At 38.8% G+C, this 72,089-nt stretch overlaps 1 protein-coding gene across 1 annotated transcript; it reads left to right on the plus strand.

The window, feature by feature from the left end:
• Window positions 1-250: 250 nt before the first annotated feature.
• Window positions 251-53,796, plus strand: LOC125396935 (vomeronasal type-2 receptor 26-like). Its single transcript, XM_087898012.1, has 6 exons — window positions 251-471; window positions 10,323-10,614; window positions 12,904-13,719; window positions 28,963-29,190; window positions 31,867-31,990; window positions 52,874-53,796. The coding sequence occupies exons 1-6, from the start codon at window positions 251-253 to the stop codon at window positions 53,794-53,796; spliced, it is 2,604 nt and encodes an 867-aa protein (XP_087754138.1).
• The last annotated feature ends 18,293 nt before the right edge of the window (window positions 53,797-72,089 follow it).

Raw genomic sequence — 72,089 nt, forward strand, 5'->3', positions numbered from 1 at the left:
GCATTTATGGTCACTCTGATTAGTTAGAGGAGAATGCCAATATTCTCACCCTTGGTTTTCTGGACTTTCTTCTATCTGTGTCCTTGTCTGGCATAAGAACCATAGACTATGCAACATCAGGAACCAGCTGTAGCTAACAGAGTCTTCTCAGACACTGTCAAGGTCTAAACCTGTTCCATGAGCAAAGCCAATAACCTTTATGGATCAGCCTAGTTGCAGGGCATTGTCTCTGTGTAGTGCAGATGCTGATATGTCTCATCCTTTGCTTTGCCTCTTCCTACTCCTGCAATCTATGTTTGCATTAATGAGAATAACTAATCAGAAGTGTTTGGAGTATGGGAAGCCTGCCACATACATGAAGGCTGACATAATCCTAGGTGCATTTATCCCCATTTACTTCACAAAAGATGGACCCAAGGAAATCCAGATAATTTTTGAGACAAAACAGAATCCACAATCTGTACGCTTAATGTAAGTACTTGTGCCACTGTGATAAGGAGGTTCTAGCTGGATACAGTGCATGCTCATCTGTGCACATATAATTCTTTTAAGAATAATGAACTGTATACACAGAAATGTGCAACTCAGTTGCCAACTTTCCACAATCATTATGCTTCTAGAGATCTTTACTCTCCTCCTCTTTATTTCTCTAGTCAAACAGAGATCAAATAGGGAAATCAACAACGTTTGTGTCTGTTCAAACTGCAAGTTCATGGTAAGGCTTATATTATTTTCACAGATTGTCTTTATTGTATCAGGACAGGTTGCACCCTGTTCCTATATCTTTGGGAATCTAAATGTGTTGTTTGAATGTTTGTTTCTTTCTACAGTCTTGAAAAGTTTCTGCTAAATCCCCGTGTCTTTAGTGCCCACCTTACCATTTTTATCTTATATGTCCTTGTATTTGTTTGTTTAAATATGTCAGATTTGGACATTGTGATCATGTTTATTACTTATTTATTTCTAATTGATATTTTAATGCAGTGTCTGAAAATTATATCCTTTATGCTTGATATTCTGTTTTCTGCTTAGTCAGTGCTGCTGGAGTCACTTTCCTCTGAGTTTTTATTGGCAGTTTCTTGATTTTTTTATTTTGAACATTTCTATTGCTTCTTTGCCTAACCCAGAATATCAATTTCTTTTTAGGATTTGACTTTTTGGTACTGAGTCTTTATTATATATGGGTTTTTTACTCACCCCTCAGCCATTGTGCTCCTGTACAGTGTTGTATTTGTCTCAATGCCAAGTTGAATTCACTTGCTTGTTTATATCTTCTTTTAGGTCATCCATCTTTTTACTTTTTGAACTAGCAATCTGATATTTGAGATTTCTGAATATTTTTGAGTTCATTTGTTGTTTAGTTTACCATATTGTGCAGGAGTTATTTGGCCTTGCTTTTTAGTGATGCCTGCTGTTTGTTTCTATTGTTGCTATAAGCAGTACCTTTATTCATTTGAGCATCAATTACACATTTGGATGATCCTATACTAAGAAGTTTCTCCTCAAATGTTCAACCTATTCATTGCTGTGTAAGAAGGAAACATACATCCTGGTCTATATGCCTAGCACTTGTGGTGTTATGGAATATGTGAATAAAAATTGCTAGATGCTGGATTTATTTGGCACTTATAGTAATCGTAGGAATGCTTTCACTGGATGAAAGGACTACAGGTCAATAGCCCACTACTGCAGGAGATGGAAGGAGTTTCAAGACCAAGAGGAAAGAGAGTCCATCCTCAAGGACAGGCAGTGGACAGGAAAGCTTTAACTTTAACTGACATCAGTTCTTATCTGGAGTCTGCCTGATGTAGCATAGTTGAATTGAAGTCACAACTCACTGAATCTTACATTAATTTGTTTAGTTTACAGATAAAGATGAAAGACTTAGATATATTAACATCTCCACTCTCTGTAATCTGTACTGAAACCTCATTGTAGAAGAAGCAGTTAGCCAGTGTCTATAAATAGTGATGTAGACTCCTGACTTAGAGCCATATCAAAAGTTTGGTGATTCAAAGGGGATACAAATATGAACACTCTTTCCCTGTTACCTCTGTCCAAATTTATATATGTATGTCAGATAAGTATGTGGCACAACCAGAAGCAATTTAAAGTCTTGTTTAGAAAACAATGAAAAAAATTAAAAATTTTGTTCATTGACTATGAAAATAGTAGGTAGTACTTCACCAAGGCTAGATTAATAGCTAATCAGAACTCCACTGATTAATATGATAAAACTCTGTATGTTAGAAATCTTTAAGTCTCATTTTCATATACCTAGGATCAGTTAAATATTCCTTTGCAACTTGCTTTCACCTACATCAAATCATTTCCATAATCCTCAAAAGTAACATCAACTTCAAACTTTTTTCCATCCAATCTTTTACCTGGAGACTAATATGATTGACTTATAGGAGCTGTAATTCAAAAGAAGGTTCTTTAAAATAAAAGAATAGTAAAAAGTATATTTGTTTCTAGTAATAGCATGATAGTTTCAGTTTGATTTTCAATTGAACCGGTATGAGATTATCTTTTTCAGTGTTAGGTCTGTCAGTAAGGTAACCCTGTCTGTGAGTCTGCCTTTTTCAGCAGACTATCTGTTTGTTGTAGGATACAACAAGACCTGCCCTATCAGAGATCTGAGAAGGATAAATGTGAGCAGGAAGTATAATCTAAATTGCCTCTGTATCGGGTAAAAAGACACAGACTTACCTGATACTGGGGAAATCAGCTGTGATCCTTAATATGATTTCAGTGTCTTTGTTGGGAGCACACATTATCATCATCAGATGCCACATGAGACACCTTTGGACTATATGACATGTTTTATTCAAATAGCTAAAGATTAACAAAGTTATCAAATACTAGAAGGGTATGCATGCATCTTTGAGTCAGTTTCTGCTAGTCTGGATAGAATTTAGGAATTTCTAAACTTTATCTAACGTAACTTATTCATTAAATACATATTGTTCTTATCTATATTGTCTAGATGCCTAGTGTTGGACACAGCAATGGCAAAGGTGATCTGACATATATATCTAAATAAGTTTCTTTTATCATAAATAGGCTATTAGAACCTTAGCAATCATAAATCATCTTCAAACTTTTGCTGTTATCAAGTTCTTTCCTCCACAAACAAGAATTAAATCAAATGATATGTGAAGTATGCTGTGTCGTATCTTTTTCTAAACAAGAGTATAATTCAAGTCACAAATAAGCATATTCTATGTTTTTTAACTCTCGAGTATTTCTTTTTTCAATTTTTTATTGATTTTTATTCAGTTTTACATTTTAGTCGGCTCCCCTAACTGCCTTTCCCCTCCCACTTCAAACCTCCCCCAAGGTTCCCATGCTCCCAATTTACTTAGGAGATCTTGTCTTTTTCTACTTCCCATGTACATTAGATCTATTTAAGTCTCTCTTAGCATCTTCATTGTTGTCTAACTTCTCTGGGATTGTGATTTGTAGGCTGGTTTTCTTTGCTTTGTGTTTAAAAACCACCTATGAGTGAGTATATATGATAATTGTCTTTCTGTGTCTGGGTTACTTCACTCAAAATAATGTTTTCTAGATCCATCCACTTTCCTGCAAAATTCAAGATGTTGTTATTTTTCTGCTGTGTAGTACTCCATTGTGTAAATGCATCATGTTTTCATTATGCATTCTTCAGTTGAGGGGGCATTTAGTTTGTTTCCAGGTTCTGGCTATGACAAAAATGTTGCTATGAACATACTTGAGCACATGTCCTCATGACACGGTTGAGCATCCTTTGGATATATACCCAAAGTGGTATGACTGGGTTTTGGGGAAGGGTGTTTATTAAAATTATGAGAAATCACCACACTGACATACAAAGGGACTGTACCACCTTGCATTCCCACCAGCAATGTAGAAGTGTTTCCCTTTCCACACAACCCCTCCTGTAGAAGTTGTCTTCAGTGTTTTTGATCTTGGCCATTTTTACAGGTGTAAGATGAAATATCAGAGCTGTTTTGATTTGCATTCCTCTTATGAGTAAGGATGTTGAGCATTTCCTTAAGTGTCTTTCACTCATTTTAGATTCCTCTAAATTGTTGAGAGTTCTCTGTTTAAGCCTGTACTCCATTTTTTTGTTGGATTATGTGTTCTTTTGATGATCTATTTCTTGAGATCTTTGTACATTTTGGAAATCAGATCTCTGTCTGATGTGGGGTTAGTGAAGATCTTTTCCCATTCTGTAAGATGTTGTTTTGTCTTGTTAACTGTTTCCTTTGCTTTACAGAAGATTTAGGTTTCAAGAGGTTTCATTACTTGTATCTCTCAGTGTCTGTGCTTCTTGCGTTATATTTCAGAAGTGGTCTCCTGTTCCAATGCTTTCAAGTGTACTTCCCACTTTCTCTTCTATGAGTTTCAGTGTGACAAGCCTTATGTTGAAGTCTGTAATCCATTTGGACCTGAGTTTTGTGCATGGTGATAGATATGGGTCTATTTTCATTCTTCTACATGTTGATATCCAGCTATGCCAGCACCACTTGTTAAATATGATTTCTTTTGCCATTTATATTTCTTGCTTCTTTGTCAAAATCAAGTGTTCAAAGGTGTGAGGTTTAATATCTGGGTCTTCTATTATGTTTCATTGTTCCTCCTGTCTGTTCTTATGCCAGTATCAGGTTGCTTTCAGTACTATAGCTCTGTAATAGAATTTGATTTCAGCTCAGAACTCCACAAGACTTTCAAAGAAGAACCAATACCAATACGATTCAAATTATTCCACACAATAGAAAGAGAAGAAACAATGTCAAACTCTTTTTATGAGGCTACAATTACCCTGATAGTTAAACTACAGAAAGACATTACTAAGAAGAATTATAGACCAATATCACTCATGAACATTGATGCAAAAATACTAAATAAAATACTGGCAAATTGAATGCAAGAACACATCAGAACCATCATCCACCATGATCAAGTTGGCTTCATCCCAGAGATGCAGGGATAGTTCAACATAAGAAAATCTGTGCCGGGCGGTGGTGGCACGCGCCTTTAATCCTCTGCACTCGGGAGGCAGAGGCAGGCGAATCCCTGTGAGTTTGAGGCCAGCCTGGTCTACAAGACCTAGTTCCAGGACAGGCACCAAAAATTACAGAGAAACCCTGTCTCGAAAAATCAAAATAAAATCTGTCAATGTAATCCACCATATATACAAACTAAAAAATAAATACCACAGGATCATCTCATCGAATGCCAAAAAAGCTTTCGACAAAATACAACATCACTTCATGATAAAGGTCTTGGAGACAGCAGGGATACAAGAAACATACCTAAACATAATAAACACAATATACAGCAAGCCAACAGCCAACTTCAAACTAAATGGAGAGAAACTCCCAGTGAATACATTGAAATCGGGAACAAGACAAGGTTGTCCACTCTCTTCCTTTCTATTCAATATAATTCTTGAGGTCCTAGCTAGAGCAATAGGACACCAAAAGGAGATCAAGGGGTACAAATCAGAAAAGAGGAAGTCAAACTCTCACCGTTCGCTGATGATATGATAGTTTACATAAGCAATCCCAAAAATTCTACCAAGAAACTTCTATAACTCATAAACACTTTCAGTAATGTAGCAGGATACAAGATTAACTCAAAGAATCAGCAGCACTCCTGTACACAGATGTTAAATGGGCTGGGGAAGAAATCAGAGAACAACACCCTTCACAATAGCCACAAATAGCATAACATATCTCAGAGAAACTCTAACCAAGCAAGTGGAATAGTTGTATGACAAGAACTCTAAATCTTTGAAGAAAGAAATTGAAAAAAGCACCAAAAAGTAGAAAAATCTTCCATGTTCTTGGGTAGGCAGAATTAACATAGTAAAAATGGCAGTCTTACCAAAAGCAATCTACAGATTCAACGCAATGCCCAAAATAATCTCAGAAAAATTCTCCATAGACTTAGAAAGAACAGGACTCAACTTCATATGGAAAAGCAAAACACCCAAGATAATCAAAACAATCCTTTACAATAAAAGAACATCTGGAGGCATCACAATCCCAGAGTTCAAGTTTTACTACAAAGTCTTTCTGTTCCAATATTTAACCTGACTTTTTGTTTCAGATTTTCAGATTTTTAAACTATACTCAATGAATTTACAAATCTATAGCTACAAAACCCTTAGAAAATAGTCATCCAAATCTTAAGATAAATACTTATCAAAAGTTTTAGGTCCATAAGAGAGGAGAATAGATTAGCAGCCATAAACCCTATTGCAAAAATTCTTTTTTATATATTTTTAAACATACAGTGTCTTTTACATTTTTGCTCTCGTCCTTGTTATAGATTTAGGTAGCAAATTTGACACAGGACAGATTTGAATGAAACTTTTAAGCAGCATACTCAGGTCTGGAGGGAGGGGCTAAAACCCAGAGCCAGATCAACTTCTTTATCGAATACATCAGAATAAAACAGTTTTTATTATTGTGTGTAGTGCAAAGATATTTGAATCTCTGTAAAACTGTTTCAGTGAACAGAGGAAAGGACAAGAACAGCAGAGAGGAGAGCAGAATCCATGAGATGGCAAGAGCAGGGAACAAAGAAAACACAGATGTAAGAGATTTTGAGAATAAAAAGCAGAAAGATTTTGGAATTAAGGGACTTTGGGATCATATGCTTGTGAAGTGTAAAAAATTGTTACAATTTGGGGGCATTTGGAATTTCAGAGTGCCATCTTTGTCTATTGAACAATCCTCATGAAAATCCATTTGCAATGAGACAACTAGTATTAAAGAAAACTCTAAATTTGAGAAGGAAAAAAGATCAGATTAGGCACATGAAAGTATGCAAAGCAAGCTCAAGGAGTAAGCAAAGAACATGTTTGGAGGGAGAGGAAGTAAGGCAGAGAGAAGCATAAGTTTCCTGGATTTGTTATGAAGTCTGAGAAATTTGTCAGAGGGAAATGTCCCAAATCACAAAGGAGCAGCATCCCTTTCCGTGAGATGAGTGCCCAATAGGAAAAGAGAAACTGCCTCGTGCACAGGCTAAAACTCTCTAAATAACCCATTCACTCACATGTCAGTGCTGAATGGTTTCAACACTGTATCTCAAAAGTTCTCACTTGATCCAAAACCAGAGAAGTTGGGACAATAGGAACTAGTGGTCCCAATGTCTTATCAACAAACATTGACTTAACTATTGATAACACAAAGAATCCAATTTAAAACACATGAACCTAAACTAAGAATTCAGTTTAGTGACTGAGAAAGAATATAAATACGCTCCAAGTTGTTTAGCAATTACTGAAATACAAATCAAATCTTCTATGATATTTTATATTTCCCATGAATATAAAGTACATCAAATACTGGAATATATGTGAGTGAATGGGATTAAAAAATGGTAAGCCCTTTGAAAAATAGTGTGGAGGATTTCTAAAAGTGTGGAAAGATATCTACACAATTCTCTATGTCTATCAGTCTTGGGCATATGTATAAATGACTGTGTATCCTCCTGTCAAAATTCTTGATCGTCTCTGTTCATTGTTGCTCTATTCACAATAGCCTTGAAATGAAAGCAGCCTCAATGTCAATTAACTGATAAATGGATATTTTAACTGTGGTACATGTAAACAACTAAATTTTATTTGGCAACAAAGACAAATAGAATTATGAAAACTGCATGTAATGGATGGAACTGGAATTACCACTCTGTATGAGGTAGCCCAGACACAATAAGACAAAGTCAAATGCTTTCTCTCATATGCAGATGCTAGCTTTGAATTTTCAGGTGTCTGTACTTAACTGGACTACACATATTAGCCAGGAAACTACTAAGTTGCAAAGGAGAGGGGATTTCACTAACAGGGAAATAGAACACATGTGGTGTGAAGAGGGGGATGGAAATACTGAAGCATGAAGGGTTAAGTAGTAAGTGATGGAAGAGCAGATCAGAGGGAGTGTGTGAAGGAATAACTAACTCTAAGACCTTAGAGAAAGCTTATGGAACTGTACTACTATAGAAACTTCAAAATACATATACATACATATAAAGCATTTAAATGGGGTTACTATATAACTGGGGGAGAATACCCCTCCCAAAGTCATGAAATATTAAGCAAAAGGACAAGTGCTAGGTATGAGTTAAGTGTCTTAAGTTGTTTGTAAATATTTGTCCCTATGCACACAAACATTACCAGCTATTTTCTTTGTTCTTGGTTACCCTCCAGAATTTGATGACAGGATCTGTTTAATGAGAGCATCACATAGTTGAGTCACAGGACATGGAGTAATTAAGCTGTGGCTAACATAGAAATTTCATTCATACCTGCTAGCATCCACATTCATGAAAAGTTTTCTACACATTAATAAAAAACGTAATAACCTGTCTAACATACCAACAATCCCTGAAACCTACAATTATGTCAGGCAGAACAAGATATGCCCACTGATGATATATCTTTATACTGGCATTAATATTATGGGAGTAACCCACAAAGTTATTTTCAGATTTACGTCCAGTTCCACGAGGAAGATACCATGCCCCATTGACCTAAGTAACTGTGGTTAATTATATCATTGTTCCTAAATGAACCTAATAATATTACTATGCTAAATGGACAAATATTTTGCCTACCTGCTCAGTTCTTACCTTTAAATGGGAATTTCACTGCATACTTCCCTCATACCTTCTCAGGGAAGCTTCATTTTCCAACAGATGGTGTTTAATTGAGAAAACTATAAGTAGTCACCAACCAGATAATGAGAGATTGTGGAGTACCAAGCTCTACATGAGACACGTTTGTCATTTACTCTTTCCCCTCAAAACTCAGAAGAGAGGGTAAAATTTTCTAAGAGTAGAGATAGTGCATGATTGGGTTGAAATTGTTTGTTCATTCAATGGCATGGCCATGTCACACATGAACTGACTGCACAGGACCATCAGGAAATGAATATAAACTCCTGACATTAATGGGAGAGAGGATCATGAATACTTCTCCTGCCTAAGGAGCCATTGGCAGTTTGTAGCTGCTCGGGGTAGGAAAATCAGTTTTTTCAGGGTATGGTCACTGAGAGGATTCCCATTCTCCAGCAGAAGGCTTCACTCCCATGTATGCGCTGGTAGTGCAGAGCGCCCTCTCTAGGGATTTACAGAGAATGCACTTGAATATTGGTGGAGAAAGTGTCAAGAAGTAAACGGGAACAAGAAGTGGTGAGCAAGTGATACAGATTTCATGAAAACACATTCTATGCATGTAAGATATTCTCAAATAATGAATACATATATACTTTTATAAATGTACTGGAGATAATTTGAAATGTGTGCACTTATACACATGCATGCATTTATACACATGTCATTCATATGCACACATGTATACATTTATACACATGTGTACATTTCTACTGTTAAACACTCAGTATTGAATAATCTCCAGAGAAGACTGATGTCTCCCTCTCTCAATAGTGATACTCATCAGTTATGAACAACAGATTCTCTCTTAACATAGCATCTAGCTATAGAACTCAAAATCACATAGTATAAACAAATGTCATATTTTTTCTGCTGCCAACAGAACTCTAGGCAGAATCTCTCAGCGGAATCATGATTTCTCTTACTTGCCTCCAGTAGGGCTAACCAGGCTCTCATTTAACCCAGGTTTTGAAAGTACCTCCTAAGAACCCCTCTTCAATCACCGAATGCCAAAGTGAGAGAGATGATTTAGCCCACCTTCCTGTTTCCAAAGTTTTCTTTCCTCTAAAATTGAGCATTCTTTTACTACCCTCATGAATTTGGGAGCTTTTCCTCTTTTTCATATTCTATTTTTACTTATTATTTTACTTTCTTTGTTTCTTTCACTGGCAGGAGACTCTACTCACTCATATAATCTGCAAGTTTAGAGAACAGTTTTTTTCTTTGTGTACTAGTTTCTGAAACTTCATAAAGAATTCTTTTTTATGTGTACAATTATTTGTCTTTGTGTGTGTGTGTGTGTGTGTGTGAGCTTCACATGTGTACCTGGTACCTGCAGAGGCCAGAGGAGGACATGGATCCCCAGAAAGAAGGTGTTGCAAACTATTGTAACCCAAAGAGTGGCTTCTGTAACCTGAACCAGAATAATACACAAGAGCAGCAAGTTATTCCAGAAATAAATTATTGAAATATAATTCAAATACAAAGAATTTCATTAGTTACGCCATGATGTTCCTGAGCTGTCGGCAGCTCATTCATATAGGCTTTATATGTAAGAAGAGAAATTAGGACTTAAAGTCCTCTTCGTGAATTTGCTAAGGAGTTTCTGAGAGTAATGGCCTGAGTGTGCTCATCATTCTGCTCCTCCTGTTTAGGGATAGATGGAAGAATTATCCATATTTGCTGACCTTATACTTTGCCATTGAGGAGATCAAAAAAGATGCCCACCTGCTTCCCAACACGACCTTGGGTTTCCACCTCTACAACGCATTTGACTATCACTACAGAATCTTAGAAGGACCTCTGATGTGGCTGTCTGGAAGGAGTGCGTTTATCCCTAACTACAAATGCAAAACTCAACACAAAGCTCTTGCAATCATTGCAGGAGTCAGGCCTGAATTTTCTGCTGCAATTGGAACACTTTTAGAACTCTACAAAGTTCCACAAGTAAGTTAATAATGTTCTGGAGACTACACTTACATAGAATACTATATCAAAAGGAAATGAAGAAGTTGTATATGATTATATTCAGTGATTTAAAATTAAAGTAAGTGAATTACCTGGATTCTGCTATGATCAATAAAGGAAAGAATGTGGTGAAAAACATGAGCAGCAAATATTTGGATTTCCAAACAAATCACTTACTAGTACTTATGATTCTGTCTCCAAACATTGGCAAGATGTACTGTAGTAAATTGTAGCTGAGTGCTGTTCACAAGTCAAAGTCTAAAACACAGATAAATTACTTGCACAAGCTGGGTCATAATAATCTCATAGTTCATCCAATGGTTTATTGCTGACAGATAGAGGAACAGAAAGTCCAAGACATTTAAATAAATTTAGACACCCTCAAGGATATCACTAATGAAATGTTACAAGAAATTTATTTTTCATTCAGGAAACTAGATCTCTGAATAGCACTCACAGAGAAGAACTGCTCAGATAAATCCCCACACTGGCTCTTGCCAGGCACTTATAAAGCAAAGCAACCATCATTAGGCATAACTACAAACAGAAAAACATTAGATGAGGACCATGCTCAGGAATAATCAACATTGGAAAATCAGACAGTGCAACACTGATTATTATCACACAGTTAAAAATTGATAAATATACTGGATCGTGATGTAAGAAAAAATGATATACGTGATAATTTTCATCATTTTCAGATACTCACATCTTATATTAGTTGCTCAGTTGCTACGGACCGGCTCAGAGGAGCCACTCAGACCGTGAGAGAATCAGGCGAAGGACGGAAGATTTCAGGATACAGCGAAGGAATTGACAGACAGACCACTCTCAATATATTTTTGAAAATGCTGCTGCGTTTTACTTATTCAGTGTGAGGTTTTTATATTATTACAAACAAAGAACTTAGCAAAGGCATACATCATCAGATCATTAAAAAAAAAAAGCATAGAATAGTTTACAAAAAGAATCTTTGAACATGCTTTGACTTGGGCACAAGGACTTTTGCCCAGTCTGTACCAGGTGGCTGGCTGGGCTAAGTGACCTTGTGCTCAGAATATCTTGGGGTGTGAGAGGAGAAGGCCACTATCTTCCTGGGAATACTTTCTGCTAGGAAATTTTAGACATGATCTCAAACTTGTCTGAATCTGGTTTCATACCATAAATCTCAACTTTCTTCCCTCCCCGACTCTCAGGTTCAGATGTTGTAATTAGCCTAGGTTTATTCTGGCCATAATGAAGGCTGCATAGGCCTCCTGCACGTAATTCTCAGGCAAACATCTAGTGTTGCTGCAGCTGTTTTCCTACAGAAGGCTTCTAAAGGTTCTCCTGATAAGAGCAACTCCTTTTGCTCCACATCATTAAGGAATTATTTTAATGATGACCTCCCTATTTCCAGAACTGGCTATTTCTTTAAAGGCTTTAATGAATAGGGGCGCAAAACTCAAAAATGTCCTCAGCAGTCTTGTTTGTATCTGCAACTGCCTGGAATAGTCTGATCTGTTAGCAATATGCAAAGATCACAAAGAACACACAGACAAGGGAAAAGACAGACATATAGCATCAAGTACAGTCAGGTCGAGTCAGTACAAATGGCAACCCAGGTGGCATTACACCACAACTGATTGCCACAGGGCAGCCTAGGACACATCTCCGTGGAGCGCGGATCCTGATCATTCGGCAATATTTGCCTGCCTAGTCAGCATTTCTGCTACACTGGCGAGACAGCCGTGGATGTAGCACACAGTGGTGACTCATCAAATCTATCATTAGGGAAGGAGGAGGCAACAAAACTTGCTGATGTTCCCCTCGATCTTCATGCCTTGCTCTTTTCTAAATGCACGAGCTAAATCTATGCGCAAATTTGTTATTTACTTTCCTCAAACTAGAGGTTCTAGTAAAGACATTGATATGTAGTCATACTGCAGCACTTGGTAATGCTTCTGCAGTCTTTCTCTAAAACAGATGCTCTGTTCCATTGTTACTGGAACAATAGAATTCTATTTTACCTTTCAAATCTGTCGTGAAAAGCATATTGATCATTTCTTAGGTGCTTCAGAACTCTTAGTAGCTTTGAAGCCCATAGTACTTGAAAGTGACCATAGTCCATTACATAATGAGAGAGAGAAGCTAATCTCACAACAACACTCTCTTCACCAATCTTCAGTTCCCTGATCCTCTCTGTAAATAATAAACTCATTTCCTCTCTAAGGGAGATAACTTTGAATACCTAGAAACTCAGAATCACTATTTTGTTTCCATCATCAGGTCTCATATGGAACTTTTGATTCTGCATTAACTGGCAAAGATACATTTCCATCCCTTTATCAGATGTCTCCAAAAGACAGAGCTCTAATCCAAGGGGTGATCGCTTTATTGCTGCACTTTGGCTGGAAGTGGGTGGGGCTCATTGTGTCTGATGATCTAAAAGGTAAGGAGTTCAGCTCTGGCCTGAAATCAGAGATGGCATCAGAAGATATCTGTGTAGCTTTTACTGTAAAACTCCCAACTAACTGGAAGATTTACTCAAAATCTGAGTTAAGGTTGCTGAAGTTAAATCAAGATACACAAGTAAATGTGCATATAACCTATGCTGATATGAATGACATAGTGCTTTTATGCTACATAAATGGATTCATGTTCAACAGAAGGAAGGTGTTGATCATGACGAAGCCACAGTTATTTTACTTAGATTCTGAATATCGTGAGTTGAATGATAATTTTGACATTGTTGGAGGAAGCTTCTCATTTTCAAAAAATCAAAATATCCCTGGATTCAAGCACTTTATCGAAGCACTTATGCCCTCTCAGTACCCAGAAGATCTTTACTTTCATAAATTCTGGATGGACACATTTGGTTGCACACCTCCTCCCTTACATTGTGAACATTTTATACCCTGCGCACCAAATATATCTCTAGAGACTAAACAAGAAGAAAAGGTTGTGATGATCACTTCTGAACCCAGGGTTTCCATATGGAATGCAGTGCATGCAGTAGCCCATGCCCTCCATAAAATGCTTTTGAGTAAAGCAGAAATAGCATGTCACAAAGCTGCAAACAAGGACAAGCTTCTCCCTTGGCAGGTAAGCCTACCTCATAACCAAGGGAAGCACTGGGCACTTACATTATCAGGAGGTAATTCATGGTATTCAAACACATAATACATTTTCACCTTATAATTAAAAGAGTATGCAAAGTGTAAAGGGGTTCTTTAACAGTGGGTGTATATGTGTCTGTAAATATGGTGCATGCTTTGGGAAATGGTTGATTTAATTGCAAGGCATTAATTCTGTATATATTTCAGCAAATGATTTCCTAGTTTGATCTGAAATCCTGTAAGACATCCAAAAACAATTAATGTCAAAATTTGTAAATTCAATAATCATTTATACATTCTCATGGAATATGTCTGGTGTCACCATGTAGAGATATATTGACCATATTTAATCCAAGACCAAAGGGTTAAACTTTTTAAAAAGTAAAAATAGCCTCCCATTGACTAAAAAGTAACTGAAGAAGAAATTGCTTTTTATACTTTGTTTACTCTGCTGTTATTAAATTTATTTATTTATTTATTTATTTATTTATGGAAAAAAAACAGTCTTTTCTCATTTTACTGACCAATACCAGTTCCCATTCCCTGCCCTCTTCTCACTCCCCACACCTTCCCCATCACCCATCCACTCCTCAGAAAGGGTAAGACTTCACACGGGGAGTCAATAGAGTCTACAACATCGCTTTGAGGCAGGATAAAGGCCTTCCCACCATGCCTTGGCTGAGCAAGGTATCCCTCCAAAAAGAATAGGTTACAAAAAGTCAGTACAAGCATTAGGGGTAAATCCTGGTCCCACAACCAGGGACCCTACATTCTACCACAGCCATGCAACTGTCAACGATATTAAAAGTGCCTAGTTTGGTCCTATGCTGATTCACCCACTGTCAGAATGGATTCAGTGCGCTCCCATTCTCTCAGGTAAGCTGTTTCAGTAGGTAGCCCCATCATGGTCTTGACCCCTTTGATCATATTATTGTTCCACCCTCTCTGGGAACTCAGCTCAGTGCTTCATTATGAATTTCTGCATCTGCTTCCATCAGTTGCTGGATGAAGGTTCTATGATGACAATTAAGGTACTAATCAATCTAATTACATGGGAAGGCCAGTTCAGACACCCTCTTTACTATTGCTTAGGGTCTTAGGTAGGGACACCATTGTGGACTCCTAAAAATTTCTCTGCTGCCAGGTTTCTTGATAGTCCCATAATGGTTCCCTCCATCAATACAGCAATTTTCCTGCTCCCCCTCTCTATCATTCCCCCATCTCTTCTATCCCATTCCCTCAAGTTCTTCTCCCCCTCCCATTCTCCCCTCCTCCTCCCTTTTAACCCCCCTTTTGCCCACAATCCCAAGCTTCTAATTTTCTCAAGAGATCTTGTCTATTTCCCCTTACCAGAGGGATGTAATATATGTATTTGTATGTTTCTCTTAGGGTTCTCATTAATACCCAGCTTCTCTGAGGTGGTGAACTATAGGCTTGTTATCCTCTGATTCACATCTAATATTCTTTTATGAGGGAGTACATACAGTGCCCCTCATTCTGGGTCTGTGTTACCATACTCAGAATGTTTTTTTTGCCATCCATTTGCATGCAAATATCAAGATGTCATTGTTTTTTACCACTGAGTAGTACTCCATTGTGCAAATGTATCATATTTTCTTCATCGATTCTCTGGTTGAGGGAAATCTAGGTTGTTTTCAGGTTCTGGCTATTACAAGTAATGTTACTATAAGCATGGTTGAGCAAATGTTTTTGTAATATAATTGAGCATCTTTGGGTATATGCCCAGGAGTGCTTTTGCTGGGTATTAAGGTAGGTTGATTCCCATTTTTCTAAAAAAAGCACCATCCTGATATCCAAAGTGGTTGTATGAGTTTGCACTCTGACTATCAATGGAGTATTCCCTTTACACCACATCCTCTCCAGCATAAGCTATGATTGGTGTTACTGATCTTAGCCATTCTGACTGGTGTAAGATGGTATCTCAGAATTGTTTAATTTGCATTTTACTGATGGCTAAGGGTGTTGACTAGTTTCTTTAGTGTCTTTAGATCATCTGTGATTCTCCTGTTGAGAATTCTCTGTGTGGTTCTGAACTGCATTTTTAATTGGATCGTTTGGTACTTTGATGTCTGGTTTCTTGAATTCTTTATATTTTGGAGGTCAGGCCTCTGTCAGATGTGTGGTTGGTGAAGATCTTTTTCCATTCTGTAAACTAAAGATTTGTCTTATTGATATTGTCCTTTGCCTTAGAGAAAGTTCTCAGTTTCAGAAGGTCCCATTAATTTATTGTTGCTCTCAATGTCTGTGCTCCTGGAGTTATATTTAGGAAGTAGCATCTGGTGCCCATGCATTTAAGGCTACATCTCAATTTCTTTTCTATAAGATTCGGTGTGGCTATATTTAAATTGAGGTCTTTAATCCATTTTGACTTAAGTTTTGTACATGGAGATAGAGATGAATCTATTTGCATTCTTCTACATGTTGACATAGAGTTATGACAAGACCATTTGTTAAAAATGCTTTCTCTATTCCATTGTATAATTTTAGCTTCTTTGTCAAAAATCAAGTGTTCATAGTAGTGTGGATTAATACTAGCGTCTTTGATTCAGTTCCATTGGTCTGACTGTCTCATTTTATGTAAAAAGCAAGCTATTTTCATTACTGTAGCTTTCTAATAGAGCTTGGTGTCAGGGATGGTGATGCCTCTGGAAGTTCCCGTATTATACAGGGTTGTTTGGTAGTTTGGGTTCTTGTTTTGTTTTGTTTTTCCATATGAAGTTGAGCATTGTTCTTTTGAAGTCTGTGACTAATTATGTTGGGATTTTATTGGGGAATATATTCAATCTGTAGATTGATTTTGGTAGGATTGTTATTTTATTGTCTTAATCCTACCTATTCAAAAGCAGGAGAGATCTTTTGATTTTCTGTTATCTTCTTCAATTTCTTTCTTCAAAGACTTATATTTCTTGTTGTACACATTTTAACTTCTTTGCTTAGTGTTAGTCCAAGATATTTTAGGTTATTTGTGGCTATTATAAATGGTGATGTTTCTCTGATTGTTTCTTAGCACCTTTATCATTTCTATACATGAGGGCTATTGACTCTTTTGAGTTGATCTTGTATCCTGCCACATTACTGAAGGTGTTTATCAGCCGTAGGAGTACTCTTATAAAATTATTGGGGCCACCTATGCATACTATCTTGTCATCTGCAAATAACCAATGTTTGACTTCCTCCTTTCCAATTTATATGCCCCTGATCTCCTTTTGTTGCCTTATTGGTCTTGTGAGACCTTCAAGTGCTTTGCTGAATAGATATGGAGAAAGTGGACAGCCTTGTCTTGTCCCTGATTTTAGTGCAATATCTTTGTGTTTCTCTCCATTTAATTTGATGTTGGATGTTGGCTGTCTGTATATTGTTTGTTATATTTAGTAATTTTCCCTGAATCCCTCATTTCTCCAAGACCTTGAAAGAGTGTTAGATTTTGTTGAATGCTTATTCAGTCTCTAATGAGATGATCATATCGTTTTTCTTTTTCAGTTTATATGGTGGATTATATTGATAGATTTTCTCTTATTAAAATCCTTGCATCTCTGGGATAATGTCAACTTAATCATCATGAAGGAATTTTTTATGATGTGCTCTTGAATTTGTTTTGCCAGTATTTTATTGAACATTTTGCATCAATATTCATGAGGGCAATAGGTCTGTAATTCTCTTTCTTAGTTGAGTCTTTTATAGTTTGTATATCAGAGTAATTGTGGTCTCATAGAAAGAGTTTGAAAATGTTCCTTCTATTTACATTATGTGGAACAATTTGAGGAGTATAGGTATTAGCACTATTTTGAAGTTAGGGAAGAATTCTGTGCTGAAGCTGTCGAGTCTTTGGGTTGATTTGGTTGGGAGAATTTGATAACTGCTTCTATTTCCTTAAAAGGTAAAAGGTCTATTTAAATTGTTCAGCTGTACTTGATTTAATTTTGATAAATAATATTTATCCAGAAAATTGTCCATTTCTTTTAAATTTTCCAATTTTGTATAGTACAGGTTTTCAAAGTATGACGTAATGATTGTCATGATTTCCTCATGTTTGTTGTTTTGTCCCCCTTTTCATTTATGATTTTGTTAATTGGATGTTCTCTTTCTGTCTTTTGATTAGTTTGGATAAGGACGTCTATCTTGTTGATATTCTCAAAGAGTCAGCCCTTTGTATCATTGATTCTTTGTATTGTTTTATTTGTTACTATTTTACTGATTTTATCCCTCAATTTGATTATTTCCTGTCATCTACTCCTTCTTGGTGAGTCTGTATCTTTTTGTTCTGTAGTTTTCAGGTTCTGTAGTTTTCAGGTTAAGTTGCTAGTATGAGATTTCTCCACTTTCTTTATGTAGGCACTCAGATCTATAAACTTTCCTCTTAGTATTGCTTTAATAGTGTCCCATAGGTGTGGTTATGCTGTACACTCATTTTCATTGAATTCCAGGAAGTCTTTAACTTTTTATTTGACCCATAGGTGATCAAATTCATTATTGTCCAATATTCATGAGTTTGTCGGCTTTCTACAATTAACATTGTGAATGCTAACTTTAAGTCATGGTGATCCGGTAAGAGACAGGGGATTATTCCAAATTTTTGTATCTGTTAATGCTTGTTTTGTTAATGAGTATATGGCCAGTTTTAGAGAAGGTTCTATGAGGTGCTGAAAAGAAGGTATATTCTTATGTGTTTGGGTGAAATGTTCAGTAGATATCTGTTATGTTAATTTGAGTCATGACATCTTTAGTTCTCTTATTTCTCTCTTAAGTTTCTCTCTGACTTACCTGTCCACTGATGAGAGTGGAGGGTTGAAGTCTCTTGTTACTGCTGTGTGGAGTTTGATGTGTGAATTAAGCTTTAGTAATCTTAATTTTACACGTGTGTGTGCTCTTGTAACATAGATGTTCAGAATTGAGACTTCAACTTGATTCATTTTTCCCGAGATGATGAGTATGAAGTGTCCTCCAATCTTTTTACTGATTTTAATTTGGAGTCTATTTTGTTGCATATTAGGATAGCTACGCCTGCTTGTTTGTTAGGTCCATTTGATTGGAAAATCTTTTCTCAGTCCTTTACTCTAAAGTATTATCTGTCTTTGTAGATGAGGTATGTTTATTGTATGTAGCAGAAAAATGGAATCTGTTTGTGCTCTTGTTAGCCTGTTCTTTTTTTAATACGTGAATTGAATCCTTTGATATTAATATATTTATGACAAGTGGTTGTTGATTCCTGTAATTTTTCTCTTACAATGATTGTGTGATTTCCTTCTGTGGGGTTTGATGGTATGAAGTGATCTATTTCCTGTGTTTTCAGGGGTATAGCTGGCATCCTTGGGTTGGAATTTTCCTTCTAGTACTGTCTGAAAGGCTGGTTTATGGATAGGTATTGTTTAAACCTGATTTGTCATGGTTTCCTCCATCTATGATGATTCAAAGTTTTGCTGGATACAGTAGACTAGTCTTAAAACCACAACCTCTGTAAGAGGTTCTTCTGTCCATATGTTCCTTTCATTGGTTAAATAAAGAAACTACCTTGGCCATTTGATAGGGCAGAACTTAGATAGGTGGAGTAGACCGAACAGAATGCGGGGAAGAAGGACAGACAGGCAGATGCCATAAATCTCCTGCCTGAGATGGACGGATGTTAGAATCTTGCCAGTAAGCCACAGTCATGTGACAATACACATATTTAATAGAAATGGGTTAATCAAGATGCAAGAGTTAGCCAGTAAGAGGCTAGAGCTAATGGGCCAGGCAGTGATTTAATTAATACAATTTCTATGTGATTATTTCAGGGGGTAAGCTAGCAGGGCAGCCAGGAGAAAAAGCAGGCCTGCCCATCCCATTATAAATCTCTTAGTGTCTAGAGCACATCTGTCCAGGATCTTCTTAATTTCAGGATTTCCATTAAAAAGTCAAGTTTGTATTTCTGATAGGTCTACCTTTATATGTTACTTGCTCTTTTCCCCTTACAGCTCTTGATATTCTTTCTTTATTCTTTTTTTTTGTTTCAGAAAAAAAATTTTTTTCCTTTTTTTTTTTATTAAATTATAAGTTTCCATTTCAGCCCCTCCTCCCAACACCCTCCCACTCCCCCCACTCCCTCTCCTCCTCCATCTCTATCCCCTAGAGCAGTCAGGGTTTCCTGCCCTGTGGGAAGTTCAAGTTCCTCCCCCCTCCCTCCAGGTCCAGGAAAGGTGAGAGTCCAAACAGACTGGAGCGCCAAAATCCAGTATATGCAGAGGAAGCAAGTCCCAGTGTCATTGTCAATGGCTTTTCAAAAAGGCTCCGGGCCAGCCACATTCAGAGAATATGGTTGGATCACGTCCTCGTTCAGTCCCAGTCCAACAGGCCTTGGTGAACTCTCATTATATCAGTTCCCTTGTATCAGTGGGTGCTCGCATCCCTCGCAGTCCTGATTACTTTTTAAATTTTCTTCATCTTTCTGTTCCTCATTTGGACCGTGGAGTGCTCAGTTCGGTGTTCCAATATGGGTCTCCATCTGTATCGCCATCCAACGTCGGATGAAGGTTTCCTCTGCCCTTGCCTTCTTTGCTCACGTTCTCTTTCCTTCTGCCTCTTATTTGGACCTAGGGAGCTAGGTCCAGTGTACCAACGTGGTTCTCTGCCTCCATCTCCATCCATCGCCAGATGAGGGTTCTATGGTGACATGCAAAATATTCATCAGTATGGTTGTGGGCCAAGGCCGGTTCAGGCACCCTCTCCTCTGTCCAGAGAACCATCTGGGGATCTCTCCTTGGACCGGGGATCCCCTTTATAATCAAGTCTCTTGTAAACCCTAAAATGATTCCCTTAGTTGAGGTATATACTTGCCTGATCCCATATCCATCCTTCCTCCCTCCCCCCGATCCCAGTCCCCCAATCTTTCCCCAATCCTCCCCTACTCCCTTCTCTCTAACCCTCTCCCTTTCCGACAACCCTCCCACCCCCCCATGCTCCCGAGGTAGGAAACAGACAAGAGTCCCAGGTAACCTCTTTCTTTATTCTTACATTTAAGCATTTTTATTTTTATATGGTGAGGAGACTTTTATGTCCAGTCTATTTGGTGTTCTGTAAGCTCTTTGAACCTTTATAGGCATTTCATACTTGATGTTGTGAAAGTTTTCTTCTAGGATTTTGTTGAATATTTTTTTCTGTGATTTGAGCTAAAATTCCTCTCCTTCTTCTACCCTAATATTCTTAGGCTTGATTTTTTCATGGTGTCCTAGATTTCTTGGATGTTTTGGGTTAAGAATTTGTTGGATTTAGCATTTTCTTTAACCAATGAATCTATTTGCTCTATTGTATCTTCAACTCCTGACATTCTCTCTTCCATCTCTTGTATTCTGATGGTTATGCTTTCTTCTGTACTTACTATTTCCTTACCCAGATTTTTCATTTTCAGAATTCCCTTGGTTTGTGTTTTTTTATTGCCTGTTTTTCAGTTTCCAAGTCTTGAACTGTTAGAACTGATCGCTGCGCAAGTTTGTTTTTTCTTGCATGTCTTGGGTTTCTTTAAGAAATTTATTGATTTCTTCCAAATTTTTGTCTTTTCCTCCATTTCTTTAAGAAATTTTTCATTTTGTAGACTACTTCCCACTTTCTCTTCTATCAGGTTCAAAGTGGTCGGATTAATGTTGATGTCTTAAATCCATTTGGACCTGAGTTTTGTACATGGTGATAGATATGGATCTATTTTCATTTTTCTACAGGTTGACATCCAGTTATGCCAGCACCATTTGTTAAAGATGCTTTCCTTCTTCCATTGTATACCTTTAGCTCCCTTGTCAAAAATCAGGTGTTCATAAGTTTGTGGGTTAATATCCGGGTCTTCTATTCGATTCCATAGGTCGACTTCTCTGTTGTTATGCCAATACCAAGCTGTTTTCAAAACTGTTGCTCTGTAATAGAGTTTGAAGTCAGGGATGGTAATGCCTCCAGAAGTTCCTTTATTGTATAAGATTGTTTTGGCTATCCTGGGTTTTTTGTTTTGCCATATAAACTTGATTATTGTTCTCTCAAGGTCTGTGAAGAAGTTTGATGGGATTTTGATGGGAATTGCATTGAATCTATAGATTGCGTTTGGTAGAATTGCCATTTTTACTATGTTGATTCTCCCAATCCAAGAGCAGGGGAGGTCTTTCCATTTTCTGGTATCCTCCTCAATTTCTTTCTTCAAGGACTTAAAGTTTTTGTCAAATAGGTCTTTCACTTCCTTGGTTAGAGTTACCCCAAGATATTTTATGCTATTTGTGGCTATCATGAAAAGTGATGTTTCTCTGATTTCCCTCTCTGCTTCTTTGTCCTTTGTGTATAGGAGGGCAACCGATTTTTTGGAGTTGATCTTGTATCCTGCCACATTACTAAAGGTGTTTATCAACTGTAGGAGTTCTTTGGTAGAGTTTTTGGGGTCTCTTATGTACACTATCATATCATCTGCAAATAACGAAAGTTTCACTTCATCCTTTCCAATTCGAATCCCCTTGATTCCCTTATGTTGTCTTATTGCTATTGCTAGAACTTCAAGCACTATATTGAAGAGGTATGGAGAGAGTGGACAGCCTTGTCGTGTTCCTGATTTTAGTGGAATGGCTTTGAGTTTCTCTCCGTTCAATTTGAAGGTAGCTGTCGGTTTACTGTATATTGCTTTTATTATATTCAGGTATGTTCCTCGTAAACCCAATCTCTCCAACACCCTTATCATAAAGGGGTGGTAAATTTTGTCAAATGCTTTCTAAGCATCCAATGAAATGATCATATGGTTTTTTTCTTTCAGTTTATTTATATGATGGATTACATTGATAGATTTGCATATGTTGAACCAACCCTGCATCTCTGGGATGAAGCCCACTTGATCATAATGGATGATTTTTCTAATGTATTCATGGATTAGGTTTGCCAGTATTTTATTGAGTACCTTGGCATCAATGTTCATGAGTGAGATTGGTTTGAAATTCTCTTTCTTGGTTGTGTCTTTGTGTGGTTTTGATATCAGGGTAACTGTAGCTTCATAAAAAGAGTTTGGCAATGAATCTTCTGTTTCTATATTGTGAAATACATTAAGGAGTATAGGTATTAGCTCTTCCTGGAAGTTCTGGTAGAATTCTGCATTGAAACCATCTGGTCCTGGGCTTTTTTTGGTAGGGAGATTTTTGATAACAGCTTCTAATTCTTCACGACTAACAGGTCTATTTAGATTGTTCACCTGTTCTTGGTTCAACTTTGGTATATGGTACTTATCTAAAAAAATGTCCATTTCTTTTACATTTTCCAATTTTGTGGCATATAAAATTTCATAGTAAGATCTAATGATTCTCTGAATTTCCTCTGTGTCTGTGGTTATGTCCCCCTTTTCATTTCTGATCCTATTAATTTGCAAGTTCTCTCTCAAATAGGAAAGAATGTACCTTCTTCTCTGCAGCTCATGGAACCTTCTCGAAAATTGACCGCATACTCGGTAACAAAGCAAACTTCCGCAGATACAAAAAATATTAGTAACCACCTGTGTCTTGTCAGATCACCATGGATTAAAGTTAGAATTCAACAACAGTGCTACCCCCAGGAAGCCAACAAACTCATGGAAGTTGAACAGTCAACTACTAAATCACCCCTGGGTCAAGGAAGAAATAAAGAAAGAAATTAAACTCTTCCTTGAATTTAATGAAAACAAAGACACAACGTATTCAAACCTATGGGACACTATGAAAGCACTGCTAAGAAGAAAGTTCATAGCACTAAGTGCCCAATTAAAGAAAACGGAGAAAGCACACATTGGAGACTTAACAGCACACTTGAAGGCTCTAGAAAAAAAAGAAGCTGATTTACCCAGGAGGTCTAGAAGACTGGAAATAATCAAACTGAGGGCTGAAATCAACAAAATAGAAACACAGAAAACAATCCAGAGAATCAATGAAACAAAAAGCTGGGTCTTGGAGAAAATCAACAAGATTGACAAACACTTATCCAAACTAATCAAACGGCAGAGAGAGAAACCTTTCACGGTAGCCACAAATAACATAAAATATCTTGGGGTTACTCTAACCAAGGAAGTAAAAGACCTATTTGACAAGAACTTTAAGCCTTTAAAGAAAGAAATTGAGGAGGATACCAGAAAATGGAAAGACCTCCCCTGCTCTTGGATTGGGAGGATCAACATAGTAAAAATGGCAATTCTACCAAAAGCAATCTATAGATTCAATGCAATCCCCATAAAAATCCCACCAAACTTCTTCACAGAACTTGAGAGAACAATAATCAAGTTTATATGGCAAAACAAAAAACCCAGGATAGCCAAAACAATCTTATACAATAAAGGAACTTCTGGAGGCATTACCATCCCTGACTTCAAACTCTATTACAGATCTACAGCATTGAAGACAGCTTGGTATTGGCATAAGAACAGAGAAGTCCACCTATGGAATCAAATAGAAGACCCGGATACTAACCCACAAACCTATGAACACCTAATTTTCGACAAGGGAGATAAAGGTATACAATTTAAGAAGGAAAGCATCTTTAACAAATGGTGCTGGTATAACTGGATGTCAACATGTAGAAGAATGAAAGTAGATCCATATCTATCAACATGCACAAAAATCAAGTCCAAATGGATTAAAGACATCAACATCAATCTGTCCACTTTGAACCTGATAGAAGAGAAAGTGGGAAGTAGTCTACAAGATATAGGCACAGGAGGCCTCTTCCTAAGTAGGACCCCAGTAACACAGACAATAAGAGAAACAATGAATAAATGGGACCTGCTGAAACTGAGAAGCTTCTGTAAAGCAAAGGACACTGTCAATAAGACAAAAAAGCTGCCTTCTGACTGGGAGAAGATCTTCACCAATCCCTCATCAGACAAAGGTCTGATCTCCAAAATATACAAAGAACTCAAGAAACTAGACACTAAAACTCTAATTAACCCAATTTAAAAAAGGGGGACTGATCTGAACAGAGAATTCACAGCAGATGAACTTCGAATGGCCAGAAGACACTTAAGGTCATGCTCAACCTCCTTAGCGATCATGGAAATGCAAATCAAAACCACTTTGAGATACCATCTTACACCTGTCAGAATAGCTAAAGTCAAAAACACCAATGATAGCCTATGCTGGAGAGGATGTGGAATGAGGGGAACACTCATCCATTGTTGGTGGGAATGCAAACTTGTGCAGCCACTGTGGAAATCAGTGTGGCGGTTTCTCAGGAAACTGGGAGTCAACCTCCCTCAAGACCCAGCAATTCCGCTCTTGGGAATATACCCAAGAGATGCCCTATCATACTACAAAAGTATTTGTTCAACTATGTTCATAGCTGCACTATTTGTAATAGCCAGAACCTGGAAACAACCTAGGTGCCCCTCAATAGAAAAATGGTTAAAAAAGGTGTGGAACATATATACATTAGAGTTTTACTCGGCGGTTAAAAACAATGACATCTTGAATTTTGCATGCAAATGGATGGAAATAGAAAACGCTTTATTGAGTGAGGTAAGCCAGACCCAAAAAGAGGAACACGGTATGTATTCACTCATAAGTGGATTCTAACCATAATTAAAGGTCTTTGAGCCTATTATTCGTGATCCTAGAGAAGCTAAATAAGAAGATGAACCTGATGAAGATTATTTAGCTATCCACCAGGAGGTAGGAAATAGACAAGAGTCCCAGATCCTTTGTCTGGAGAAGGACGGCTATGCAGTCGGAGGCCCACATTGGAGCAACGGATTGAGCCCCCCGAGGTCCGGAGGGGGAGCGGAAGGAGGAGGAACATGAAAGACGAAATCAGTACTGCGAGGGATGCTATCACCCACTGATACAAGGGAACGGATCTGATGAGAATTTACCAGGGCCAGTCGAACTGGGACTGAACGAGGACGTGATCTAGCCAGATTCTCGGAATTTGGCCGGATTCTCTGACTGTGGCTGGCCCGGGGTCTTTCTGAAAAACCATTGACTATGACACTGGGACCTGTTTCCTCTGCATATGCTGGATTTTGGGGATCCAGTCTGTTTGGACGCTCGCCTTCCTGGACTTGGAGGGAGGGGGAGGGAGCTGGAGCTTCCCACAGGGCAGGAAACCCTGACTGCCCTGGGGGACGGAGGGGAAGGAGGGGGGGAGTGGGGGGAGTGGGAGGGTGTTGGGAGGGGGGGCGGAAATGGAAACTTTTATAATTTAATAAAATTTACTAAAAAAAAAAAAAAAAAAGAAAAATGGTTAAAGAAGGTGTGGAACATATATGCATTAGAGTTTTACTCAGCGGTAAAAAACAATGACATCTTGAATTTTGAATGCAAATGGATGGAAATAGAAAACGCTTTACTGAGTGAGGTAATCCAGACCCAAAAAGAGGAATATGGTATGTACTCACTCATAAGTTTAGTCTAGCCATAGTTAAAGGTCTTTGAGTTTATAATTTGTGATCCTAGAGAAGATAGATAAGAAGGTGAACCTGAAGAAAATTTTATATAGTTATCATCCTGGATAATAGAACTAGGCAAGATTGCCCAGGAAACTCAGGTTCATGGGGGGTGGGGGTGGAAGTAAGGGAAGATGGTTAGGGAGAGGGGAGAGGGCGAGAATTGGGGATGGCTTGGGGGAATGAGGGGGGGATGGAGGAAGGATGGTTATGGAAACAGGGAAGTTTATATCGCAACATAGAGAGCCATTCTAGCCTTTGCAAGAGACTTGATTCTGGAGGGGTTCCCAGTAAAAATTAAATAAAAAATAAATAAATAAATAAATAAATAAATAAATAAATAAATAAATAAAAAGAAAAAGAAAAAAAAGAAAAAGAAAACGCTCTACTGAGTCAGGTAAGCCAGACCCAAAAAGAGGAATAAGGTATGTATTCACTTATAAGTGGATTCTAGCCATAATTAAAGGTCTTTGAGCCTATTATTGGTGATCCTAGAGAAGCTAAATAAGAAGGTGAACCTGAAGAAAATTCAGGTAGCTTTCCTCCTGGAGATTGGAAATAGACAAGAGTTCCAGGTAACCACGGGTGCATGGGGGGGTAGTTGAGAGGGGAGAGGGTTAAAGAGAAGGGAGCAGGGGAGTTATGGGAAATGCTCGGGGAACTGGGGGGGGAGGGAGGAAGGATAGATATGGGTTCAGGGAAGAATATATCCCAACTATGGAAGTCAGTTTAGGGTTTACTAGAGACTTGACTGTAAATGGGATTCCAGGTTCAAGGAGAGATCCCCAGATTGTTCTCTGGACAGAGGAGAGGGTGCCTGAACTGGCCTTGGCCCATAACCATACTGATGAATATTTTGCTTATCACCATAGATCCTTCATCTGGCAATGGATGAAGATAGAGACGGGGACCCACGTTGGAAAACTGGACTTAACTCCCTAGGTCCAAGCGAGAAGCAGAAGGAAGAAGAACGTGAGCAGGGAGGGCAAGATCAGAGGGAACCTTCATCCGGCAATGGATGGCGATGCAGACTGAGACCCACATTGGAGCACCGGACAGAGCCCCCCAAGGTCCAAAGGAGGAGCAGAAGGAGGAAGAACATTTAAAAGGAAATCAGAACCGCAAGGGGAGCGATCACCCACTGATACAAGGGAACTGATCTAATGAGAGTTCACCAAGGCCAGTTGACTGAGACTGAAGGAGCGCTTGATCCAACCAGATTCTCTGGAGGAGGCTGGATTCCCTGAATGTGGCTGACCCGAAGTCTTTCTAAAAAGCCATTGACAATGACTCTGGGACTTGTTTCCTCTGCATATTCTGGATTTTTGGGGATCCAGTCTGTTTGGATACTCACCTTCCTGGACCTGGAGGGAGCGGGAAGGAACTTGAACTACCCACAGGGCAGGAAACCCGGACTGCTCTTAGGGATGGAGAGGGAAGAGGAGAGGGAGTGGGGGGAGCGGGAGGGTGTTGGGAGGAGGGGCGAAAATGGAAACTTTTATATTTTAATAAACTTAAAAAAAATAAAATCCCAAGAACCAAATTAAAAAAAATAAATAAATAAAAAATTAACTCTACATGTTTTCTCTATTATGTAGTTCTTACTAAAATGAATAACAATAATATGTGACATAGACTTTGACACAGTCTTCCACAGATTTTAAGTTAGTATGTCTCTTGCACATATAACTAAATACCTATGAAACAGGTCTTTAAATCACAAGTTGCTAATTAGTTGACACAACAGTGAATCTCAGAATTGAAGTATTAACCCATTGTATTAATTTAAATGATTATATAGAAGAATGGCTCAGCAATTAGGTTCTTCTTATAGAGGAACTTAGTTTGGTTGTTCATACACACCTGGTGGCTGACAACTATGTGTAAGTTCCATTCTAGGAATCATACATGCAGTTTGGGTATATGCATACATATAGACAGTACACAGAAATGAAAAGAACACAAATCTAGATACTTGCTGCTCTTTAGAAGACCAGGGTTCAGTTCCAAGTATCTGCAAAGCAGCTTAAGACTGTCTGTAACTCTGCTTGTGGGGAACCAAGCACCATTTTCTATCCTTCAACAAGAAACTTACACACAAATTAAAATGAATTAATCTAAAAATAAATCTTTTAAAAATCTAATTAAAGCACTGAATTTTTGAATTTTAATTTGCATCCAATAAGGTTCATACCAAATTTAAAAGGCAAATTATGTGATTCAAACTAAATCTAAGAATAATGGAGGCAATTAGTAGGTCTCTTTATAGTTCCTGAAGCTTAAATGACACAAAAAATTGCTGCATATTTAATATACATTTTTATGAATTAGGAGCTTTGTGTGAACTCCTGCTAATATTATATGGTCAAGATACTCTGTATATCTACATGTATTCCTATCTACTTAACTAACTGTACAGACAAATGTTCATTGTTTGCTATAAAAAAGATAAATATCTTAATGCCTATAGATTCAAATGCATAGTGTTACTTACATTTTTACCCCAGTTTCACTCAAAAACATGTATATTTTCTAATTGGAGACACAGGGCCTTGGTTCCACTAGGAACATGCTTCCAACTATGCTATGTTTAACCACTTAGATGCCATTTCTATTTTCTATTACGTTCAGCTACTCCTACTTTAGTTTCATGAGGAGCAAAGTTCATCTCACTGGAAAAACTTGGGAGACAATGATTCAAATGAAGCCTTTTCAAAAAGAAATCCAGAATAGGGAGAGAGAACTAGGATTGTTCTTAGGAACCATCAGTGAGAAACTTTTATGCACCACTCTTAACAAAATGCTGTCTCTCTCCAGCTTCATCCATTCCTGAGGAAAATTCAATTTGTAAGCACTGATGGAGAACAAATATGCTTTGACGAGAATAAGAATCATGTGGAAAAATACGATATACAAAATTTTATTGTACACGCTAGACACTATACATTTCTAGTTAACGTAGGAGAGTTTGTCTCCACAAGTCCACAAGATCAAGGCTTATTCATCAATGAAGTTATGATCAAATGGCCAAGAAACTTCAATCAGGTATGACAAAATTTCAACCTTTAATATGCTGAAAAACTTCTACAAAAGTTCTGTGAATTGTATGGTATCTCTTTGAAATTTTCAAATAATTCTTTTTTATAATTTATTTTATTTTTTAAAAAAGAAAACAAATTATCTTTTTTATTTTACATACCAATCCCAGTTCCCACTTCCACCCCTCCTCCCATTTCCTTCACCTATCCCTACACCCCAAAGCCATGCACTTCTCAGAAAGAGTAAGACTCATTGTTTTTGGTAAGGTCCAAGGCCCTCCCTACTATACCCAGGCTGAGCAAGGTATCCATCCAAAGAGAATAGGTTCCAAAAATCCAGTACAAGCAGTAGGAGTAAATCATAGTGCCACTGCCAGTGGCCCTGCAGTCTGACCTTCCATACAACTCTCATTGTTGTATAAGGGTGATGGGGGATGGAACAGTGGAAGAGGAGGAGAGAAGGGGAGGGGGAGGAGAACTTGGGGGAACAGGATACTTGACATGGAGGAAGGATATAAATGAGAGCATGGAAAGAGTCTAGATTGGTCCTATGCTTGTTTTCTCCCCGTCTGACTGGAGTTGGTGAGCTCCAATTAGCTCAGGTCAACTGTTTCAGTGGATGTCCCCATCAAGGTCTTGACATCTTTTCTCATATTCTCACTCCTCCCACTCTTCAAATGAACTTTGAAAGCTCAGGCAAGTGTTCCACTGTGGGTCTCTGCCTCTGTTATCATCAGTTTCTAGATGAAGGTTCTATGGTGATATTTAAGGTATTCTTCAATCTGAATAGAAGGCAAGGCCAGTTTGGACACCACTCCTCTATTGCTTAGGGTCTTAGCTGGTGTTATCCTTTTCGATTCCTTGGAATTTCTCTAGAGCCAGGTTGCTTGCTCCCTCAATCAAGATATCTCTTTCCTTGCTCTCATCTCTGTCCTTCCTCCATCTCAACTACCCCATTCCCTCAAGTTCTCCTCCCCCTCCCCTATCCTCTTCCCCTTGAACCCTTTTATCTCCCCCATCTACATGCTCCCAATTTTATCAGGCAATCTTATCTATTTCCCCTTTCAAGGTGATCTATGTATGGTTTGCCTGTATTATAAGTTCTTAACTCTGTTGTGAGCTTGTGCTCATGCAGTGAGTGCATGTGCTATTGAGGCCACAGTCAGAGTGAACACCATCTTACCATCTGCAATTCTTCTCCATTTTATTATAAACACAATCTCTCTCTGAACTCCTTGCCTTCTGATTTAGCTTTCCTTACTGTTCAGCATGCCACAGACTGTCTCCTTTTCTCCATGGCTGCCATAATTGAATAACAGGCACACATTTTGGCACCAAACTTTTCTATACTTCCATTCTGCATGATCAAATTCAGGACTGCATGCTTATGTGGGAGTCACAATAAATACTGAGCCATCTCTTTTGTTCTATTTGATGTCTTTAATTTAAAAATAAATCAATCTTTTTAATTTGACATATATATATACATATACATGAACAGGTACATGTACAAACAGACAAGAACATATTGTTAGCTAATTCCTGTAGATAGAATGAGTTGGAATTAAATTTGAACTTCTATGTATTTATCAATATTATAATGAATTAATAGATCAGTGTACATGACTATATATACAATTGTATGTATATTTCTGTGTGTATAAACATGTACACAATCATGTGCATACATATGCCCATTTTATTATACATGCATGTTGAAGCTAAGTGCATCTCTCCATTGAACACAATTCGTACTCAAACTTTTCCATAGTCCTTATAAAGAATATGTAAATTATGAATGTTTATATAATCATGTCTATAATCATTGTTTGTAAATTACCTTATTTGTGTACTGTGAGCTGACCTCAGGTTTCTCTGCAAGACTAGGGTGAACTCTTAATGGTTGGGCCAGTTCTCCAGCCCCATATACTTGTTGATATGTAGTTACTTATGAGAAAGAAACTGAGTCCAATTTATGACAAGAAACATGTCTAAAGGAAAGATAGGAATATTTTCTTGCACACAAAATTTCCAGAAATATTAACTAACTGATGTTTTGCTAAAAGTATAGTGGTTAATGTAATTAACTTAGAAGTAAATTGGTTTTAAAATTTGAAAGAAAAAGCATGGTATTACTCTGAGTGTGGGGAGTCAAGGATAAAACTCACAGTAATGGATCATATTTCAGTATCTCTGGAACATCAACATGTGATGAAGTCAGGGGAAGCTTTGATCATCCACCAATGGCCAAACTCTCTTTCATGTTACATGTCAATCAGAGTGATTGGTTGTGACTACAAGCTTGGTAAGCTAAAAGTAGAAGTAGATAGGCAAGAGTGACTGGGTTTCTGCCTGACAGTTCATCTGATTTGTAATTCATACAAGGAAGGAGTTTTTGCTTGCTCTTTCACAGAGAGAATATATGGATGTTCTACACTTATCACAAATGCTAACTGAAGTGAGTCACAGTTTGTTCAGCATAAAGAAACTTTGAACATTTGGTATCTTGAAGTGTGATAACTTCAACTCTACACTCTACACTCCCGTATGGAGACCTCACAGTGCCTCATAAATATGTATAACTTTCATAGTCTTCATGCAGTTTAAATTGCTTTGGGTAAAACTACCTTAAGCCTGTGACTGATGTGCAAATTTATGACTAGGTTTTCTATTTTGCCCTTAGACTCCTCAATCTATATGTACACAGAGCTGTGGTCCAGGTTTCTGGAAAATTATAGAAAAAGACAGACCTATCTGCTGTTTTTCTTGTGTGTTTTGTCCAGAGAGACACGTTTCCAATCAAACAGGTAATAAAATACTTTTTCTTCAACTTCTTTTTAATGTAGAAGGAGAAAGATAAGAGGTGACCATTATCTTGTAATACAGAATGGAGAACCCATGTCTCTTTGATTCATTCCCATATTGATTAGTAATCACTGATGATTGCACACAATGTGTGAAAACATTTTTGTGGCAATCCTCATGTTATTGTGTCATTTGCATCCCTATTTCCAAACCTTCCTTTCCTTGTATGGTAGCTTCATCTCATCTCTAGCTGGGATCCATGATAGAGGCTGCCTAGGCAATGTGAGGAATGCACACGACCATGCTACCTGTATCTTTCTTGAATAAATTAATTTAAAATTCTTTCCAGAAAATAAGCCCCCCGCAGGACAAGGACATGTGGGACTGTTTCCAAAATATACCACACATGGAATTAAAGTTTACAACACTTTTATCTGTCATTTGGAATATCAAAAATAGTATGAAAATCAAGTCTTTGTAAAGGAAGGTACAGCAGCTTGTAGATCTTTGCTATGTTGTTTTCAGCCCTGATATCATTAAAAAGCTAATTTTATATGGACTGATCAGGTGGTATTTAGCAATACACACACACACACACACACACACAATTACAAACATAAGTGAACAATTAATGAAAAAGAAGAATGAATTTAAGAGAAAATAAAAACAAGGTGGGTCTAAGTGAGGGATTAGAGAGAGTAATGAGAAGGGGAGTAATGAGGTAATTATATTATAATTTTAAAAATTGAAGATATTATAAAGAATAATTGGGAAAAGTAAAATATAAAAATCTAATGATGATGACAATCTATTTAATTACTGTCCTCTGTAAGAACAAACCTTAAAAAAAGAAAAAAGAGAAAAAGGATTTGAAATCATCAAAAAAAAGAACAACCTTAAACAAATGAATAACAGATTATGTTATTGCAACAAATGAAAGGGGAGGTATATTTCAATTTTCTAAGATCTAGTGTTACTATAGGTTAACTTTTTGCAGAGTCCTATGTGATTGTCATCATCTTGAAGATAGGAAACTTTATTTTTAATTATAGAGCAGAATTAATAGATATTTTAGGCTAAAAAAAGATTATTAAAAGTAAGTGTTTTATTATTGTATGTGTGTCAGATATGTGTGTGTGTGTGTGTGTGTGTGCCTATGTGCTTGCATGTATCTGCCACAGCTCACATATAAGGTCAGAGGACATCATTGTGGAGCATGGTCATCCTCTTTGACTTTGATGAGTGTTTAGAGATCACACTCACGTACTCAGAATGGCAATCTTTTAATGAACTGTTAGATTCCATCTACTTATATTTTATTGTTTGACTATAGTCTTCATTAAGGTTATTGATAAAGCGTTCTATTTAACTGTTGTCTAGTCTTCTTTTTGTCATTGATATTAAATACTCTTAGATCAAAAGCAAATGGTGGGGATGGTAGAGTTTACTTGGTCTGCAGTTCCAGTTCACAATATATCATTGAGGGACATCAGAGCAGAAAGAAATGTAGAGCAGAAACGAAGGAAGAATACAGTTTACTGGTTCAGTGTCTAGCCTGCTCACAGACACATAATTAGGTAGCTTTGTTATAGAGTATAAGGTCATCTACCTAGGGAAGGTTGCCTGCTGCAGAGGACTGAGCCCTTCTACACCAATGAAAATTAAGACAATAGCTCACAGATATCTGGCCCCACCTTTTACCTTAGGATCTCTTTCAACTCCTGGGTCCTCCAACAATTGCTGATCCGTTCTGGCCAGCTGAATGGGAACTACAACTCTTTTCAGTTGAAAAATGGTTTGGTTACATAAATGGAAATTCTGTAACATTTCCCCTTTTTGACTAATAAAATGGGCAAGGATCTAAATATAACATCGTAAAACTATAAACAATAAGAATTATCATCACATGTTGTCCAAATAGAAAGAAAACATAATAACCTTAACAAAAATGAAACAACATACAACAAGAAAATTATCAAGTAATAAAAACATTCTCTACTCTATAGGATTGTTTTGGCTAACCTGGGTATTTTTTCCCATATGAAGTTGAGTATTGTTCTTTCAAGGACTGTGCAGATTTGTATTGGGATTTTGAGCGAGATTGCATTGAATATTTAGATTGCTTTTGGTAGGATTGCCATTGTCATTATGTTAATCCTACCTATCCAAGAATGTGGGAGATCTTTCTACTTTCTGGTAGCTTCTTCAATTATTTCTTCTAAGAAATAAAGCTCTTGTAGAATAGGTCTTTCACTTTTTTGGTTAGTGTTACCCCAAGATATTTTGTTCTATTTGTGGCTATTGTGAAAAGTCATGTTTCTCAGCTTCTTTATCATTTGTATATAGGAGGGATACTGACTTTTTTAGCTGATCTTGTATACTGCCATATTACTGAAGGTATTTATCAGCGTTAGGAGTTCCCTGGTAGAGTCTTTCAGGTCAATTATATATACTATAATAATGAAAATAATGAAAGTTTGACTTTTTCCTTTCCAATTTGAATCCCTTTGACCTCCTTTTGTTGTCTTATTGCTATAGGCAGAACTTCAAGAACTATGTTGACTAGATATAGAGAATGCAGGAAAACTTTTGCTCAGCTATGTTCATAGAATAATTATTCATAATAGCCATAACCTGGAAACAACCTAGATACTCCGCAACCCAAGAATGGATAAAGAAAATTGGGATATTTACACAGTAGATTACTATTCAGTGGTTAAAAAAAAAATGTCATTCTGAAATTTTCATGCAAATGGATGGAACTAGAAAACACCATCCTGAGTAAGGTAACCCATTCCCAAAAGGATGAATATGGGAATATGGTATGTATTCACTCACAAGTGGATACTAGCTGTAAAGCAAAGGATATTGAGCCTATAGGTCACGATATAGAGTTCCATCTGGAAAGTAGAAATAGGTAAAATAGCCTGACAAAATTGGGAGCATGAGGGTGGGGGAAGAATGGAGGAGGGTAAAATGAAGGAGAGAAAGGGAGGGGTGAAGAGAACTTGAGGATACAGGATAGTTGAGATTGAGGAAGAAAAAAGATGAGCAAACAAAGAGATATCTTGATTGAGAGAGCCATTATGAGGCAAGGAAAAAAAATCTGGATTTATAGAAATTCCCAGGAATCCACAAGGATGACTCCAGCTAAGACCCTAAGCAATACAGGAGAGACAGACTAGACTGTCCTTGCTCTATAGTCAGATTGATGAATATCTTAAATAACACCATAGAATCTTCATCCAGCAATTAATGGAAACAGGGGTAGAGACCCAGATAGGAACACTAGACTGAGCTTTCAAAGTCCAGTTGAGGAGTGGGAGGAGTGAGAATATGAGCAAAGAGGTCAAGACCATGTGGGTACACCTACTGAAACAGCTTACCTGAGCTAATTGGAGCTCACCAACACCAGCAGAACAGGGAAAGAACAAGCATAGGACCAAATTCATCACTTTGAATGTTTTTGACAGTTGCATGACTGGGGCAGACTGTGGGGTCACTGACAGTGGCACCCAAATTTATCCCTTCTGCTTGTAAAAAAGCAGCTTTTGGGCAACCTATTCTCTTTGAATGGATATCTTGCTCAGCCTATGTGTGGTAGGGAGGGCCTTATACTATCCCCAAAGCAATGCGCCTTACCTTCTCCGTGGAGTGGATGGGGTAGAGTCGGGGGTAAGTGGAGGAAATGGAAGGAAGGGAGGAAGTAGGAACTTGGATTTGTATATATAATTTAAAAAGATACTTTGTTTTCTTTTTTTAAAAAATGAAAATGTATATATAAATAAAAAACTTTCTCAATGGCAAGGTCTATGTAATTGGTGAGTTTAGAGTGATTACTCCATGAGCTGTCCTCTTATGAAGAGTCCAAAGTTTTACGTTTAAAATATCTTCTAACATGATTTCGGAGAACAGCAACTGTAACTGTGTGGTTTTTAACCCAACCAAAAGCCTGAGAAAGATATATTATTACTTGAGTAAGCAGGAAATATATAGCATATGATTTCCAAAGTTAAGAGAAATTACAGGAACAACTGGTTGTTTTCAGAGTCCCCCAATGTTCCTCCACAATGTTGGACCATTCATCTTTGTCCTACAGGCCTAGAACATCTGAAAGAATTTTTATGAAGCAGAAAATTTTGAAGGCCTGTCATACCCCGTCATGGAAAAGTTTAGCAGTCTCTTATCTTTGTGTCTTATTTGTTCAGTTTGGACAAAACATTGTCAGAAGTTGAGGCAAGTACAGTTTCTTGCCAAAACAGCTGGACTTTGCAACAAAGAAAACTCATAATGGAAGGTCTTTGATGTCCATCATCCTTTTTTGAAGATCATTGTCACCAGGAACAGATGTTTCTCATGTCAAGAAAGGTCTAAGTAATTAAAACAGATTAAATGACATATTCTGTAGTTATTTGAGGTGTTTGAAGATTATCTATTCAAAATATATCTAGGTATGATCTTGAAAACATAACTAACATGAATATAAGTTTAGTTATATGTGACTATTAGCCTGTGTTTCTTTTTTATATTTTTAAACATTCTTCTTATTTTACATACCAATTCAGTTTCCACTCCCTCCTCTCCTCCCACACTCCCAAACTTCTCTCCACCCCACCCCCAACTACTCCTCAGAGAGGGTAAGGCCTCCCATGGGGAGTCAACAAAGTCTGACACAACACTTTGAGGCAACATCAAGACCCTCCCCCTTGTATCTAGGCTGAGCTAGGTATCCCTCCATAGAGAATGGAAATCTTTATTTCTTACTTATACTAAACAATTTGTAACGAACTTTCAATGACTAGAAATTTACATTACATTCTAAATGAACTGTACCTTAAGTAGAACAACATATTCTAATAAAAATAACCTTAAAGTTGTATCAATATACAAAAACATCTAAAGCAAGAGTAAAAACATACATGTAGTATAATCTTAAATTTCTATAAAGATATAAAAAACAAAAGTAGAAGCACATATACAGTATCGCAAGAATAACCTTAAAGTTTGTTATCAATATACAAAAATCCAATGTAAAATATTTAAGACTAGTAGTTACTTTTTCAGTTTAAAAGTAGAGTAAATAATCTACCATTTTTTCCTATCATTTCTATATCCCCCATTTTTCTTCAGAGTTAAATCTCTGAATCTAGGACTTGCAATCAACCACCCTAAATAATGACAAATATCTACAACCCAGCAGAAGACCAAGAACCAACAATCTTACCTCTAGGGAATGTGAGCACTGTGTTTTCTGGATTGCTTTATGTGTTTACAGGGTTCATGGCATCCCTAGGGGATCCTGATAAAATAAAACAATGGTCAAGATCTGGGAGAGCTAGACATATCATTTGTCCAGTCAATGTGCATATGAAAGTGTAGAGCTTGTCTAAAGTCCTGGATGAAGCAGTGCATGAGGCTGACCCATCTTATATAGCCATCCTGAAATTGTTCTGATCAGTTTGTAGTCTGATAAACTCTTTGAGTAAGTTTTTCAGATTAGTAGTATTATTATACTTCAGGTGGAACTGTCATTGTGGGGCCCCATCATCCCTTTAAACACATTAGAGGTCGCTGTTAGGAATATTTATCCCACACTGTGGAAAATTTAAACATATTAAATGTCATATACTACAAATCTTGAGGAGGTTAAAGGAACATATTCTATTAAATATCTCTGAGATACCCAGGATTAAATCTTAAATATCTGCTTCAGACTCACATAAAAAATTGCATACAAGAAGCTACATGAAGTTCAAGGTTAGACTTAGTTAGTACTTAATAATACTATTAATATCAAAACAGAGAATTTAAATTTTGAGATAGTACTTATACTTTAAGAAAATGTTAAAGAGTCAAAATAAATCCAAGAGACATGAGATTAACAACAATATAACAGTCCCTAGATTTTGATTTTCTTCTCTTTCCTACCAGGTGGTTCTTCTAATATGAGGCAGAGACTTTGAATTTTCTTTTAGCAAATATGCTTGGATTTAGAGGAGAGAGCCAAGATCCAACTTCAGAACCAGCTTTATTTTTTTATTGAGCAAGGACTACATAAAGACCACCTTTTAAACATGTCTGTAGGGTTTGGAAAAACAGGCATTTTAAAAGGCTCATGAAAATTTACACTGTCAGAAGTGTGCCATACAGCCAGACCAATTTGTTCCTCTTCTTGGTAATTTTTTGAGGAATCTCCCTATTTTCTTCCAATATTTATTGTTTATTATGCATACCAAACACAGTACCCCTTCTTTTCTCTCACCTTCCCTCTCTCCACCATGTTCACTCCCCCATCCACTCTTCCTCCATTCAGATGGGGTAAGGCCTTTCATGGGAATCAACAAAGCATAGCATATCAAGCTGAGGCAGAACCAAGCTCCTCCCCTCTGCACCATGACTAAAGAAGGCATCCCACCATAGGGCTCCAGAGATTTAACTCATGCATCAGGGACAGGTCCTGGTTCCACTGCCAGGGAGTGGGGAGGGGTGAGGACCTTGGACTTCCCATGGGGCAGGGATCCCTTATTGCTCTTAGGACTAAAAAGGGAGTGGGAGGTGGGAAGGGGGAGGTGCGGAGGTGGAAGGAAAAGAGAGGTGGGGAGGAGGTAGAAATTTTTAATAAATAAAAAAATATTTTAAAAAAAGAAGACATCCCACCATAGGGCTCCAAAGATTTAACCCATGCATCAGGGAAAGGTCTTGGAACCACTGCCAGGAACCCCAAAAAAGACCAAGCTACACAGCTATTACCAAAATGCAGAGGGCCCAACTGAGTCCCATGCCAATTCCCCTGCTGTCTATTCAGAGTACATGAGTTCCCACATATTTAGATCAACTGTCTCTGTTAGTTTCCCTGTCATAATCTTGATTACCCCTTGCTCGTATAATCCTTCCATCCTCTCTTCAACTGGACTTCTAGGACTGGACCCAGTGTTTGGCTGTGCATCTCAGCATCTACTTATATCAGGGACTGGATTAAGACTCCATAATAACAATTAGGGTAGTCACCAATCTGATTACAGGGGAAGGCCAATTCAGATACCCTCTCTACTCTTGCCAGGGGTTTTACCTGGGGTCATCCTTATGGATTTCTGTCTCCCTAGCACCAGGTTTCTCTTCAACCCTACAATGACCCTCTCTATCAAGATATCTCACCAACTACTCTCCTCATCCCTCCCACACACAACACCACACTCCTGGTCCCTCCCTGTTCCCATCTCCTCATAACCTCCTTCTCTACTCCACCCATCCCCAGTTTACAGGACATCTCATCCATTCCTCTACCCAGGGAGACGCATGTGGACCTCCCAGGTTCCTTATAACAGGAGGGCCGGCTTGTTTGGTTTCTACCCCAACCAGCACCCCAAGCCAGCAGCCCCAAAGAAAATCACACAGAGTCTATATTAGGTTATAAACTAATTGGCCCATTAGCTCAGTCTTCTTATTAGCTCTTGCAGCTTATATTAACCCATTGTTCTGATCTATTTTAGCCATATGGCTCAGTACCTTTTTCAGCTGGCAGGTCACATCCTGCTTCCTCAGTGATCTGTGCAGTACTGGGAGGAATCAACATCCTCCTTCCCAGAATTCTCCTGTTCTCATTGCATCACCTCTACTTCCTGTCTGGTTTCCCACCTATACTTCCTGCCTGACCAATCCGCATGGGACAGAAACCCAAACAAGCCAGACATCCTGTTACAGTCCTCTTGCTACTTAGCCTCTCTGAGAGTAGCCTGAGGACTGTAGCCTGGCTAACTTTTGCTTTACATCTATTATCCACCTATAAGTGAACATGCACTGTGTTTGTCTTTCTATCTTGATTACCTCACTCAGGATAATTTTTTTCTATTTCCATTTATTTGCCTACAAACTTCATAATATCATTGTTCTTTTCTGCTGAGTAATGCTCCATTGTGTAGATATACCACATTTTCTTTACCTGTTCTTCAGTTGAAGGGCATTTAGGTTATTTCTAGGTGCTGTCAACTACAAATAATGCTACTATGATCAAAGTTGAGTAAGTCTCCTTCTAGTATGAGTGTGCATCCTTTGATTCCATGCAGAACAGTGGTATTGTTGAGTGTTGAGGTAGACTGAGTCCCAGTTCCCTGAGACAGCACCATGGTGTTTTTCAAATTGACTATACAAGTTTACACTTCCACCAGCAGGAGAGGTGTGTTCCCCTAACTCTTCATTCTTTTCAGCATAGGCTGTTATTAGCATTTTTGATTCTTGCCATTCTGACAGGTGTAAAATGGCATCACAGAGTCATTTTAATTTGCATTTCCCTGATATCTAAGGATGTTGAACACTTCTTTAAGTGTTCCTCACCATTTCAGATTTTTCTATTGAATTTCTCTGTTTAAAACTGTATCCTGTTTTTAAGGTATTTGGTATTACCTTAAAACCAAAGTTTGAATTTCTGTGTTTAAAACTGTATCCTGTAAGGTATTCGGTATTACCTTAAAACCAAAGTTTTAAGTTCTTTATTTCTTTTGAATCTCACTCCTCTATCAGATATGGGGCTGGAGAAAATCTTATTCCACTCTGCAGGATGCCATTTTGTCCTGTTGGCAGTGTCATTTCCTTTGCAAAAGTTTTTCAGTTTCAGAGGTCCCATTTACTTTTTGTCAATTTCAATATCTGTGCTACCGGTGTTAGATTCAGAAAGTAATTTCCTGCGCCACTGCATTCAAGTCTACTTCCCACTTTCTCTACTATCAGTTCAGTGCATCTGGATTTATGTTGAGTTCTTTGATCTGCTTGTACTTGAGCTTTGTGCATGGGGATAGATATGGAACTATTTGCATTCTGCTGTGTGCCGCTATTCAGTTATGCCAACAACAGTTGTTGAAGGTGCTGTCTTTTTTTCCATTGTATACTTTTGGCTTCTTTGTCAAAAATTAGGTGTTAATAGTTGTAAGGATCTATGTCAGGGTCTTTGATCTTATTCCATTGGTCCACTTCTCTGATTTATGCCAATAAAAAATGGTTTTTATTCCTACAGCTGTATAGTAGATCTTCAATTCAGGGGTGTTGATATTTCCAGAAGTTCCTTTATAATACAGGTTTGCTTTAGCTATCCTGGATTTTTTTTTTCTATATGATGTTGAATATTGTTCTTTCAAGGTCTGGAAAGAATTGTGCTGAGAGTTTGATGGGAATTGTGTTGAATCTGTCTATTGCTTTCAGAAAAATCACCATTTTTACTATGTTAATTCCACCAATCAATTATAATGGGAGATCTTTCCATTTTCTTTTTTTCCTCACAGTTTATTAAAATACAAAAGTCTCCATTTCCACCCCTCCTCCCAATACCCTCCCCCTCCCCCCACTCTCTCCCCTCCTCCCGCTCCATCCCCAATACTCCCATTTTCTGATGTTTTCTTCAAAGACTTAAAGTTCTTGTCATACAGGTCTTTCACTTGTTTGACTAGAGTTAGCCTAAGATATTTTATATTATATGTGGCCATTGTGAAGGGTTATGCTTCTCAGATTTCTTTCTCAGCCAATTTATCAATTGTACGTAGGAAGGCTTCTGATTTTATCTTTTTATTGACTTTATTGAGCTATACATTTTTGTCTGCTCCCCTCCCTTCCTCTCCCCTTCCCTTCAACCCTTCCCCATGGTCCCCATGCTCCCAGTTTACTCAGGAGATCTCTTATTCTTCTTCTCATGTAGATCACATTCATGTATGTCTCTCTTATGGTCCTCATTGTTGTCTAGGTTCTCTATGATTGTGAATTGTAGACTGGTTTTCATTTCTTTATGACTAAGTACATATGATATTTGTGTTGCTGTGTCTGGGTTACCTCACTCAATATGATGTTTTCTAACTCAATCCATTTGTCTGTAAATTTCAAGTTATCATTATTTTCTGCTGTTTAGTACTCCATTGTGTAAATGTACCACATTTTCCTTATCCATTCTTCGGTCAAGGGGCATTTAGGTTGTTTCAGGTACTGGCTAAGACAAAAAGTGCTGCTATGAATGTAGGTGGGCACATGTCCTTGTGGTATGATTGAGCATCCTCTCTCTCTCTCTCTCTCTCTCTCTCTCTCTCTCTCTCTCTCTCTCTCTCTCTCTCTCTGTGTGTGTGTGTGTGTGTGTATATATATACATATATATGTATATATACATATATATATATATATATAGTGATATTTCTGGGTCTTGAGAAAGGTTGTTTGTTAATTTTCTGAGAAATTGCCATACTGATATTCAAAGAAACTCTACCAATTTGCACTACCAGAAGCAATGCAGGAATGTTCCCTTTATTAAACATCCTCTCCAGCATAAGTTGTCATCGCTATCTTTATATCTTGACCATTCTTACAGATGTAAGATGGAATCTCAGAGCTGTGTTGATTTTCATTTCTCTGATGGCTAAAAATGTTAAGTATTTCTTAAGTGTCTTTCAGTCATTTTAGACTCTTCTGGTGAGAGTTGTTTGTTTAGATCTGTACTCCATTTTTTATTGGATTAATTGTTTTTTTGATGGCCAATTTCTAGAGTTTTTGTATATTTTAGAGATCAGTGCTCTTTATGATATAAGGCTGGTGAAAATCTTTTCCTATTCTGTAGGCTGACATTTTGTCTTGTTGACCATGTCCTTTGCTTTACAGAAACTTTTCACTTTCAGGAGGTCCAGTCTATTAATTGATTCTGTCAGTGTCTGTGCTACTGGAGTTATAGTCAAGAAGCAATTTCCTCTGCCAATTTGTTCAAGAGTACTTCCCACTTTGTCTTCTATGACATTCAGTGTGGTTGGCTTTATGTTGAGGTCTTTGATTCATTTGGCTGGAGTTTTGTCCATGGTGATAGATATGGGTCTATTATTATTCTTCTACATGTTGATATCCAGTTATGCCAGTATCATCTATTAAATATGCTTTCTTTTTACATTTGACACCATTTGCTTCTTTGTCAAAAATCAGGCATTCAGAGGTGTGTAGATTAACAACCGGTTCCTTGATTCAGTTCCATTGGCCTTCCTGTCTGTTTTTACGCCAATACCAGACTGTTTTCAGTACTGTAGCTCTGTAGTAGAGTTTAAAGACAGGGATTGTGATGCCTCCAGAAGTTCCTTTATTGTACAGTATTGTTTTGGCTATCCTGGGTTTTTTGATTTTTCATATAAAGTTAAGTATTCTACTTCCGAGGTCTGTGAAGTAGTTTGCTGAGATTTTGATGGGCATTACATTGAAACTATGGATTGTTTATGGTAAGATTGCCATTTTTTCCTTATTTATTTATTTAAAGAATCTCCACTTTCTCCCCCCACTCCCTCTCCTCCTCCCTCACCATTCCCAAGAGCTGTCAGGGTTTCTTGCCCTGTGGGAAATCCAAGTTCCTCCCCGCCTCCCTCGAGGTCCAGGAAGGTGAGTATCCAAACAGACTGGATCCCCAAAATCCAGTATATGCAGAGGAAAAAAGTCCCAGTGTCATTGTCAGTGCCTTTCAGAAAGACCCTGGGCCAGCCACATTCAGAGAATCTGGCCACATTCAGAGAATCTGGTTGGATCACGTCCTGGTTCAGTCCCAGTCCAACTGGCCTTGGTGAACTCTCATTAGATCAGTCACCTTGTATCAGTGGGTGTTCACATCCCTCGCAGTCCTGATTTCCTCTTTCATTTTCTTCCTCCTTCTGTTACTCATTTGGACCTTGGGGGACTTAGTCCGGTGCTCCAGTGTGGGTCTCCATCTGTATCGCCATCCATCGTCAGATGAAGGTACCCTCTGGTCTTGCCTTCTTTGCTCACGTTCTGTTTCCTTCTTCTTCTCGTTTGGACCTAGGGAGTTAAGTCCAGTGTTCCAATGTGGGTCTCTGTCTCTGTCTCCATCCATCTCCAGATGAAGGGTCTATGGTGATAAGCAAAATATTCATCACTATGGTTATGGGAGAAGGCCGGTTCAGGCACCCTCTCCTCTGTCCAGAAACAATCTGGGGATCTCTCCTTGGACCTGGGATCCCATATATAATCAAGTCTCCTGTAAACCCTAAAATGACTCCCTTAGTTGAAATATATTCTTCCCTGACCCATATTCATCCTTCCTCCCTCCCCCTTATCCCGGTCTACCGAGCTTTCCCCATTCCTCCCCTATTCCTTTCTCTCTAAACCTCTCCCCTTCAAACAACCCTCCCACATCCCCCCCCCCCATGCTCCTGAGGTTACCTGGGACTCTTATCTATTTCTTATCTCCTGGCGGATAGCTAAAAATCTTCATCAGGTTCATCTTCTTATTTAGCTTCTCTAGGATCACGAATAATAGGCTCAAAGACCTTTAATTATGGCTAGAATCCGCTCATGAGTGAATACATACCATGTTCCTCTTTTTGGGTCTGGGTTACCTCACTCAGTAAAGCATTTTCTATTTCCATCCATTTGCATGCAAGATTCAAGATGTCATTGGTTTTTAACACTGAGTAAAACTCTAATGTGTATATGTTCCACACCTTTTTTAACCATTCTTCTATTGAAGGGCACCTAGGTTGTTTCCAGGTTCTGGCTATTACAAATAGTGCTGCTAAGAACATAATTCAACAAATGCTTTTGTGGTATGATAGGGCATCTCTTGGGTATATTCCCAAGAATGGAATTGCTGGGTCCTGAGGGAGGTTGACTCCCAGTTTCCTGAGAAACCGCCACACTGATTTCCACAGTGGCTGCACAAGTTTGCATTCCCACCAACAATGGATGAGTGTTCCCCTCATTCCACATCCTCTCCAGCATAGGCTATCATTGGTGTTTTTGAGTTTGGCTATTCTGACAGGTGTAAGATGATATCTCAAAGTTGTTTTGATTTGCATTTCCCCGATTGCTAAGGAGGTTAAGAATGACCTTAAGTGCCTTTTGGCCATGCGAAGTTCATCTGTTGTGAATTCTCTGTTCGGTTCAGTATGCCATTTTTTTAATTGGGTTAATTAGAGTTTTAGTGTCTAGTTTCTTGAGTTCTTTGTATATTTTGGAGATCAGACCTTTGTCTGATGAGGGGTTGGTGAAGATCTTCTCCCAGTCGGAAGGTAGCCTTTTTGTCTTACTGACAGTGTCCTTTGCATTACAGAAGCTTCTCAGTTTCAGGAGGTCCCATTTATTCATTGATTCTCTTATTGTCTGCGCTCCTGGGGTTCTGCTTAAGAAGTGGTCTCCTGTGCCTATATCCTGTAGACTACTTCCCACTTTCTCTTCTATCAGGTTCAAAGTGGTCGGATTAATCTTGATGTCTTTAATCCATTTGGACTTGAGTTTTGTGCATGGTGATAGATATGGATCTATTTTCATTCTTCTACAAGTTGACATCTAGTTATGCCAGCACCATTTGTTAAATATGACTTCTATGTTGTTATGCCAATACCAAGCTGTTTTCAATATTGTAGCACTATAATAGAGTTTGAAGTCAGGGATGGTAATGCCTCCAGAAGTTCCTTTATTGTATAGGATTGTTTTTGCTATCCTGGGGTTTTTGTTTTTCCATATAAACTTGATTATTGTTCTCTCAAGGTCTGTGAAGAATTTTGTTGGGATTTTGATGGGGATTGCATTGAATCTATAAATTGCTTTTGGTAGAATTGCCATTTTTATTATATTGGTCCTCCCAATTGAAGAGCAAGGGAGATCCTTCCATTTTCTGGTATTCTCTTCAATTTCTTTCTTCAAAGACTTAATGTTCTTGTCAAATAAATCTTTCACTTCCTTGGTTAGAGTTACCCCAAGATATTTTATACTATTTGTGGCTATCGTTAAAGATGATGTTTCTCTGATTTCCCTCTCTGCTCCTTTGTTCTTTGTGTATAGGAGGGCAACTAATTTTTTGGAGTTGATCTTGTATCCTGCCACATTTCTAAAGGTGTTTATCAGCTGTAGGAGTTCTTTCGTAGAGTTTTTGAGGTCGCTTATGTACATTATCATATCATCTGCAAATAACGATAGTTTAATTTCATCCTTTCCAATTCGAATCCCCTTGATCCCCTTATGTTGTCTTATTGCTATTGCTAGAACTTCAAGCACTATATTGAAGACGTATGATGAGAATGGACATCCTTGTCTTGTTCCTGATTTTAGTGAACTGACTTTGAGTTTCTCTCCATTGAATTTGATGTTAGCTGTTGGCTTGATGTAAATAGCTTTTATTATAGTTAGGTATGATCCTTGTATCCCCAATCGCTCCAACACCTTTATCATAAAGGGGTGTTGAATTTTGTCAAATGCTTTTTCAGCATCCAATGAAATGATCATATGGATTTTTCTTTCATTTTATTTATATGATCGATTACATTGATGGATTTGCGTATGTTGAACCATCCCTGCATCTCTGGGATGAAGCCTACTTAATCATAATGGATAATTATTCTAATATGTTCTTGGATTCGGTTTGCCAATATTTTATTGAGAATTTTCACGTCGATGTTCATGAGTGAGATTGGTCTTTAATTCTCTTTCTTGGTTGTGTCTTTGTGTGATTTTGGTATCAGAGTACCTGTAGCTTCATAAAAGGAGTTTGGCAATGACTCTTCTGTTTCTATATTGTGAAATACATTAATGAATATAGGTATTACCTCTTCTTGGAAGTTCTGGTAGAATTCTGCATTGAAACCATGTGATCCTGGGTTTTTTTGGTAGGGAGATTTTTGATAACAGCTTTTAATTCTTCGCGACTAACAGGTCTATTTAGATTGTTCACCTTTTCTTTGCTCAACTTTGGTATATGGTACTTATCTAAAAAGATGTCCATTTCTTTTACATTTTCCAATTTTGTGGGATACAGGCTTTTGTATTAAGATCTAGTGATTCTCTGAATTTCGTCTGTGTCTGTGGTTATGTTCCCCCTTTTTATTTCTGATCTTATTAATTTGCATGTTTTCTCTCTGCTGTTTGATTAGTTTGGATAGGGGTTTGTCGATCTTGTTGATTTTCTCCAAGAACCAACTTTTTATTTCATTGAATCTTTGGATTGTTTTCTGTGTTTCAATTTTGTTGATTTCAGCCCCCAGCCTGATTATTTCCAGTCTTTTACTCCTCCTGGGTGAATCTGCTTCTTTTTTTTCTAGAGCTTTCAGGTGTGCTGTTAAGTCTTCAATGTGTGCTTTCTCCGTTTTCTTTAATAGAGCACTTAGTGCTATGAACTTTCTTCGTAGCTCTGCTTTCATAGTGTCCCATAGGTTTGGTTATGTTGTGTCTTCATTTTTGTTGAATTCAAGAAAGACTTTAATTTCTTTCTTTATTTCTTCCTTGTCCCAGGGATGATTCAGTAGTTGACTGTCTAGCTTCCATGAGTTTGTTGGCTTCCTGTGGGTAGCATTGTTGTTGAATTGTAACTTTAATTCATGGTGATCTGACAAGACACAGGTGGTTACTAATATTTTTTTAGAAATTAATTTTATTAAATTATAAAAGTTTCCATTTCCACCCCTCCTCCACCACCCTCCCTCTCCTCCCACTCCCTCTCCTCCTCCCTCTCCATCCATAAGAGCAGTCAGGGTTTCCTGCCCTGTGGGAAGTTCAAGTTCCTCCCCCCTCCCTCCAGGTCCGGGAAGGTGAGTGTCCAGACAGACTGGATCCGCAAAATCCAGTATATGCAGAGGAAACAAGTCTCAGTGTCCTTGTCAATGGCTTTTCAGAAAGACTCCGGGCCAGCCACATTCAGAGAATCTGGTTGGATCGCATCCTCCTTCAGTCCCAGTCCAACTGGCCTTGGTAAACTCTCATTAGATCCGTCCCTTTGTATCAGTGTGTGATCGCATCCCTCGCAGTCCTGATTTCCTTTTTCATTTTCTTCCTCCTTCTGCTCCTCATTTGGACCTTGGGGGCCTCAGTCCGGTGCTCCAATGTGGGTCTCCGTCTGTATCAACATCCATCGTCAGATGAAGGTACCCTCTGGTCTTGCCTTCTTTGCTCACGTTCTCTTTCCTTCTGCTTCTCGTTTGGACCTAGGGAGTTAAGTCCAGTGTTCCGATGTGGGTCTCTGTCTCTATCTCCATCCATCCCCAGATGAAGGTTCTATGGTGATAAGCAAAATATTCATCAGTAAGGTTATGGGCCAAGGTCGTTTCAGGCACCCTCTCTTCTGTCTAGAGAATAATCTGGGGATCTCTCCTTGGACCTGGGATCCCATTTATAATCAAGTCTCCTGTAAACCCTAAAATGACTCCCTTAGTTGAAATATATTCTTCCCTGATCCCATATCCATCCTTACTCCCTCCCCCCATTCCAGTCCACCGAGCTTTCCCCATTCCTCCCCTACTCCAGTCTCTCTAACCCTCTCCCCTTCCAACAACGCTCACATCCCCCACCCCATGCACCCGAGGTTACCTGGGACTCTTCTCTATTTCCAATCTCCAGACGGATAGCTACATGATTTTCATCAGGTTCACCTTATTATTTAGCTTCTCTAGGATCACGAATAATAGGCTCAAAGATGTAAGATGATATCTCAAAGTTGTTTTGATTTGCATTTCCTTTTACAGAGCAACAGTATTGAAAACAGCGTGGTATTGGCATAACAAAAGAGAAGTCGAACTATGGAATCAAATAGAAGACCCGGATATTATCCCACAAACCTATGAACACCTGATTTTCGACAAGGGAGCTAAAGGTATACAATGGAAGAAGGAAAGCATTTGTTAAAAATTGTGCTGTCATAACTGGATGTCAACCTGCAGAAGAATGAAAGTAGATCCATATCTATCACCTTGCACAAAACTCAAATCCAAATGGATTATAGACATCAACATTAATCTGACCACATTGAAACTGATAGAAGAGAAAGTGGGAAGTAGTCTACAAGACAAAGGGACAGGAGACCACTTCCTAAGTAGAACCCCAGTAGCACAGACAATAAGAGAATCAATGAATAAATGGGACCTCCTGAAACTGAGAAGCTTCTGTAATGCAAAGGACACTGTCAGTAAGACAAAAATGCTACCTTCCGACTGGGAGAAGATCTTCACCAACCCCTCATCAGACAAAGGTCTGATCTCCAAAATATACAAAGAACTCAAGAAACTAGGCACTAAAACTCTAATTAACCAAATGAAAATATGGGGTACTGAACAGAACAGAGAATTCACAACAGATAAACTTCGAATGGCCAAAAGACACTTAAGGTCATGCTCAACCTCCTTAGCGATCATGGAAATGCAAATCAAAACCACTTTGAGATACCATCTTACACCTGTCAGAATAGCTAAACTCAAAAACACCAATGATAGCCTATGCTGGAGAGGATGTGGAGTGAGGGGAACACTCATCCATTGTTGGTGAGAATGCAAACTTGTGCAGTCACTGTGGAAATCAGTGTGGCGGTTTCTCAGGAAACTGGGATTCAATCTCCCTCAGGACTGAGCAATTCCACTCTTGTAAATATACACAAGAGATGCCCTATCATACTACAAAAGCTTTTGGTCAACTATGTTGATTGCTGCACTATTTGTAATAGCCAGAACATGGAAACAACCTAGGTGCCCCTCAATAGAAGAATGGTTAAAGAAGGTGTGGAACATATACACATTAGAGTTTTACTCAGGGGTAAAAAAAACCAATGACATCTTGAATTTTGCATGCAAATGGATGGAAATAGAAAATGCTTTACTGAGTGAGGTAACCCATACCCAAAAAGAGGAATATGATATGTACTCACTCATAAGTGGATTCTAGCCATAGTTAAAGGTCTTTGAGCCTATAATTCGTGATCCTAGAGAAGCTAAATAAGAAGGTGAACCTGAATAAAATCATATAGTTATTTTCCTGGATATTGGAAGTAGACAAGATTTCCAGGAAAACTTGGGCACATTGGGGGTGGAGGGATAGAAGTAAGGGGAGATGGTTAGAGAGAAGGAAGAGAGAAAGGATTGGGGATGGCTTCGGGGAATGGGGTTGGGGGGAGGGAGGGATGATGGATATGGGAGCAGGGAGGTATATATCTCAACTAAGGGAGCCATTTTAGTGTTTGCAAGAGCCTTGATTCTGGAGGGGTTCCCAGGCACAAGGAGAGGTTCCCAGATTGTTCCCTGGGCAGCAGAGGAGAGGGTACCTGAACTGGCCTTGGCCCATAATCATACTAATGAATATTTTGCATATCACCATAGAACCTTCATCTGGCGATGGATGGAGATAGAGACAGAGACACACTTTGGAACACTGGACTTAACTCCCTATGTCAAAATGAGAAGCATATGGAGGGAGAACGTGAGAAAGGAAGGCAGGATCATAGGGAACCTTCATCCGACGATGGATGGAGATAGAGACAGAGACCCACATTGGAGCACTGGACTGAGCCCCCAAGGTCTAAATGAGGAGCAGAAGGAGGGAGAACATAAAAAAGAAAGTCAGGACCGGGAAGGGGGCATTCAGCTACTGATACAAGGGGACTGATCTAATGAGAGCTCACCAAGGCCAGCTGGACTGGGACTAAATGAGTATGTGATCAAACCGGATTCTCTGAATGTGGCTGACATGGTGGCTGACTGAGAAGCCATTGACAATGGCACTGGGTCTTGTTTCGTCTGCATGGGCTGGCTTTTTGGGATCATAGTCTGTTTGGATGCTCACTTTTCTAGACCTGGAGGGAGGGGGAAGGAACTTGAACTTCCCACAGGGCAGGAAACCCTGACTGCTCTTAGGACTGGAGAGGGATTAGGAGAGGGAGTGGGGGGAGAATGAGGGTATTGGGAGGAGGGGAGGAAGTGGAAATTTTTATAAATAAATGAATAAATAAATAATAAAAAAAAGGAAAAAAATCTGTAAATTTCTTTCACGTCCATTTGAAACATAAAATTTATTAATTCCATTATTTCTCTGTTTAGATTCTGTTTCGATGAAATGTCAGAGTGAGAGTGGGGTGTTGAAATCTGCCACTACTAATGTGTGGGGTTCAATGTGTGATTTATGCTTTAATAACGTTTCTTTCACAAATATGGATGCTGTTGCACTTGGGACATATATATTCAAAATTGAGATATCATCCTGGTAGATTTTTCCTTGAACAAGTATGTAATGCCCTTCTCCATTTCTTTTGATTAACTTTTTTTGAAGTGTATTTTGCTACATATTAGGATAACTACAGCAGCTTGTTTGTTAGGTTCATTTCATTGAAAAATATTTTTTTAATCCTTTACTCTGACGTAATGTCTATCTTGGATGTTGAGGTGTGTTTCTTGTATGCAGCAGGAGGATGTATCCTGTTTTGTTAAATTCTGTAAGCCCATGTCTTTTTATTGGGAAATTGAGTGCTTTGGTATTGAGACATATTAATGACAAGTAATTGTTAATTCTTGTTATTATATTGTTGTTCATGGTGGTAGTGGTAGTGTGTTTGTGTATGTGTGTGTGTGTGTACGTGTGTGTGTGTGTGTGTGTGTGTGTGTGTGTGTGTGTGTGTGTGTTCCTTCTTTGGGTTTTGCTAGTGTGAGAATATCTATTGCCTGTGTCTTCATGGGTGAAGTTAATTTCCCTTGAGTTAGAGTTTTTCTTTTAGTAATTTCTGTAGGCCTGAATTTGTGGGTAGATATTTAAATTTAACATTCTAATGGAATATATTGTCTTCCCATCTCCAACTATGGTGATTAAAATTTTTCTGTGTTTATTAGTCTAGGCTGGCATCTGTAATCTCTTAGCATCTGCAAAACATATTTCCAGGCTCTTCTGACTTTTACAGTCTCCTTAGAGAAGTTGAGTGGAATTCATATAGGTCTGCATTTATATGTTACTTGGCCTTTTTCCCTTCTGGCTTTTAATAGTCTTTTTTGGTTCTGTTCATTTACCATTTCCATTATTATGTGATACGTGATTTTCCCTTCTAATCTAATCTATTTATTTGATGTTCTGTAGGCTTCTTGTACCTTTTTAGTTATATCTTTCTTCAAGTTAGGGAAATTTCCTTCTATAATTTTGCTGAATTATTTTCTAGGTTTTAATGCTGAGATTTTTCACCTTCTATTACTGTTATTTTTAGACTTGGGTTTTTTATAGTGTCCCAGATTTCTTGGTGTTTATGTTAGAAATTTGTTGGATTTGACATTTCCTTTGACCAAGGAATCTATTTCTTCTATTGTATCTTCAATGCTTGAGATTCTCTCTTCAATCTTTTGTATTCTGTTGGTGATACTTGCATCTGTAGTTCCTGTTCATGCACCCATTTTCCATTTTCTGAATTCCCTCACATTGTGTTTTGTTTATTGCTTCTATTTCAATTTTCAACTGTTTCTTTTACATATCTTTTCTTGGCATTTTTTACAGATTAGTTGATTTGCTCTAATTTTTTGGTTACTTTTTTCTTGATTTCTTAAGGGAGTTTTTCATTTTGTCTTTAAGGATATCTATCATCCTCAATAAAGCTGCTTGAAGTTCATTTTATTCTGCTTTGCCTTTGTTTGAATACTCATGTTTGTTGTCATAAAGTATATGGGCTGTGGTGGTGCCTTATTGCCCTGACTGGCATTGATTTTTACATTGACATTTAGGAATCTGGGTTTGGGATGATTAGCTCCAGTTACTGATTTCTGAGTTTGCCTTTCTTGAGTGGGTATTTTACTTTTTAGTTTCTATTTTCTCTTTGGTTTTCTAGTCTTTGTGCCCTAGGTTTCTTGTGGCTGGTGTGACCTCTGGTCTAGTTTGGTGTCTCTCTCCAAGTTTCAAATTGGCCTTCTGGCAGTTGGTTTCTACTGGGTGCAGCAGGGGAGGGAGAGGGAAAAGAGAGGGGGAAAAAGGTGGAATTTTAATTAATTAATTAATCAATCAATTAAATAGTTCTTGTCCTTCTTGGCGCTAAAGTAAAGCAGAATGTGTCAGGCTACAAACAGCAACAGTGGAAGGCATTCTTTGTAGCATGAATATGAAATGAGTAAATAATTGAAGAAGCTGACATGTTGGTTCATTTCCTCCCATAGATCAGCAGGAGTGTATCCCTTGCCCAATTCAAGAGTACCCAAACCCTGAGAGAAACAGCTGCCTGCCCAAGTCAGTGATATTCCTGTCCTTGGAGGATTCTCTGGGCATGGCTCTGGCCTGCATAGCTCTGTGCTTGTCTGTCATCACAGCTGTAGTTTTGGGAATCTTTCTCAAGCACCAAGACTCAGCCATCGTGAAGGCCAATAATCGGACTCTCAGCTTCATCCTACTCATCTCCCTCATCCTCTGCTTCCTGTGCCCATTTCTCTTCATTGGCCAGCCAAACACAGCCTCCTGCATATTGCAACAAATTACATTTGCTCTGGTGTTCACTCTGGCTCTTTCCACTGTCTTGACCAAAACTATAACAGTAATTCTGGCCTTTAGAATCATGGCACCAGGAAGAACACTGAAAAGGTTCTTTCTCTCAGGCGTCTATAACTATGTCATCCCCATCTGTGTCCTGATCCAGATTATTCTCCTTGGATTCTGGCTGGGAACTTCGCCTCCCTATATTGAAGAAGATGCACACTCTGAACATGGTCACATCATCATTTTGTGCAATAAGGGCTCTGTCACTGGTTTCTACTCTGTGCTGGCATACTTGGGGATCCTTGCCCTAGTGAGCTTCACTGTGGCTTTTCTGGCTAGGAATCTGCCTGACACCTTCAATGAAGCCAAGTTCCTGACATTCAGCATGCTGGTGTTCTGCAGTGTCTGGGTCACCTTCCTCCCTGTCTACCACAGCACCAAGGACAGGACCATGGTAGCTGTGGAGATCTTTTCCATCTTGGTGTCCACTGCAGGGCTGCTAGGATGCATCTTTTTTCCAAAGTGCTACATAATACTCCTAAGACCTGAAAAGAATTCTTTGAAATGTTTTAAGAACAAAACACAATCTAGGAAAAACTCATCATTTTGATGAATTAACTAAGTTTCTCTCATAAAATCTTAGTATAGTCAGGTGAAACTATTACCTACTTTTCAGTGTGTTTTTCTCAAATGTTGTTTAAGCAAAAATGAAAGAGTCCCTTGCTGTTTCTCACATGCAATCCATTTCAGAATAGATGCTACTACTGAAAATGTATTTTAGTAAGTCATGCATGTCACTTATTAACTTGTAGTCATTATAAATATTCGATATACATTATATGATAATAACCTAGATAAATAACACATTAACTAAATGATTTTTTTCTCTCAATCTTTTAGTTTTGAAATATAGCAGGGCTTTGTGTGATAACTGAGTTCTTCTTTTGGGTACAGGCAAAGAACTATCTGGGCTAGGGTCTTGCCAACAGGTCTAGTCACCCCATAAATCAGTGTGGAGAATTTTCAAAATGCTAAAAATACACCTACCATAAGAAACAACTATACCATTCCTTGACCTATGAACTAAGGAGTCAACATCCCACTCCAGAGACACTTGCTCAGTCATTCTCATTGCTGTTCTATTCACAATAGGTAGGAAGTGGAAATATGTAGATCTCCTTTAACTGATAAATTGATAATGAAAATGCTGTACGCATAAATGGATGAAAGTAGAAAAAAAGTATTTGAAATTAAGTAACCCAGACCCAGAAAGTCAAATGTCACATGTTCTGTCTTCTCTGAGCTATCTAGCTCCAAATCTTCAGATGTGAATATTCACCCCAGATTAACAGTAGAAACCAGGAAATAGGGTTGTGAAGCAATGGAGAGTTAAATAGCGGGGTACAAATGATCTGATTGGGTAGATGGTACTCTAAATATGAGGGGGAAAATAAATACAAAAGAAGATGCTAGTTGTAATAACAGTAAATATGCCTGAAAGAGTCATAAGCAATTATAGTATGAACTACATATCTATAACTACCTATAATATACAAACGTTCATGCATAAATATACAAATGTAGTTTAAATGGAAAACCTACAAGCCTTGCTTTAACAAGCCAGAGTATAGTCTATTTAAATATTTATCATTACACCCACAGGTAAATACAATTGGCCACTCACAAAAGAAACTTTCTTTGCTACAATTCATGAGATAAAACCACAACCAATCAAAGGCAGGATTCTGGACTCTGAGTCACCTCTGACACATCTACCAAACAATTCCGACATCCATGGCTCACAGACATGCACAACATGGAGCTAAAGGATTGTAAAAGGCAGAGGATCAGAGTTTACTCTGAAACTGTGTCTCCTAATAATGTCAGAAGTAACATAAGTGTTACCAATATGACTGCATGAACATGAACTGAACAAGGGAAATGATAATACAGATGATGAGCTGGACTAGGAAGAGATCATTAGGTTTCAACCTTACTCAAGATCTACATGGCATGAATAAAGGCCGAGAGTGGAAGAAATAATCTTCCCCAGGGAGGAGCACAGTTATCAGTTAGTTATCCAACACCAAATGATCAGCTCTGAAAACATAGAAACAATAGCATTATAAGACTGAGCAACTTATATGTTGGAGTATATGCTTCTATTCAGAAAGTAGCAGGCCTCCCATGTCTGTCAACAAAGCATGGCATATCCAATTGAGGTCAGACTCAGTTTCTCCCCAAGTATTAAGGCTGGGCAAGGCAACCCAGTATGAGGAATAAGTTCCTGGAAGCTAACCAAAGTGTTAGGGACAGGCCCAGATTCCACCGCTAAAACACAAACAAGTAGATCAAGCTACACAGCTGTTACACATATGTAGAGACAGGGATTCATGGATCCCTTGGAAGGGAAAATAAAAGAGGTCTCCTGGGCGAACTGGGAGCCAGTGGGGATGGGAACGTAAGCAATAGGATCTCATGGCTTTTTTCTTTACTGTTATTTCATGCTTTATTCATAAATATATTCTGAAATATAACCTGTTTAGTTTGTAAAATGCTACTTGTATATATGTTTTCAGGACTGAGGATCATATTTCTTTTTAAAACAAGAATAAATACTCAAAGTAATTATACATAAATTATAGTTAAATAAAGAAATAAAAGGTGACCAATATTAATCAATTTTTAAAAAATTGAAGGAAATACCACAAAACAACAAAATAATGGGAATTTATAACCATCTTTCAGTAATTGCTCATTAGTAATAGACTCAATTCTACAACAAAGTGGCAAAGATTATTTGATAATAAATTCAATTAGAATTTTTGCTGCCTTCAAGAAACTCACTTCAATACATCAATGATAGACACAAACTTAGATTGGTTCTTTAAAAAGGTTAAGGATCTTGACAAACTTTAGACTAATAAACCCAAAGAAAGAGAATACAACCTAATTTGAAAGAATAAGAGTCAAAAACAGAGGCACTGAGCTGGCCAGATTTATGTCAACATGACACAAGCTAGAGCCATCAGAGAAGAGAAAATCTCATTTGAGAAAATGCCTCCATAAAATCAAGCTGCAGGTATGTTTAGAGACCATTTTTTAATTGAATTATTTGGTATTTTGAAGGCAGATTTCTTGAATTCTTTACATATTTTGGAGTTCAGCCCTCTGTCAGATGTGGAGTTGGTGAAGAGCTTTTCCCATTCAGTAGTCTCCCATTTTGTCTTATTTACTACATCTTTTGCCTTACAGAAGCTTCTCAGTTTCAGGAGGTTCCATTTATTAGTTGTTGCTCTCAGTGTCTGTGCTACTGGGGTTATATTGAGGAAGTGCTCTCCTGTGCCAATGTATTCAAGGTTACCTCCCTCTTTTTCTTCTATCAGGTTCAATGTAATTGGATTTATTTTGTGGTCCTTGATCATCTTGCTCTTGAGTTTAGTGCATGCTATTAGATATAGATCTATATGAATTCTTCTACATGTCAATATCCATTTATGCCAGCATCATTTGTTGAAGATGCTATCTTTATTCATTGTACAATTTTGGCTCCTTTTCAAAAATTAAGTGTTCATAAGTATGTGGATTAGTGTTGGTGTCATAATTTGATTTCAATGATCCACGTGTCTGTTTTTATGCCAATACCAAGGTGTTTTTATTACTATAGTTCTATAGCAGAGCTTGACATCATGGATGTTGATGCCTCTGGAGGTTCCCAAATTGTTCAGGAGTGTCAGGACTGCCCTAGGTTTTTTGATTTTTCCCTATGAAATTGAGTTTGTTTCTTTCAAGTTCTTTGAAGAATTGTCATGAGATTTTGATGGTGATTGCATTGAATCTATAGATCGTTTTTTATGAAATGGTTATTTTTTTAAAGTAATTTTATTAAATTATAAAAGTTTCCATTTCCACCCCTCTTCCCAACACCCTCCCACTCCCCCCACTCCCTCTCCTCCTCCCTTTTCGTCCCTTAGGGCAGTCAGGGTTTCCTGCCCTGTGGGAAGTTCAAGTTTCTCCCTCCTCCCTCGAGGACGTGATCTAACCAGATTCTCGGAATTTGGCCGAATTCTCTGAATGCGGCTGGCCCGAAGTCTTTCTGAAAAGCCATTGACTATGACACTGCGACTTGTTTCCTCTGCATATACTGGATTTTGGGGATCCAGTCTGTTTGAAATGGTCATTTTTATGTTGATCCAACCTATACTAAAACATGGAAGAATATTTTTTTTGATATCTTCTTATTTTTTTTGTTAGAGACCAAAAGTTCTTATCATTCAGATTTGCTTAGGGTTAAGCCCAAGGTATTTTATATTATTTATGGCTATTGTAAAGTTTCATGTTTCCTGATTTCTTTTCCAACCAATTTATCATTTGTATAAAGAACAGCAATTGGATTTTTGAGTTAATCGTGCATCCCCTTCCGATTACTGAAGATGATTATCAGGTGTAGGCGTTACCTGGTAGAATTTTTGGGGTCTCTTATACATATTATCTTGTCATCTGCAAATAGTGAAAGTGATTTCTTTCTTCCCAATTTGTATCTCCTTAATCTCCTTTTGCTATGATGTGGGAGAATTATCTGTATTCTGTCAATCATGTATTTTAATAAAACGCTGATTGGCCAGTCAGGCAGTATAGGCAGGAAAGCCAGACAGGAAGTAGGGGTGGAGCAAAGAGACTGGGAGTATTCTGGAAGCAGAAGCTCCCTCTGCCATTCCTGCACAGATCACTGAAGAGGCAACATGTGAGCTGCCACGCTGAGAAAGGTACTGAGCCATATGGCTAACATAGATCAGAATAATGGGTTGATATAAGTTTATAAGAGTTAACAAGAAGTCTGACCTAATGGGCCAATCAGCTTTATAACTTATAGAGATCTCTGTGTGATTGATTTTCTTTGGGAATTGCTGGTTGTGGGGTGCCGGGCGGGACAAATACCCCAACAAGCTGGCCTTCATGTTACATTGCTGCCTTACTGCTTTAGCTAGAACTTCTAGTACTATATTGAATAGATATAGAAAAAAATAAACTTCCTTATCTTGTTCCTGATTTTAGTGGAATCACTTTGAGTTTTTCTCCATTTACTTTGTCGGCTTGCTGTGTAATGCCTTTATATGTTTAGGTATGTCCATGGTATCCCTGATTACTCTAAGATCTTTATCATGAAGGATTGTTGGATTTTGTCAAAGTTTTTTCAACATCTAGTGAGATGACCATGTTATTTTTTTTCATTCAATTTGTTTAAATGCTGGGTCACATTGACAGATTTTTATATGTTGAAACATCACTGCATCTCTGAAATGAGGTCGACTTGATCATGGTTGATGATTTTTTTGATGTGTTCTTGGATTCAGTTTGCTAGTATTTTACTGAGTATTTTTACATCAATGTTCATGAGGAAGATTGGTCTGTAATTCTCTTTCTTCGTTGCATTTTTGTATGGTTTGCATATCAGCGTGACTGTAGCCTCATAAAAAGAGTTTGACAGTGCTCCTTTTGTTATTTTAATATGGAAATATTTGAGGAGTATTGGTATGAGGTCTTCATTAAAATTCTGATAGAATTCCATGTTACAACCATCTGGTCTCAGACTTGTTTTGTTGGGAGATTTTAATTTCCTTGGGGTTATAATTCTATCTAAGTTGTTTATCTGGTTTCTTTCAGACTTTCCAATTTTGTGGAGTACAGGTTTTTGAAGTATGATCTAATAAGTCTGTAGATTTCCTCAGTGTCTGTTGTTATGCCCCCCTTTTCATTTCATTTTTTCAGGCTAAAAGAACTTTATTACTTGTTTTAAAGAGGGATATAAAGTCAGTTTTCTTCTAACAACTGATCTACTCTGAACTTCTGGAGAAGAGGAAGACAAGAACCTGGGAGATAAAGATTTTGCTGGTTGCAAACATAACCTCCATCCACATGTGGTTCCTAAGATGCAGGAAGTAATTTTCTCCAAGGAACCCAGTGGCAGCTAAATGAGCTGAGCATGTTACTTGAGGGTCAAGGAGAAAACACCAAAGTATGCTGAGTACTGTTTCTAAGGCATCTGCTTATACATTTGGCAATGTTACAGATGATTCTTGTTATAACAGTTCTACTAGTGTAGTTGTTCTTCATGTTCTTTTTCTCCTTCCACGGCAGTGACTTTTGAAAATATGGATGGCTGTATGATAATATGAGTCTTCCTGATCTGATAGAGTGGGTAGACATTGAAACTGTAAAGCAAGTTATGAGGAAAAACCTGACTGATGAATGAATTGGGGAAATTTGGGGAAAATGGAGAAATTGGTCTTATTTACCTGATTATAAAATTTGGGAAAAGAATCATACTGAAACAGAAAAGAACTTGTCTATGATGAATAAAGTTTATGAAGAACCTAGGGCTTTACGGATGACAGTCTATGGCTTTATAAATCAAAACTGGAGCCCCAACTCCCTTGGCTTTTCTAGACAGCCAGCAGGGAATTTCCTGTGTCTAGGTGCCCCCACATATTCAGAGGCCATCCAAACTACTAGCTATACCCCGCCTCCAAACCTGCATATTTGTCTGCTATCTTAGTGGAACTCTGAAACACAGTTGCTCCAACACTGAGGGTACCTAAGAGGTGAGTGAACACACTTATAGTGGAACACCACACTCTCTAGGACCTCCCCAGCAGGACAAATCCCAGGGCCCCTTCCCCAACTTTCTTAACTTTTCTAGCCAGTCAACAGGAAGTTTCCTATGATGAGGGGCACCCCCAACTCATCCAGAAACCAGCCAAAGTACTAGTTACTCTCCGCATCCAAACCTGCCTATTCGCTGACAATCTCAGTGGAACTCTGAAACACAAATTACTACAATACTGAGAAAACTTAAGAGGTGAGTGAACAATCACACAGATGAATTCCTTACTCTCTAGTACTTCCCCAGTGGGAAAATACTCAGGGGATCTTCCCCAATACCCTCAGTTTTCTACCAAGCCAGCATGGAGTTTCCTGCATCTAGGTTCCCCCAAAACCCATCCACTGGAAGCCTCAAGCTACTAAACACACACCAACTAAAAGCTATGAGCTTTCTAAAATACCAAGGGGACCAAGAACATGTTACAATTAAGAGAGAGCACCAAGAGAGCAGGTATATAGAGACCTTAGAGGCTTTCTGAGACCGACATTAAAAAAGACAGATCAGACCAAAAAAAAACTGCAAATGTTCAGCCATCACAGCAAGGATTGGACCAAGATGAAAAGACACTGTTGGCCTCATTTGAAGGAAGAAATAGGTAGCACCAATGCAAGAATTCCTCCAAAAACTTAAAAAGCAACATGGTTACACCAGAACCCAGTGGTCACACAACAGGGTTCTGTGTGTAACAACTTGAACATACTAACCCAGAAGTAGAAGAAAATGATTCTAAATGTAACTTTAGGAAAAAGATGGAGACCTATAAAGAGGAAGTGAAAAACTTCCTTGAAGAAATGGAAGAGAAGACAAACAAAACATTGGAAGAAATTCATAAATCCCTCAAAGAAACCCAAGAAAACCAAGAGCAAAAAGACAACTAAAGTATATCATGAGGTTACAAATGGGAAATAATGAATCTGTGTGTCCTTATGATGATATGATAGTACACATCAGTGACCCTAAAATTCTACTGAGAAACTCCTTCAGCTTATAAACCTTTTAACAAAGTAACTTAATACAAAATTAAATCACAAATATCAGTAGTTCTCCAATACACAATGACAAGCCATGGAAACAACTTTCACAATAGCCTCAAATAATATGAAGGACCTAGGATAATTTAACTAAACAAGAAAAGCACAGTAAAATAAAAATTTTAAAACAATGATCGAGAAAAGAGATTGAAGAAAATATCAGAAGATGGGAAGATGTTTCAAGCTCAAGAATCAGCAGGATTAATATAGTTAAAAATAGCCATTATTTTAAAAAGTATAATCTACAGATTCTAACATAACATAGCACAGGCAGTAAGATCAAAAATTAAGAAATGGAACCTCATGAAACTGAAAAGCTTCTGTGCAGCAAAGGGCACCATCATTCAGACAAAACCGCAGCCTACAGATTGGGAGAGTTTTCTACCACCTAAATATCTGATAGAGGACTAATATCCAAAATATACAAAGAAAAAGAATAAGGCTGAGGACAACCTTTCAGAACAGTGAGTGGGAGCCATCCCAGGAAGGGGCAGAACAACCTTGAAAGGAGCACTGGGCCCCTTTAGCTCCTGCTGCAGGGGCTTCTCTGTTCCACACTTTCCTGACCACCCCCCACTCTCCAAAGCCTGCCCTATTGTCTGGGAGGTCCTTGGCCCAGGAACAGGAACAGGTCCTGCTCCTTCACTGAGGCTACCCACCCAGAGGGGCAAGTGCACCCCCGCCAGCCAGAGGGGAGTACAGGGCACCTCCAGCTCCTGCTGCAGGGGCTTCTTGGCTCTGCACAACTCTCCCCATTCCCTCGAGTTTGCCCTTTTGTCTGCGGGGTCTTTTGACCTCCAAGAGTCCTATTCCTGTACCGAGGACAACCTTTCAGACCGGTGAGTGGGTGCCATCCCAGGACGGGGCAGAACATCCTTGAAAGGAGCACTGGGCCCTTTAGCTCCTGCTGCAGGGGCTTCTCTGTTCCACACTTCCCTGCCCACCTCCCTCCCCTCACAGCCTGCCCTACTGTCTGGGAGTTCCTTGGCCCAGGAACAGTAACAGGTCCTGCTCCTTCACTGAGGCTACCCACCCAGAGGTGTGAGTGTGCACCCACCTGGCCAGAGGGGAGTACAGGGCACCTCCAGCTCCTGCTGCAGGGGCTTCTTGGCTCTGCACAACTCTCCCCTCTCCTTCCTGTTCGCCCTTTAGTCTGCAGGGTCCTAAAACCTCCAAGAGTCCGGTCCCTTTGCTGAAGACAACCTTTCAGACCAGCCAATCGGGGAAGAGTTCCTGTGCCTGCACTGAGGAGATTCACCCAGAGTCAGTCACAGCAAAGGATGGGCCAAGACACCAAGACTCGCCTGGCAGCATTTGAAGGAAGAGATGAGCAGGCGCCAATGTAAGAATTCCTCCAAGAAACCGAAAAGCAACATGACATCACCAGAATCCAGGGATCACGAAACAAGAAGAATTGAACACCCTACTCAAGAAGAAATAGAATAAATCGACTTTAAACAGAACTATGTCAAAATAACAGAGGAACTTAAACAGGAGGTGAAAACTGCTGTAAAGAAATAGAGATAACAAATAAAAAGGTAGATGAAATGAATAAATCTCTTAAAGATACCCAAGAAAAACACGAAATCCAAGAAAAAGCAATCAAACAGGTAAGGAAAACAGTTCAAAACTTGAAAAATGAAATTGAGGTAATGAAGAAAACACAAACCAAAGGAAGGCTGGATATGGAAAATTGGGATAAATGGATAGGAATTGCAGAGACAAGTATTACCAACAGAATACAAGAGATAGACAAAAGAATCTCAGACACTGAAGATACTATAGAGGAAATAAACTCACTGGTTAAAGAATAAAACAAATCCAACAAATTCTTAACACAAAACATCCAGGAAATCTGGGACACCGTGAAAAGACCAAACCTAAGAATAATAGGTGTAGAAGAAGGAAAAGATTTACAGCTCAAAGGCCCAGAAAATATATTCACCAAAATTATTGAAGTCAGAGCAGAGGACCATCAGTGGGGTGAGTTTGCTTCGGGCCGTGGCAGGGTCCCGGTGAGGAGGAGCTTGGGTGTTCCCGGACCCCATAGACGCCCAGGTCGCCCTGCAGTGCTGGCTACTCCCTCCCGCCTGCCATCCTTGCTCCCATCCAGGTATGAATTCCTATATTTCTCCCTTCCACCTGGGGCCATAAAATTTCCCCAGCTCAGCTGCCTTGCAAGCTGGGCCTTGGCTGTAGGAGCAGCGCGGCTCGAGGCAGTTCCTGGGTCTTAAAGGCCTCCCTGAGGACAGGTGGACCAGGTGCCAGCTCAGCCACATTCCTGAGCAGCAAGGGCCCTGACTTCTAGCAGAGGGCCATCTGTGGGGTGAGCTTGCTTCGGGCCGTGGCAGGGTCCCGGCGAGGAGGAGCTTGGGCGTTCCCTGACCCCATAGACGCCCAGGGTGCCCTGCAGTGCTGGCTACCCCCTCCCGCCTGCCATCCCAGCTCCCATCCAGCAGGGGCCCTGACTTCTAGCAGAGGACCATCGGTGGGGTGAGTTTGCTTCGGGCCGTGGCAGGGTCCCGGTGAGGAGGAGCTTGGGTGTTCCCCGACCCCATAGAAGCCCAGGTCGCCCTGCAGTGCTGGCTACCCCCTCCCACCTGCCATCCCAGCTCCCATCCAGGTACGAATTCCTATATTTCTCCCTTCCCCCTGGGGCCATAAAATTTTCCCCAGCTCAGCTGCCTTGCAAGCTGAGCCTGCATTGTAAGCGCATCCAGGAAAGAGGGAGTGCCTGTGCTTCAATAGCCTGCCTGAGGAAAGGTGGGCATTCTGTCAGTGAAGTCCCTGCCCAAGAAGGGAACCTGACCCGGTAACAGAAGTTCCAATAGAGAACATTTGAAGTAAGAGATGGGCAGACGCCAAGGCAAGACCTCATCCAATAATCTGAAAAACAACATGAAAACACCAGATCCCAATGACCCTACAACAGAAGGGCTTGAACACCTTAACCCAGAAGAAGTGGAAAAAAGTGCCATTATGAAAGCAATAGAGTCCCTTAAACAGGATATGAATAACTCCCTTAAAGAATTGGATGAGAAATATGACAAAAAGTTTGAAGAAATAAGTAAATCCGTGAATGAGACCCTGAGAAACCAAGAAAAAACAATCAAACAAGTAAAGGAAACAGTCCAAGAATTGAAAACTGAAATGGAGGCAATGAAGAAAACACAAACGGAGAACCGACTGGATATGGAAAACCTAGGTAAACGAACGGAGACTACAGAATCAAGCATAACCAATAGAATACAAGAGATAGAAGAACGAATCTCAGAATCTGAAGATACCATAGAGAAAATAAATGCTCTGGTCAAATAAAACGGCAAATCCAACAAATTCTCTTCACAAAACATTCAGGAAATCTGGGACACAACAAAAAAAACAAATCTAAGAATAATAGGGATTGAAGAAGGAGAAGAACTGCAGAATAAAGGCCCAGAAAATATATTGAACAAAATTATAGAAGAAAACTTTCCCAACCTAAAGAACGATATTCCTATGAAGGTTGAAGAAGAATACAGAACACCGAATAGACTGGATCAGAAAAAAACATCCCCTCGCCATATAATAATCAAAACACAAAACATACATATTAAAGAAAAAATTTTAAGAGCTGCAAAGGAAAAAGGTCAAGTAACTTATAAAGGTAAACCTATCAGGCTTACACCGAATTTCTCTATGGAAACCATGAAAGCCAGAAGATCCTGGATAGAGGTACTGCAAAAACTAAGAGACCATGGATGCAAACCCAGACTACTATACCCAGCCAAGCTATTGTTCACTATCAACGGAGAAAACAAAATATTCCAGGATAAAAACAAATTTAAACAATACGTAGCTACTAATCCAGCCTTACAGAGAATATTAGAAGGAAAATCACTACCAAAGGAATCCAACATTCCCAACACAGCCTACAATAACTCGAACATCTAGCGACCATTCACAAGCACAAATCAAAGAAGAAAAACACATACACTCTACTACCTAAAAAAAAAAAAAAAATGGCCGGAGTCAACAACCACTGGTCATTAATATCACTTAATATCAATGGACTCAATTCACCTATAAAGAGGCACAGACTTAGAGATTGGATACGAAAACAGGATCCAACATTCTGCTGTTTACAAGAAACACACCTCAACCACAAAGACAGACACCTACTCAGAGTAAAGGGTTGGGAAAAGGTTTTCCAAGCAAATGGACCTAAGAAACAAGCGGGTGTGGCCATTCTAATATCTAACAAAATCGACTTCAAACTAAAATCAATCAGAAGAAATGGAGATGGACATTTCATACTCATAACTAGAACAATTCATCAGGAGGAGGTCTCAATCCTGAATATCTATGCTCCTAATATAAAGGCACCCACACATGTAAAAGAAACTCTTCTAGAACTCAAGGCAGTCATCAAACCACACACACTAATAGTAGGAGACTTCAACACTCCTCTCTCACCAATGGACAGGTCAATCAGACAGAAACCAAACAGAGAATTGAGAGATTTATTGGAGGTATTGAATCAAATGGACTTAACAGACATCTATAGAACACTCCACCCAAATAGGAAAGAATACACCTTTTTCTCTGCAACTCATGGAACCTTCTCGAAAATTGACCACATACTCGGTAAAAAAGCAAACTTCCACAGATACAAAAAAAATATTAGTAACTACCTGTGTCTTGTCAGATCACCATGGACTAAAATTAGAATTCAACAACAATGCTTCCCCTAGGAAGCCAACAAACTCATGGAAGTTGAACAGTCAACTACTAAATCACCCCTGGGTCAAGGAAGAAATAAAGAAAGAAATTAAACTCTTCCTTGAATTTAATGAAAACAAAGACACAACATACTCAAACCTATGGGACACTATGAAAGCAGTGCTAAGAGGAAAGTTCATAGCACTAAGTGCCCAATTAAAGAAAGCGGAGAAAGCTCACATTGGAGACTTAACAGCACACTTGAAAGCTCTAGAAAAAAAAGAAGCTGATACACCCAGGAGGTCTAGAAGACTGGAAATAATCAAACTGAGGGCTGACATCAACAAAATAGAAACAGAGAAAACAATCCAAAGAATCAATGAATCAAAAAGCTGGTTCTTGGAGAAAATCAACAAGATTGACAAACCCCTATCCAAATTAATCAAACGGCAGAGAGAGAACATGCAAATTAATAAGATCAGAGATGAAAAGGGGGACATAACCACAGACACAGAGGAAATTCAGAGAATCATTAGATCTTACTATGAAAGTTTATATGCCACAAAGTTGGAAAATGTAAAAGAAATGGACATTTTTTAGATAAGTACCATATACCAAAGTTTAACCAAGAACAGGTGAACAATCTAAATAGACCTGTTAGTCGCGAAGAATTAGAAGCTGTTATCAAAAATCTCCCTACCAAAAAAAGTCCAGGACCAGATGGTTTCAATGCAGAATTCTACCAGAACTTACAGGAAAAGCTAATACCTATACTCCTTAACGTATTCCACAATATAGAAACAGAAGACTCATTGCCAAACTCCTTTTATGAAGCTACAGTTACCCTAATACCAAAACCACACAAAGACACAACCAAGAAAGAGAATTACAGGCCAATCTCACTCATGAACATCGACGTGAAAATTCTCAATAAAATACTGGCAAACCGAATCCAAGAACACATTAGAAAAATTATCCATTATGATCAAGTCGGCTTCATTCCAGAGATGCAGGGCTGGTCCAACATACGCAAATCTATCAATGTAATCCATCATATAAATAAACTGAAAGAAAAAAAAACCATATGATCATCTCACTAGATGCTGAAAAAGCATTTGACAAAATTCAACACCCATTTATGATAAAGGTGTTGGAGAGACTGGGGATACAAGGATCATACCTAAATATAATAAAAGCAATATACAGAAAGCCGACAGCTAACATCAAACTGAATGGAGAGAAACTCAAAGCCTTTCCACTAAAATCAGGAACGCGACAAGGCTGTCCACTCTCTCCATACCTCTTCAATATATTGCTTGAAGTTCTAGCAATAGCAATAAGACAACATAAGGAGATCAAGGGGATTCGTATTGGAAAGGATGAAGTTAAACTTTCGTTATTTGCTGACGATATGATAGTTTACATAAGTGACCTAAAAACTCTACCAAAGAACTCCTACAGCTGATAAACACCTTTAGTAACGTGGCAGGATACAAGATAAACTCCAAAAAATCAGTGGCCCTCCTATACACAAAGGATAAAGAAGCAGAGGGGGAAATCAGAGAAACATCACCTTTCATGATAGCCACAAATAGCATAAAATATCTTGGGGTTACTCTAACCAAGGAAGTGAAAGACCTATTTGACAAAAACTTTAAGTCTTTGAAGAAAGAAATTGAGGAGGATACGAGAAAATGGAAAGACCTCCCCTGCTCTTGGATTGGGAGGATCAACATAGTAAAAATTGCAATTCTACCAAAAGCAATCTATAGTTTCAATGCAATCCCCATCAAAATCCCATCAAACTTCTTCACAGACCTTGAGAGAACAATAATCAACTTTATATGGCAAAACAAAAAACCCAGGATAGCCTAAACAATCTTATACAATAAAGGAACTTCTGGAGGAATTACCATCCCTGACTTCAAACTCTATTATAGAGCTACAGTATTGAAAACAGCTTGGTATTGGCATAAGAACAGAGAAGTCGACCTATGGAATCGAATAGAAGACCCAGATATTAACCCACAAACTTATGAACACCTAATTTTTGACAAGGGAGCTAAAGGTATACAATGGAAGAAGGATAGCATCTTTAACAAATGGTGCTGGCATAACTGGATATCAACCTGTAAAAAAATGAAAGTAGATCCATATCTATCACCATGCACAAAAATCAAGTCCAAATGGATTAAAGATATCAACATTAATCCGTCCACTTTGAACCTGATAGAAGAGAAAGTGGTAAGTAGTCTACAAGATATAGGCACAGGAGGCCTCTTCCTAAGTAGGACCCCAGTAGCACAGACAATAAGAGAAACAATGAATAAATGGGATCTATTGAAACTGAGAAGCTTCTGTAAAGCAAAGGACACTGTCAGTAGGACAAAAAGGCTGCCTTCTGACTGGGAGAAGATCTTCACCATCCCCTCATCAGACAAAGGTCTGATCTCCAAAATATACAAAGAACTCAAGAAACTAGGCACTAAAACTCTAATTAACCCAATTAAAAAATGGGGTACTGATCTGAACAGAGAATTCACAACAGATGAACTTCGAATGGCCAGAAGACACTTAAGGTCATGCTCAACCTCCTTAGCGATCAGGGAAATGAAAATCAAAACCACTTTGAAATACCATCTTACACCTGTCAGAATAGCTAAAGTCAAAAACACCAACGATAGCCTCTGCAGGAGAGGATGTGGGGTGAGGGGAACACTCATCCATTGTTGGTGAGAATGCAAACTCGTGCAGCCACTGTGGAAATCAGTGTGGCGGTTTCTCAGGAAACTGGGAGTCAACCTCCCTCAGGACCCAGCAATTCCTCTCTTGGGAATATACCCTAGAGATGCCCAAACATACTACAAAAGCGTTTGTTCAACTATGTTCATAGCAGCACTATTTGTAATAGCCAGAACCTGGAAACAGCCTAGGTGCCCCTCAATAGAAGAATGGTTAAAAAAGGTGTGGAACATATACACATTAGAGTTTTACTCAGCGGTAAAAAATAATGACATCTTGAATTTTGCATGCAAATGGATGGACATAGAAAACGCTTTACTGAGTGAGGTAAGCCAGACCCAAAAAGAGGAACACGGTATGTATTCACTCATAAGTGGATTCTAACCATAATTAAAGGTCTTTGAGCCTATTATTCGTGATCCTAGAGAAGCTAAATAAGAAGACGAACCTGATGAAGATTATTTACCTATCCGCCAGGAGGTAGGAAATAGTCAAGAGTCCCAGGTAACCTTGGGTGCATGGGGGGGGGGGGGGTGGGAGGGTTGATGGAAGGGGAGAGGGTTAGAGAGAAGGGTGTAGGGGAGGAATGAAGAAAGCTCGGTTGACCGGGATGGGGGGAAGGGAGGAAGGATGAATGTGGGATCAGGGAAGAATATATCTCAACTAAGGGAGTCATATTAGAGTTTACAGGAAACTTGATTATATATGGGATCCCAGGTCCAAGGAGAGATCCCCAGATTGTTCTCTGGACAGAGGAGAGGGTGCCTGAACCGGCCTTGGCCCGTGACCATACTGATGAATATTTTGCTTATCACCATAGATCCCTCATCTGGCGTTGGATGACGATACAGATGGAGGCCCGCGTTGGAGCACCGAACTGAGCCCCCCAAGATCCAAACGAGGAGCAAAAGGAGGAAGATAATGACGAAGGACTGCGAGGGATACTATCACCCACTGATACAAGGGGTCGGATCTAATGAGAGTTTACCAAGGCCAGATGGACCGTGACTGAACGAGCATGGGATCCAACCAGATTCTCTGAATGTGGCCGGATTTTCTGAATGTGGCTGGCCTGCAGTCTTTCCGAGAAGCCATTGACAATGACACTGGGACTGGTTTCCTCTGCATATACTGGATTTTTGGGATCCAGTCTGTTTGGATGCTCACCTTCCTGGACCTGGAGTGAGGGGGGAGGAACTTGGACTTCCCACAGGGCAGGAGACCCTGACTTCCCTAGGGGACAAAGAGGGAGGAGGAGAGGGAGGGGGGAGTGGGAGGGCGTTGGGAGGAGGGGCGTAAATGGAAACTTTTTATAATTTAATAAAATTACAAAAAAAAATAAAAAAAAATAAATAAAAAAAAAGATTATGAAAAAGAAAAGATATCAGAACATACATCAAACCCCACACTCTAATAGTGGGTGATTTCAACACTCCTATCTCACCAATGGAAAGGTCAACTAGACAGAAACTTAACAGAGAAATAAGAGAACTAACAGATGTAATGAACCAAATGGACCTGACATCTATAGAACATTCCACCCAAACAGAAAAGAATATACATTCTTCTCAGCATCTCATGGAACCTTCTCAAAAATTGATCTCATAATTGGTAACAAAGTAAACATCCATAGATATAAAGAAATTGTAGTAATCACCTGTGTACTATTGGATCACCATGGAATAAAGCTAGAATTCAACAATAATTATAACCCCAGAAAGCCTACAAACTCATGGAAACTGAACAATCAACTCCTGAACCATCCCTGCGTCAAGGAAGAAATAAAGAGAGGAATTAAAGTCTTCCTTGAATTAAACGAAAATAAAGACACAACATACCCAAACCTATGGGACTCTATGAAGGCAGTGCTAAGAGGAAAGTTCATATCACTAAGTTCCCACATAAAGGAAATGGAGAGAGCACACACTAGAGACTTAACAGCACACCTGAAAGCTCTAGAAAAAAAAGAAGCAGATTCACCCAGGAGAAGTAGAAGACTGGAAATAATCAAACTGAGGGCTGAAATCAGCAAAATTGAAACACAGAAAACAATCCAAAGAATCAATGAAACAAAAAGCTGGTTCTTGGAGAAAATCACCAAGATTGACAAATCCCTAGCCAAACTTATCAAACGGCAGAGAGAGAGCATGCAAATTAACAAGATCAGAAATGAAAAGGGGGACATAACCACAGAAACAGAGGACATTCAGAGAATCATGAGATCTTACTATAAAAGCCTGTATGCCACAAATTTGGAAAATGTGGAATAAATGGACACTTTTTTAGATAAATACCATACATCAAAATTAAGTCAAGACCAGGTGAAAAGGTTTTTTTTGTAGTAGTAGTAGTGTGAACATTTATTCCCGGCAATATCCAGGGTGGCAGAGACAGGTGGATTTCCATGAGTTCAAAGCCAGCCTGGTCTATGTTGTTCTGGACCAGCCAAGGCTCCATAGTGAAATCCTATCTTGAAAACAAAACAAGAAAACAAACAAAAAATCCAAAGCAGCAGCAAAATTGCTCAGGAAGCTCCATAAGTGTATAAGATTCATAAGCCCTTGTCATTCCCTCCCCTAAGGTTAGAAAAGCAGTGAACACCCTCTGCTAAGATGAAGCGTTCCTGAAGGCCAAGCTGTCTGTGGATTGTGCCAGGAGTTGTAGGCATGCGGCTTTTCTGAGTTGTCACCTGGCCTTTCTTCATTCATGCTTCTGTGAGTAACCCCTCATCTATACACTTGTAAGAGACTGCAACAAACTGGTAAATTAACATACTTGGGAGAAATAATTTCTTTTGTCTGTCATCAGGACACCATTCTGGGGTGAATATCTCCCAAAGAAAAGGAGAGATATTGCATTTTGAACCTAAACAGAGATTTGCACTAATCTGGAGCCTGCACCCCTACATACTTCCCATCATGAAGTATGAAACCATAAGCCAACCCCAATTAAATGTTTTCCTTTGTAAGAGTTTCAGTGTGGCTGGAGAGATGGCTCAGAGGTTAAGAGCACTAGCTGCTCTTCCAGAGGTCCTGAGTTCAAGTCATGGTGGCTCACAAACATCTGGTGCCCTCTTCTGACATGTGTATACTAGTCGAACATTGTATACAAGAAGATAGACAGACAGACAGACAGACAGACAGACAGACAGACAGATAGATAGATAGACAAACAGACAGACAGACAGACAGACAGAGAGACAGACAGAAAGATAAACAGTTGCAGTGGTCATAGTGTCCCTTTTTTTCAGGTCTTTTATATATTAAAAATTTCCACCTCCTTCCAGCCTCCCTTTGTCCTCCCCCTCCCAACCTCCCTCTCCTAACCTTCCCCTCCCTCTCTAGTCCCAAGAGCAGTCAGGGTTCCCTGCCCCATGGGAAGTCCAAGGACCTCCACTCTCCATATAGGTCTATAAAGGTGAGCATCCAAACAAACCAGACTCCCACAAAGTCAGTCCATGCAGTAGAATCAAAACCCAGTGCCATTGTCCTTGGCTTCTCAGTCAGCCTTCATTGCCAGCCACGTTCAGAGTGTCCATTTTGATCACATGCTCCATCACTCCCAGTTCAGCTGGTCTTGGTGAGCTCCCATTATGTCTGTCCCACTGGCTCAGTGGGTGGACGTACCCCTCGTGATCCTGACTTCCTTCATGTTCTCCCTCCTTCTGCTCCTCATTTGGACCTTGGGAGCTAAGTCCAGTGCTCCAATGTGGGTCTCTGTCTCTATCTCCATCCATCGCCAGATGAAGGTTCTATGGTGATATGC

Source organism: Myodes glareolus, chromosome 2 (genome assembly GCF_982192425.1).
Source record: "Myodes glareolus chromosome 2, mMyoGla1.1, whole genome shotgun sequence".
NCBI lineage: Eukaryota > Metazoa > Chordata > Mammalia > Rodentia > Cricetidae > Myodes > Myodes glareolus.

Coding starts and splice junctions, on each gene's coding strand:
- LOC125396935 (XM_087898012.1), top strand. CDS start 251: ATGTCTCATCCTTTGCTTTGCCTCTTCCTACTCCTGCAATCTATGTTT. Junction 472..10,322: donor CCACAATCTGTACGCTTAAT/GTAAGTACTTGT, acceptor CCTCCTGTTTAG/GGATAGATGGAAGAATTATC. Junction 31,991..52,873: donor ACACGTTTCCAATCAAACAG/GTAATAAAATAC, acceptor TTCCTCCCATAG/ATCAGCAGGAGTGTATCCCT.